Consider the following 72,089-nt stretch of genomic DNA (forward strand, 5'->3'; position numbering starts at 1 on the left):
GGGATCGAGCCCTGAATTGGGTTCCTTGCTCAGTGGGGAGCCTGCTTCTCCCCCTGCCTGCTGCTCCCCTGGTCATGCTTTCTCTCTCTCTCTCTCTGTCAAATAAATAATACCTTTAAAAAAAAGAAAATGAAATACATACACATAAATATATTTGTGTTAGGTCCAGGGATTTTATATTTATATACATGTATATAAATTATAATATATATTTATAAGACTTTCCTCCTGTTGGAGGTATACCACAAGGGCCAAGTAGGTATTTAAGACTAGCTTCTTGGTCTTACCACACCACCCCACACAAGTAGGGTACCCACTAGTGCAGCACTATTTTTTTCAAGTAGGGCTAAAAGAGCCCTTCCCTGCTGGGCCCCATGCTACTACAGGAAGAGAAAGGGAAAAGCAGAATACAAACTAGTCCTACCTCTTACCATTTCACTGAGTCCTGTTGATGCTGGGGCGGAAGGCAGTAGGGAGTGAGTAGACTGTTTTGCATCATCTTGTTCAGTCTCCTAGATGCCAGGTGGCGGTGGAGGTTCACCAACCACTGGACCACACGGAAACTACCTGGGTGGGGTGGTGGGGGGATTAGAAGCACTGACTGCTTCTGCTGGTTGGGGAATAAAGATGGGTTTCCCACTCAGCCCCACTGCCACTACCCTAGCAAGGGAACCAAAGAATCTCCTGATTAAGCTAGTTGAGAACAGAAGGTCAATGCCTGCTTGAGCCCACCAACACCCAATGGGGCAACCAGAATCACTGGATTCTGTGAGGCAGGCATAATGAGGCATAGCACCTCTCTGAAACCATAAAGTATAGGGGTGGTTGTTTTGTTGTTGTTTGACTGGAGTAGGGGAGATATTGCCAAAAACATGTTCTATTGTCAGACTACTCTTTTTTTTTTTTTTTAATCTGCTTTCAATGTAATGCACCTACATCATGGGTATTCTTTTACTTTATGCTTCTTCTTTGAATTCTGAGTTCTTCTAGCAGTATCTTATCTTGCTTAGTCTTTTATATTACACATCCAGCCTGTCTAAGGTATCTAAACTGTTCCTTAAGCAATGTTTATGAAAATTTCAGTATCTATCCTCTTCTGTTGAATATGTTTACAGAAAAATCTCATTGAAAGTTTGATATTGGCAAGTTTTTTCTATCTTCTCCATTCATAGATGTCTACTCATCTGTTGATACTGCAAGACAAAGTGGCTTATTGTTCTCTTTTCACACAACTTAACCTGTACACATTCTGTCTATGAAAGGAGTTTGCTTAAAAATGATTGTAGGGTAAGAAGTATAATGACATTAATAACTTTAAATATTTTAACCTTTACTTGTGGCTATTTTTAATGGTGTTCCTGAAAATATATTTTTATTATGACAGCTTAATTATTTATTCCTGATCTTTACCGTCATCTTTCCAAAAATGAAATCTTTGAGGTTTTATTACATAAGGTATAGAATAAATTATATGCACCTACAACATACAAATACTCATTTTATATATTATTACAAAAATTGTGTTATGTTAGTTATGATTATGTTATTCTTAGAATTCACTTATACTTTACTTAGGTTATTACCCTGTAATTAAACATTCTTAATGCAAGCAAACGTGTATCTTTATGTTTCAATGAACATATACTTTTTCTTTCACTTATTCTGTGAGTATTAGGGTCTTGGAAATAGAAGGAAATATTTTTCAACATCTGTTCAACTATCAAGTCCTTTTAATATGAGACTTTTTATCAAAGTGAAATAAGTTACCTGTTATATAGGGATAAATGGAAAAGATAGCTAGCATACATTTATCTATAGACATCTGAAGAAGACTCCAAAGGACAAGAACATACCAGCTAAATTTTGGCTCAAAAATGTTGAGAACAAAGACAGCATTTCCTTAACTCTTATGGTGGCATGTTTCCCTGGAAGTAAAACTTCATCTTGCTCTTGCAAGAACTGTACTTCTTCTAAGTGTAAACAATTTGTAAGAAGTCAATACCATTGATACTTTTAACTAAACACTTTTTTCATTGTATTGTGTTGTTTTAAAAATCCACGGAAGCAGGGGTGGCTCAGTCGGTTAAGCCTCTGCTGGCTCAGGTCATGATCCCAGGGTTCTGGGATCAAGCCCCGCACTGGGTTCCCTGCTCCATGGGGAGCCTGCTTTTCCCTCTCCTTCTGCCAGGTGCCCCCCTCCCCCGCTTGTGTGTTCCCTCCCTCTCTCTCTCTCTGTTAAACAAATAAATAAAATCTTAAAAGAAAAAAAAAGTTTTAAAAAAATCCATGGAAGCAATCGTTACATGGCTATGAATTATACATGAATATTTTCCACTTCGATTCATCATTCTAAAATTTTTATTTTTCGTTTTAAGGAAAAGAATTCTCAAATCCTTTTCCCTTTCTTTTTTTCTCAACTTTTCCATGTCTCCTCTTTCCCCCCCAACCCCAGTTTTCACATCTATGTTTCTCCTTTCCAGTCAAGTGCTCCAACCAGTGGTCAAGGCTGCCAGTAAGCAAAGATTTACTCAACTTGTGAGGATGTGGAGGAATATTGGCTGCTGCATGCACGGGCTGGCTTTCTCTGGCAGTGTTACACTAACAGCTACTGTCAAATAGAACATCATATTGACCAAAAGAGCTGGTAAAAAGCCATTAGAACTAGCAGAAATTACCTGTGGCTTAGTATAATTTCTTACTTTTTTCTTTTTTTTTTTACTCCTTTCTTCCTTACAGGATTGTTATAGCTCTCCAATTGACACAAGGAAAGTGCTTAAATGGTTTCAATAAAATGACTCATATAAAGAAGGAAAGATAATTCAACATATCCAATAAAGATTATATTTATTAATAACTATTAGTAAAGAGCACATAAAGGAATTCTTGTTCATATTCTCATTTTCAAATGTTTGCAAAATCCTCACATTTATTGTATTACATGCCAAATGCTATAATTTCAACACTTTATCATTTGTGGTGTTATGAGGCAATAGAATGTGCACAGATATGGGGCGCCTGGGTGGCACAGCGGTTAAGCGTCTGCCTTCGGCTCAGGGCGTGATCCCAGCGTTCCGGGATGGAGCCCCACATCAGGCTCCTCCACTATGAGCCTGCTTCTTCCTCTCCCACTCCCCCTGCTTGTGTTCCCTCTCTCGCTGGCTGTCTCTATCTCTGTCAAATAAATAAATAAAATCTTTAAAAAAAAAAAAAAAGAATGTGCACAGATAAAAAGAAAGCATACATAAGAAATAAATTATGTCATGTGTTCATACTTCAATGGTTCTTAATGTTTATATACTGTATGTGTGTATATTCTTATACATAAATTCTTAAATGTGCCAATATTTATGGATAGTATCCCATGAATAAAAAAATATTTTTTAAATGATTAAAATATGGCAATTGCCAAAGAAACCCTGATTTATACTGCAATGTCTCCTGAAGGCTGTATACATTCAAAGTAGATCTTGCATTGCAATGGACTAACATTCCCTTAACTAATCATAGGTGGGTCCACACTAGATCACATGAATTAGTACTTTTTTTTATATAAAGCAGTTAGTAGGTCAGACATTTCAAAGGATTACACTTCAACAAAGGAAAGGTATAGTGATGAACTCTCCTAGAATAACATGTGCCAGACATACATTAACACCTAACTCTGTGGTATCTAACGTATACAAGCCTCCAGAGCAGCTGCACATACATTTCTTTTTGAAATTACAGACAAATAAACCTGTCCAGATGCTTAATCTCTTCTGCATTCTCCCTGTTTTTATTTTTCCTTGTTATGTTTACCTTACTTTATTAACTTTAAGTTTTCCAGACTTCTGCCTAATTTAGCAACCGAGAACTGATCCCCACCATTTTTTGATCTTCCAAATCTCGGATACCCCCTATGCCTGGAAATTATGAAAGCAAAACTTGATGATTCATTGACTTTTGGTTCTAAGTGTCTCACCTACCTGTGTGACTGTAACAGCCCTGTTTCAGTTTGGCATCAACCAAATGAATGGAGGACTATTCTCCAAGTAGAGTCAGGTATTTAAAATAGTCTTTACTATTTACAACAATGTGATTAATATTTGTAGCAGACAGAGAGCTAGGAACTAAGTGAGAATATTATTTAAGTTCAGTGCACAGCTCAATGTTGAAACACATATTTTGCTATGCTATTCTTTTTGGTACTGACTACAACTTGTTGCCCATTTATATCAAGTACTTCTTTGTGATATGGTTTATACACTTATGTCATCAAAGTCCTATTTAGATGGACTAGGCTTGGTTTTGTAACAGGAGATAGAAAAAGAAAAGGAGCTCTCAAGGGGCTCTGTCTGAGGATGTGTATGGGGGGAGTAGGGACAAACCAGCACATCACACAGTGCATACGACATATGACCTCAGGTCATAGGCTCTAGGGATACAATTGATCCAGTTTAATAAAAAGAATAGAAATAATGGTAGCAGGAACTGCAGTTATGACCAAAAGCAAAAGCACAGGGTGTTCAAAATTATACCTGTGTTTCTCAAACTGGATTATTTGACAAAAAATGACTTTTTACACTGAAAATATAAAGATGCGAGACTAATTAGGAAAAATTTTAAAATATTAATAGTAAGCCATACCAAACATTAAAATATATTATAAAACAAATTAATAAAACAGGTTAGTACTGGCTGATAGCTAGGTAATCAGAAGATAGCAACAGATCAGAAGATAGAGCCAATAGTTATATCAAATATTTATAGGAATTTGGTTCAAATACTGCAACGTTTTCAAATTTATGTAGAAAAGATGAATTATTCAAAAAGCAGTGTTATAAAAAATGGACAGCTATTTGCAAAAATATAGCTGGACTTCTCCTTCCCTTAGTCCTTATACCAAAATAAATTTTAGATTGATTCAGCATTTTAACATAATAAATGAAAACTTTCAAGTGCTTGAAGAAAACATTGAAGATATTTTTAACATATGCTTGGAGTAAGATGACCCTTCTAAGCAGATGACACAAAATTCAGAAATCATTAAGAAAAGATTTGATAAATTTAATAATATACAAATACAAAGTTTAAAAATGAAAAGAAAAATGACTGGCAAAAGTGGCTTAAATTAATAAGAAAGTATTAATTTCTTAATTAGAGTAGCATAATTTTACAAGTTCATATGCATATATGTACAAATTCAAAAATACATGCAAAGACATGCAGATCTGTGATTGTAAATGCATACGAAGCTTAGTTGAATTTATAAAGGGAAACCGGGAGTCAGAGTAATATATTTTTCATCATATATCTTTCAAACTTCTATATTCTTTTTCACTGTCATCATGGGTTACATTACCTCTTCTGAATAAAATACAATTTATAAAAATAAACATGTGTGACCTTCTGGTTCCAGCCATAGTAGAATAGCTTGTTTTCGACTAATCCTCCAGCATAAAACTATAAAAGCTGGAAAAATTTATAAACCATGGATTTGAAGGTTTTGGAAGGCATCCAATATAGAAAGGGCTTGAAGAGCTAACCTCCTTGAGAGAAAGGAATGTATAATGTGAGATTCATATTGTCCCTGGCCTTCCTTGCTCACTAAAGTCATTTTCCAAATATCAGACAAGGGAAAGAGAGCATAGGCAGGAAGTACGAGTCTTGCTGCACTGAGTATAGTGAGGGCAGATTTGGGGGCTCCCATACTGACTGCCATTTAAAGGGCAAACACCAGAGAAGGAAACCCCAGAGACAGAGTTGGGAAATTAGTATACGAATCTCCCCTAAATCATTGGCTAACTTCTAAATTGCAGAGAGTAAGACTTAGAAAAAAAATTTTTAAGTCTTTGTAGAAACAGAATGTGGGAGGCTAAAATGCTACAGCAGAGATCACAGCAGCCACATGGTATTGGGAGAATAGCTGGAGTTCAGACCCTGCCAAGGTGGGTGGCTTTGGTAAGACCCAAGACTTTAATCTGAGACCCCAGAAGGGCAACGCTGTAATATCAAGGCCTACCCTTGAGGAATAAAGACAAAAATAAAATAGCTTTAATGAAGATTAAAACCAAGCCTTAACAGGACCAAGGGGATCCACTAGTGCTCTGTTTTCCAAAAGAAAATTTAGCCCACCTGGAGGAAGATAACATCATTCTGAATTTCTATGATTTTGATCCAGTCCAAAGTATGAGGCTTTGCTCATCAAAGAAAAATCAAAGAAATCAAAGAAAAATCAAAGAAAAATAACAAAGAAAAAGAGAAATCTATAGGTGATTTCAATATTTTAGTTACTTGTTAGTTATTAGTTAGGTTGCCAAAAAATAAAGAGAAAGAGAAACCTTTAAGAGCAGCCCAAGAAAATCACACTTTGCTTTCAAAGGAGCACCCCCCAAAAAAATAAGCAAATAAAACCTGCAGCTTAAGGATCATCATTAGTATGGAAGGCAGAAAACAATAGACTATATTTAAAGTGATCAAAAAGAAAAAGACAATTCACCTAGAATTCTAACAAAAATATCCTTCAAAAATGAAGGCAAAGTAAAGATGTGTCAGAGAAATAAAAACACAGAACATCAGAAGTAATCACAAACACTGGAAAAGGTGAATGCAAATGAATACTGACTGATGTCTTGTAAGGCAGATCACAAATGTAGAAGTAAAATTTAGCACAACACAAGCACAAAAGGCAGGAGTGGGGTAAACAGTGAAACTGTTTGAAGACGCTTGCATTGAGAAGTAACAAATGTGCTAATTTAAAGGTAGACATTAATACATAAATAATGCATAATTACATTCTCTAGAAATTACCACTGTAAGAAAAATAAGAGAGCTAAACTGTTAATGGAGAAGGAAAAAAAGGAAATGTGAAAATCAATTTTAAAAAACCTTTAGAAGGGAGTCAAGAGGCCACCGTGGCGCTCTCCTGCCCTACTATTCATCAACTGCAAACCCAAAAGGAAAGTTGCAAGTTCATACCATTTTAGCTACCACTTTACTACACCAGCAGGAGGAAAAGATTCTTCCCTCCTCCCTACCACAGCCCAGCCAATGAGAGACAGTCCCAGCTCAGCCAATGAAAAGCCCCTATAGTCTGAACTCCCAGTTTACTCCAATGGACTTTTTGTTTATAACAGCCCTCACAATTTCCCCTTTCTTCTACGAAAAAGTGTTCCCCTCCTTTGTTCTGCAGACTTGCCTATGGTTTTGCTCTAGTTCGCTTGTCCCAGATTGCAATTCTCTGCTATTCCCCAAAAAAAACATTCCCCCCCCCCCCCGGTAAAATAACTGGCAGTTTTATTTATTTTGGCCTTTTTAAAGATTTATTTATCCATTTATTTAAAGAGAGAAAGAGAGCTGTGGGGAGGGACAGAGGGAGAGGGAGAGAAAGTCTCAAGCAGACACCCCGCTGAGTGTAGAGCCCTACTTGGGCTCTATCTCACACCGTGAGATCATGACCTGGACCAAAGAACAAGAGTCTTAAGCTCAACCAACTGTACCACCCAGGCATCCCAACTGGCAGTTTTAAGATTAACAGAATAATTAAATTAAACCTGATTCATCCAAAATAGACAAGAAAGAGGAATAAATGAATAAAAAACATATGTGCAAATGGAAAATATATACCAACCATAGGGGGTAAATATATTTCAGAGCTGATCAAGGAAAAATATATAACCATGGGTGGAAAGAGCACACACAAACTTTATTGGATAATGAATGCTTTGACTGGTTTGCATGTGGGGGGATAGTCCTCACAATATGAGACTGACCAGAAACAAAGTTGGGAGACTTCGGAGGAGGTGGAGAAGACAAGGGCACATAATCAAAGTGCCAGGGGACTGCATGAGGGACTTACATGTCTAAGTGATGTCCCCAGGAGCCCAGCGGGGCGTTTGTCTGGTTACTGGAAGCCTTCTCTGCAGTAAATGACTTCTTCAGGGCATTTATGACAAAAATATCTTCACACTTTGTACTTGTTCTGAAAAAAGATGTTTACATAAAGAGATTAGACTGTCTATACACCTAACCCAAAAGATGCTGGCTTTGGGAGGGGAAATAATTATTTAGAGCACAGAATCCAGAGCCATATTTTAACAGTTCAAATCCTGGCTCCAATATTTATTTTCTGGGTGATTTTGAGGAAGTTACTGAACGTCTCTTGTCATAAAATGAACACGGTAATAACAGTACCCTCCTCACTGGATTATAATGTGGAATGTGTGAGGGAATGTGTGAGTTTAGGTAAAAACTACTTAGGACAAGTGCCTGGCACAAATAAGCACTATGTGAAAATAGCTATTATTTGTAGTATTTTTAAAAAGCATTCCATAGGCTTCTAGTTCATACAGAAATACTACTTGTCTGGTTGCTTTGTAATGTCTTTGAGAGTGTATTATGCGGTAAAAGATGTATTTTTTTTTTTAAAGATTTTATTTATTTATTTAACAGAGATAGTCAGCGAGAGAGGGAACACAAGCAGGAGGAGTGGGAGAGGAAGAAGCAGGCTCATAGTGGAGGAGCCTGATGTGGGGCTCGATCCCATAACGCCGGGATCACGCCCTGAGCCGAAGGCAGACGTTTAACCGCTGTGCCACCCAGGCGCCCCTATTTTTTAAAAAATAAGTTCTCATGCAACAAATACGTTCCTAAATTGATACATTTAAATACCCAATTAGGTTTATTTCTTATTAGTGTGGCACTCACCCTTACACGTACAGTATTGGATTACACTACAATGACTTCTGATATTTTTTGAAGTTTGTGAGCAAGTATTCAAAGTATTTAGGCATCAGGACTCTTAACATTTGGTTTGTGCTCTTATTCCTGGCTGTATCTCAGGGAAATATAAAAAATATGATTGGAAATATAAAGAATTTATTTGAAATTAGTCACAGCTCTGATTTTGGCCAAGGTAGTGCATATTCCATTTTTTTTCCATCAGCAAACTGAGAGAATAAATGGTAGTTAGATGAACTCTAAAACATTTATCGAACACAGCATCAATCTGTGACAAATATGAATTTATACACACACATAAACTCACACACAACATAGAGGTTATCCAACTACAGTTCTCAAAGGAGCCTAAGATGTTTTGTTTTGTCGATTAAAACCGTATCAAAGTTATGGGACAATTTCCAGCACATCTGTTCTGGATAATATTACCATAATTATTTCCTTCCATTGAACATCTCAGCAGTACCAAAGCAGTAAGCCAAGTAGGTGCAAAAATCTTATTATTAGACAGTAACAACAGGCTCCAATTCCTTTCTATCTCTAATGTACGATAACTGAAGTCAACTAAACACTTCTGATGGGATTCTCTGAATTAAAATAAAGGTCATTTGTACTTAACAGCTATAAATGAACACTCACCTCTCACTAAGTGCAAATACAGGATCTGGCTTATTTTTATTACTGCAAGATCCAGTCTGCCCCCCACCTGGGTCTGGGCAGTGGAGGACAGAGCAGGCCACAGGCAGGGACTTCTGGGGAACACACTGAGCTCCCAAGGTCCGGAATGCCCCAAAACAGAGGCCTGTTCCCCCGCTGCCATATCTCACAGGAGCTCCTTAGTCTTGCCATCCAGGGAGCTGTATGGAAGTCTTCTGAGGAGGCACCTCAAAGACCTGACTCCCACAAGGCCCTATGCGCCGGCCCGGCACCTCTCGCTCACGTGGCCTTCCACACTCCGCATGGGGAACGCAGGAGGAGGAACCCCTGGCCCCAGGAGGATGGCTGGCTAGGCTGGGGTGGCTCCTGTTAACTCAGGCCTGGAGTTCCGGGATGCCTGAAGGAAGGCGCAGGGATAGTGAACTGTGTGGTTCGTGCTGACTCGACATCCAGGCTTCCAGAGATCTCCCAGGATCTGGGTTGCGTAGAACTACGACCAACCAAAAGCGTGGACTTGTCCGGAATACCCTGACGTACGGGGTCCCTCCTCCTCCACAATAGAATTGCGAAAGCCGCGAAAACCAGATCTCGCGATACCTCGGAGCCGACCCTCCCGTGATCTCAGAAGCCAGAGCTGGCGACCCGAGCTAGAGGAGATGGGAGCGACTTTGAGTTACAGTTGCCTGACGGGCTCTGTATCAGCAGGACGTTACGGGGCATGATGTAATCACCTTCCAGACTGAATCCACGAGAGAGTGGGCGTCCTCTAGTGCTTTTCAAAAATTCAAACTGATCCAATTTAGCCTTGAATTCTAACAAATTAGTGAAAGAATCACATTATTTGGCTGAACTATTTCTTCAACTCCTGAAAATTATGGTGCCAGGGTTGAAATATCACCTCAGATAAGTGTTTTAAATCATCGTAAACAATACGATTCTTTGTGCGGTAAATTAGTTTAAACCCCAAATCTGAAGTTTGATATGTTTGCAGAAATGATGGCCCTGTTTGTTTAGCTGCTATGTTCTTCAAGAGTTTACAGTTCTTTTAAAAACATTTTAGAAATGCTACAGAAGTCAATATTTCAAAATATAATATTGAATAGAAAATTATACATTATAATGAGCCAATTATCTAAGATTAGGAGAGAAATCTTTGAAGAATTCTGCTTTGCTTGAAATACACAGATCACTTTTACTAGATGCAGAACATCAAAGAAATAATACATGGTCTAGTAAACTTTAAAAGTTGAAATAATGTTAATACCATTTTGTAAGCATTGACCTCTGTTTTAGATCCACATTTAGAATGTTTATCAATGATCTGTTTTCATTAGCTATAGTGTCTTCTGCTGTGATAACATGCAACAACATTCATTTATGTCCTCAAGAATAAAATTTAAAATTATAGGAATATTCATTTAGCAATACTGACCATTTATTGTATTGTTTATTGTATTTTATTGTATTTTTCTCTGGGGTAAAGAGAGAAGAATGTTACAATTCTCAAAGAGCTTATCCTTAAGTTTAAAGAACTAAATATGATACAAGGCAAAATCTAAAAACTAGTATGGTCAAATTAAAAGGACATATTAGAGAGCATTATTTAATTCTTACCAAGAGAATTGCAGGAAAATTTCGAGGATTTCACATTAAGTGCTGAAGAATCAGTAGTGTAGCATGGCAGATACATAATTTCCCCAAGGTAAGTAACAGAAATGATTATAATTATATTAATAAGAACTAACATATATTTACCACATACTATGTGTTTCATGTTAAGTACGTTATACATAATATTTCAGTTAATTCTTAGAACAATCCCTATGAGGTATTATTCATCCCATTTTTCAGGTGAGGTAATTGAAGTGTAGAAAGCTAAGAAACTTACTCAAGGCCATACCTTATGTAGAAAAGAATAGGTAAGCAATATGGAGCAAGAGTATGGAAGTTCTTAAATGTTTTTGTAAGATGATTTGGTTTTCTTAAATAACAGAAACTTATGGGAAAGAGTAATTCTAGTGAAAAATTTAAAGAGGGATTGAAAAGGAATGGAAAGAAACAAAATGAGGCTTCAATTGGAGACATTGTAATAGTATAGGAAATTGATGGTGAATATCTAAACTAGAGAAAATATGAGAATCTTTACACTGACAAGAAAAGATGGGGTTTCCCTACTGGGGGGGTGGGGGGCAATGGGGAGCAGAAGATGAATCTGGGTAAAGTTTTCATTTCAATCATGCTATTTAAGAAGGTAGAATGTGTCTTTGGGGGGGGGGAAATGTTCCCACAGATCTGCTTTAAATTTTGATATTTTTCTACAAATGCTTAAGTTTTGACTACCTATATTTTGAACTACTTAATTTCTGCCCAGTGCTTGATAAGTGATCATGATATTATTTTCTTTACCATTTGCTCTCCAGCAATGGTCTCTGTGAGCCTCTCCTTTCTCGTTTTTCTATTATCCAGCTCTCTTGCTTTTCCAGATCTCTGCATATGATTTATCTCCCCTTAATCTTCTCCTAAACACGTAATCATTTATTTTCTGAAAATTTATGAAATATTTACTATCTTGTCAATTTTTTATAACTACTTTATATCCTTCAGATTCTTTCCTCATTTTATTCAAAATTTCCCTTGACACAATGCTCCTAAATAATATGATTGTCTTCTCTTTCATATACAAATACTAGTCAAGTTGACTTTGCAGACTTCTGGTATTAAGGATGTTATTTATACTAATGTCAATAACCCAAATTTAAAAGACTTAACAATAATTTTGTTAATTTAAAATGATTTCTAAATCAAAATAAGGAAGAAAGGGGACTAAAAATAATATTTTGAAACATGATTAATTTTAATATGTTTACAGGGAAAAAGTAAATTCACCAGCAGGAAAAAAAATACCAAAATTAACACTTTACAGGTTTTTAGTCTCAAAGCATGATACATTTTTCATAGAAACAAATATATCACCATCATAAGTACCATAATATGGCAACATTTATACACAAGGCCATTTACCATTAATAAAATCAGTGGCAATGGTGATACAATACATTAGTGTATCTTTGTTAAAATTTTTGCTATTATACTTCCTGGCCTGCAGGAGTATTTGCCAGGATACAAAAGAAAAATGTGTGACCTCACTTTGAACAATACATAGAAAGCTCTGGCTGCCTGTGCTTAACCCTATATTTACTATATTATCACTAGGAATGTTTTCATACCACTACTCTATCATGGAACAAATAGTTCATTCCACTTACTATTAAAGCCATTCCCAAGGAATCATACATTTTAATAGATTCATTTGGACATTAAGAAATTATTTTATACAAAATAAGAAGTGCAATATCAGGACATAATATTTGATATGCCTAAACTTAACAGAAGAGAAAAACTATACAAGTATTAAGTGGAAAACAATTTCTGATTATTTGGAGTAGGCAATGGCATAGTATTGAACTGGGGAAAATGTGATACTATGGTTCCTTTCATTTTTTAAGAATTGATTATTTTTAAATGCACCAGATGATTTTCTGAAGGCCATTCACATTCAATGTTTAGATTCATTTTATTAGTGGCATATACAAAGCACCATATAAAATAACATGTGAAATGCAGAACAATCATGACTATGTAATTAACTATAGAAATAACTGCTAAGAAAATATAGCAATATTTAACACAGGATTTCTAAAACCATTACATATTACTTTTCCCAAAGTTAATAATGTCCCATGTTTAATTTTTACAGAATTTATCTATCAAGATTTATATGCATTTGGCACTTTTTGGGGGGCTGAAAATAATTGATATCTTCTGTACAGTAATGTTACAATTTTATACAAACTTCAGAAATATGGCATTTGGAATAGTCTTTATGATCCTCTTCCAAGTGTTCCATTTTACACAACAGCAAATACTCTGAATGCCTTTCCTCCTGGAGGATTCTGTAAACTGCAAAAAAATACAGAAAGTATATTGATGTCATCTCCATATACAAGGCTCCAAATAAATCATGCTTACTTATGACAGTCAAGAAAGCAGCTCTATGAATCCAGATGGCCAACTTTCTTAGGCTACTATAATTGATAGTTATTGGAAAGCTTGAGTGAGGATGACATAATTCTTTATATCTTGGTTGTATGCTGGGCTGCAAGTTTACTAAAATTTAAGGTGCACAGTGGTAATAATAGTATTTTATATAGAACTTAACAGATTCTTAATCAGAAGGGGGAATGAAACATGAGAGACTATGGACTATGAGAAACAAACTGAGGACTACGGGGGGGGGGGGGGGGGGGGAATGGGATAGGCCGGTGATGGGTAGTAAGGAGGGCACATATTGCATGGTGCACTGGGTATTATACACAACTAATGAATCATCGAGCCTTACATCGAAAACCGGGGATGTACTGTATGGTGACTAACATAATATAATAAAAAATCATTATAAAAAAAAAAAAAAAAAGAACTTAACAGATTCCAGATCATGTTTTCCTGTATTACCACCTTTGATTTTAATAAAATCTGATTTAATAAAAATCCTTTTTACTGAGGGAATATTAAGATCCAGGTTTACAACTGACTGATATGGTTAAAAGTTAACTGCAAGTTAAGAAGACAGTGATACTTAAACAATACTCTAGAGTACTATTATTTTTGAGCACCTACTATGAATTTCCCAGGCACATAACAGATGCTACATGCAAAGTTGTCTTTTTATAAAGATGGCACTCAGATGGTTTTGTGTAAGGCAATCTAGATACCTTTCATAGCACTATCCTTGGGTGTCCTTTATAGAAACTTTACTGTATATATGAAACCTCCATGGGCAATTTTAAAGAACCCAGTAAACGTCTAAAAGTTAGGGACTTTTCTGTATCTATACAATATACATGAGAGTTAATGTTACTTCCCCAAGTACAAACGATTGAAAATCACTATAGGTTCTTTGCTCTTAACTTTTTTAAATACTTGATAAAGTAAATCATATGAATTTTCCCAAACCACTAAAATATATTAATACTAATGGACTGAATAGTATGAGATGACCAGAAGGCATTCAATTATGTCATACTAGGTATCCAACTTCTAATCAAAAAGAGAATTTGGTTCTGGGGAGAAATCAGACTCATTCTTTTGCAAATACTTTGTCATATAACCGGATTAGAGAAATATTCAGCGCCCTGCTCACCTAGAAAGAATGAGATATAAAAACTAATCTAGAAAATCCAAAAGAGGATGAAAGAAATTTCCTTATTATAAAATCAATTAACAAAAGAGTGGTTCTGACTCATAATCTGATTTTCATGTTGATTTTTTATAAGCCTGTAGGAGACAGGCACCTCTGGTACTGCAGCTTCACCCATCCAGGAAAACAAGCTACTACACAGTGTGTGTGCAAAGGAAACACACTGGAGCAGCCACATAACTCCAAACCCACACTAAAGTGAGTTGGTTGTAAAGCAAGTATAAAGGGGTGTGTATGTATGTATAGAGAGAGAAAGAGGAAGAGAGACTATAAACATATAAAGTACAAAATATATACGTATACGTTTTTAAATTTACCTTTCTGAGAAGATTCCATTCTGAAAAGAAGCAGTGTAAGTCTTTCTTTTGTCCACAGGCATGACATCAACATAACCACCATGATTTCGAACCACCCCAGCATGTACCGCTGCTCTGCAGATACTGGACAGCTGAGAGCACAAGGAAACACCCATCGTTACTAGGAACTTCCTGCTGACCTTGTCCAGTCTACTCTTCTATTGGACTGAAGTCGATAGCATCTGTCTCTATGTGGATATTCAGCAGTTACAGCTTGATATTTTGTGCATAAAGAAATGTTTCAAAAATCTCAAAGTTAAAGCCAATTCTCAGAGAGTCTGAGGCAGATCTTAAGGGTGGCTACAATGGTAAAATCCTTCGCCATTTAATCTAACAAACACTTGCCTTTCCAAATAGTAGGCTTAGAAAATAGTGAAGCAATCAGATGCAAATTTGCTCCTTTTATCTCTTGAAGCACCTATTTAGCATTCTTACATTTCAGCCTTTACTAGTCCCTACTGGAGTCACCCTGACCAAATGTTGACAGGCTTACTATCTGTACCTCATTTATGTTCAGTGTTGTCTTATAAACAAATCATAATTCTGTATATCTTTATGGTTCCCTTTTCCAAAATACAGGTGTGTATTAAATTGAGAGTTTTCTTCAATTAAATAATGTAATCTATGCAGAGAAAATATGCCCAAGAAGAAAAATATAAAGAACAATCATAGCTTCTTACCTATGTTTGCAATGTCTATCACTTTGGTTTGAATGGCCTGACATGAAGTACTATGAAAGTGCTATGATTACATTGTACCAGTTATATAGTCTGAATTGAATTGGATTTCTATGGGGAGAAAATCATTTTCAGGTCCAACACTTTAAAATTATTAACTATGGATTTCTAGAAGTCGACTCTTTTCCTTTGTCCCATTAAAGTCTTCTCCAGACTTTGAAATTTGCTTTAATCCTAACGTTCTACCAAAATTTGTCAATAGCTGAATACAGCCTGAGCAAATCCCACAAAATGAAACACTTGAACTGTTTCAGTATAAAACAATCCCCCTCATATCCGAGGGGTCTTTTCTGATCCCACTGGTGTGTTCTTTTTTTTTTTTTTTATCTCTATGCACATGTGAGTGACTTAATGTGCTTTTTTAAGTTCACATAAGCATGTGCATCTTACATGACCTTGCTTTATTACTGTGCTCTGAACTTTGTGGCATCAGTCAGAACTTATTAGATCAGAGAGCCTGAATGCCAAGCTATTTAATCCTTTTCATGTTTTTGCTATATCACAAAATACCATATATCTAAAGCCTCGTATCCTTACGGTAAAGAGGCATTTTATTCAGTTTAAAGTCCCTCACTGAATTAATGTTTGTATCCAATATGGTTCATAACAGATGAAATTAAAAATAATTCTGTACACATTTCAGTATTTATCTTGCTCCATTAAAAGAGTATTATCAGCATTTTCCCCAAGGCAATAAAAGTGCTTAGATATAACATTCACTAAATCCAAGCACTTAATATGTTTTGAAACTATTGTTTTGCCCATAACTATGCAGTCAGCAGGCATTCCTATTTGAGTTCAAAGGTCAGAAGAGATTTTCTTTTTATACCCACACTTTGTAAGAATTAATATATCATGAAAAGAAAAAGAATTTATCTGTGCAGTGAAACATTGTTAATGAATGCAGAAATTAACTTCATTTGTAACAAATGAGAAAAAGTTCAAAGCAATAGAATGTACAAGTTGTAGCTGTATAAACAGAAAGAGAGAGACAGAAGGAAAAGTGGGGAGGGAGGAAGAGAAGTTATCTTTCCGTATCTTGTATTTAAAGAGATAATGTATTTTGTAGGGGGTGGGAGATTGGCAGTAATGCTTGAATCTCTGCCTCTGCACTGACCTCATAATAGTAATCCTTATATTTCCAACTTACTTTTAAAAGGATCTACATAATAATACACAATCACCTATATTCATTGCACTAAGGAAGATAAAATGATCTCCGTATATAAGTTCTAATAAAACACTAACTGGAAAAATAGATGGCTGATAGGTACAGAAGTGTATAGGATATTTTGAAAGATTTTCACCAGGCATAACTAAAATGAAAAGTTTTGGTGTTTAAAGAGACAATCTAAAAAGAATAATTTCTTATGAAATCTCTGATGATTTTAGATAGGCTTATTCATGTACACTTATTAATTTATTTTTTCAACAAATATTTATGTGCAAGATATTTGCTTAATTTCTGATGTCATTGTGTGCTCTAAGTTTGTCAAGGCAGGATATAATTCTGTCTTGTTCACAGGTTGGCACACATCAAATTGTTGATGAAAAAATGATACACGAATTGCCCAACTGTAATCCTCAAGGAACTTCAAAATAATAAAAGAGGTGGAGAAACAATCATAACACTAACAGAATCAGCTAAGTAGTAAAAGGAAAAAAAATAAAGTTACAGGGGTTGAAAGAAGGGCTACATTATACGTGTATTATGAGATTCCCCAATACACTCCACAGAGAAAGTGGCAATAATTTAGGATGTGAAGAATGAACATGATTTTAGCAGACAGAAAGATAAGAAAATAAACACAAATGTGAGGATTAATAAATTAGGATACCAGCAATACATTTAAGCTGCAGATTACAAGTATAGTGCAAAGCTGAAGCCTGGGAAGGACTCAGATGTGCTGAAAATTTCAGAGCTAATGCTGAACTAAGAAAAACAAAACAAAACAAAACAAACCTGGACCTCAATGAACTCACCAATAGAAATAAGGTGGTAAATACCATTTCAGACCTCTTTTCACAAACCTATCTCTGTAGTATTCTACTAAATATGTGTTTCAAGAGTATATTTCTTGAATTTGTTTTTGCATCTCTCTGGCTCAGAAATTTGTAATGTTTTCTAAATGTCTGCCACATAAAATCTAAACTCATCAGCATGCATTCAGACTCTCCATTCACATGTTTCAAGAGCCGAATCCCTCCATCCCTCACACAAAATTGGCTGAAGTCCCTTTGAGATTCAGTGCTCACCTGTTCAGAGACAAGCAAACCTATGTGTTTGCTGTCACCTCCCCATCTTTGTAGATGCTGTTCATCCCACCTAGAAAGTGTCCCTAATCCAATTTATCAACCCACACTTGAAACCTGGCTCAAAGAGCACTTGTCCATACAAAAGCCCTCCCAGATAATAGTCCTTTGTCCAACCCAATAATGTTGTCCGTTATAACATCCCCTCAAGTGGTTTCCTTTTGTATGTATTTTAATGTATTATCTGTTCTTGATTCTATGCTACTTTTTAAGTGCTCCTTTGCCAGAGAAAGATATTGTTCATATATTTGACAATTTCTTAATTATCAAGTTTACACTATAAGTTACTGGAGAACCAAAAGGAAAATTTAAAAAAGCAAAATGAATTTTCCTGCAGAAGGATGCCTCTGGACTATTTCATAGGTGTCTGATGTACAATATATGGATAGGACATGAAGAAAAATTTAGTAAAAATAAATTATTGTGCACTCATATTTGCATAAGGATAGCCATTTTTCAGTGTTATTGCTGACTAGCTTCTATGAGAATATGTATATCCACATATAATCTGTTCCCTTATTCTATATATAAGTGTACATACATACATTTAAATGTGTGTATACATATATATATATACATGAATACTGAGAGCTGCGTAAATTAAGATACTTACATCAGAATAAACTCGAGTTCCAATTACACGAGCATAATGTGGATTTGCCTGCATACAGTTACGAGGACAGTAGACTCTGAAAAATACATATATATATAAAAATTAAGTAGCTGCTTACTTCAGTCATTCTCACTAGGAAGATCACAGACAGGCGCACACAAAAGTTAACAGCATTCTCAACCCTACTCATCTTTTTTTTCTTCTGAAGTAGGTCAATTGTACAAGCTAGGCAGTAGATGCAATTGCTTCTGCTTAATTTACCCACTTCCAGCTTTTGGCACAAATGTGTTCTTCTCTTCTTTGCTTTTCTAACTTAGCTAGGAAGCTTTCTAATTTGGGGATTAAGCAGAAAGAAACATCAGGGTGCATCTCTGAGTATCTGGTAATTGGTACCCAATGCGTCTGTAGAATTTAGTAAACAGATAACCTGAAAAACGTGACTTATTGTCTGCCTCACATATCTCATAGTTTCTTTCTTCTGTGTTCACATCTTTGGTATCTCCTCTAATTCCGTGGTTTTAATCATGAATATAAATTATTGATTTCCAAATTTATATCTCCAGTTGAGACCTCTTAATTCCAAATTTGTATGTTCTATTGCTTATTCAATATCTCCACTTAATTCTAATAATCATTTCAAACTTAGCATGTTTAAAACCAAATTCCTAATCTCCTCCTCTGGCCCCCAAAATCTGTTCTTTCTGTATGCTTCCTACAATAAAGGGCAACTCCATTACTCTAGTGCTCAGGCCAAAAACCTTTATTGTAGCCTCAATCCTTCTCTTTATCTCACACCTTACATTCAACCCACCAGCAATTTCTCTTGCTCATATGTTAAAATAAAATTAGAGCATTCTTAAACACCTCAGTTACTATTACCCTAGACTTTATCATCGGGTGTCTAGCTTACTGCTACAGGTTCTCCTATGATCTCCCTGCTTCCAACCTTGTCCCCTCTACTCTTTTTTTCCCCACTTATATAAAAGCATACAAGTCCAATCACATCATTTCTCTGCTCCAAATACTCCAGTGGCTTTCCATCTCATTCAGAGTAAATGACAAGATCCTTACAATGGCCAATAAGCCCTGCATATCCTGTCCCCCCGCCCCATTATCTTTCTGACCTTATATCCTTCTCATCCATTTTCTCCCCTACCTCCAGTCATACTGGCCTAATAGTTATTTCTCAAACATACAAAAAATAGGCTCTTCCTCAGGGCCTTTGCATTTATCTTTCTCTGTGCCTGGAATATTCTTTCTCCAGATAGCCTATTGCCTTACTGGTATCTGATTGGCTTAGCTCATTTAAATAACATATCCAAAGCCCTTTATTTAAACATAGGGTCCAATTATCACTGTTCAATCAATGACATGTTTAAAAACTCCACTCCGAGAGTTTAAGAAACTATCAAGTGGCAATTTTTTTTTAAGCAATGCGCTCTTCGATTCACACACACACACACACACACACACACACGCACACATTCACGCACTAAAAGGAAATTAAAAACTAAAACTGGAAAAAACAGAATTCATTTTAGTAAATAGTAAATTAGAGTCTCAACAAAATGACTACATGACTACACATCAATGATTTTCCCAAAAGTATTCTAAAAATACTTTGATTGTAACCACCTCTACCAATTAAAGAAACTCAAACTCCTTAAGACAGCTCTTAAGAAATAGCATTTCTTATTTCTAAAATCTATGTAACACTGTACACTTTAGAGTATACCTGTTAATTATAACATCCCAACTAGAACCATTTAAATAAAAATAATAAATGAGTCTGAGTTTTTATAACTTTAAAGAGCTGATTTTTATAAAAGATGCTGTTGGGGATTTCTGTAGGAGAAAAGTTGTCCCCATTGACTGCGAAATTTTCCCCATGTGTTTGAGAACAGCTGGGCATTCACTGACCATCCTATGGTAGTAAAATCATCTGCTCTTCCCTTAGACTCACACTGTAGGCTCTACCTTGACTATATTTAGCACTTGGTTTGTGGAAGGCCAAGGTCAGTAGCTCCAAACTGAGTTAGTTTCTACTTAGGCAAGTACAGGTCAAAGAAAGACTGCAGGAGGTTTTTACATGCTTGTGTTCTGATCTCTAGTTTTAACACCTTGTTATGTACTACTGAAAATAGAGATAGTGACCTGGTAAACATTCCTCTATACACAACTTAGTTATAAGCTTTGAATAAAAATGTTGACATATTTTAATGATACCTGCTTTTACATCTTGAACATTCAAAGGTTTCAAAGATCAAGTTATCTATAGATACATGTAAATCAGGATATGATTTCTGCCCACCACCTCCGTGCCCCAACCCCAGGTCAGAAAAAAAAAATTCTAGTAACACACACAAACACATGATATTTATAAGGTTATAGTACTAAATAATAGAGATTGCTTATTTGGGGCTATTCTGCCTGCTATGGAACCTCTCAAGGACACAACTGTACAGGTAAATATTGTTTCTTCATGCTCGTCTTGAGCTAATTTCCTTTCATTTATTTGTTCTTGGCATTTTCTCCAGAACAGATTTATGTCTCAACTTATTTAAGTCATATGAAATTCTGAAACAGATGTACCAACCACATGGTTCCCTAAAAGTTATAAACTGTTATATAAATCATACCATTATAGCATAATTTATGAAACTATTAAAAATTTTATATGAGAAAAGGAAAGATAACCCTTTATCTCTAGAAGAAAACAGGAGGGGGACTTTCCAGACTACTTAAGGTCAAAATTACGTATAAATCTTTACTTCTACCAATTTGTTACAATGGTAACAGTAAAAGATAAAATTAATTTTTTAAAAAAGATTTTATTTATTTGTTTGTTTGTTTATTTAGACAGTGTGTGCACAAACAGGGGAGGGGCGAGGGAGAGACAGAATCCCAAGCAGACTCATGCTGAGTGTGGGTGGGGCTCAATCCCACAACCCAGAGATCATGACCTGAGCTGAAATCAAGAGTTAGATGCTTAATCAAATGCCCCCCCAGGCACCCCAGTTAAATTTCACTTTAAAAATTTCTCTTGTGGGAATATTTTCCTTCCTGGAGTAGCCAAAGAAATAGGAAACATTAATATTTCACTTCAGTGATTTTTATTTCTCCTGGAACAATATTGCTATAAATTATTCCACAGATATTAAAATAACCATTTACTGAGCATCTACTAAAGGGAGGCTTTATGCTGGGATGCTCTACAGAGATTATCCTTACTATTTGGTCCTCATAAGCCTAGTCACATGGCTGAGATAGGGCCTAGCATAAAACTGTACACAGTGGGTATTTAATAAATATTCACAAATGGATGACTCTAAAATTTTTGTTTTATTCATCATATCATGATGGTAAAATTTGCCAGCTTCACTGAACTACCTTAAGAAGTAGCTACTTCTTATATCATCACAGTCTTTTATTACCTTGTGAACAACCAGTCTCATTCTTTAAGTGAAACACTGCGTTAGTTTTAAAAGGCTAAGTGATGAAAATTTTCCAAAATAAACTTCCATAAGAAATGAGCTCCCTCAATTTTTAGTAATTACAGTTTATCAATTACAATTCTATCTCTAAATCTTGTTACTGGTTCTTAGAATTAACATGTGATTTATTTGCATTAATGGAGGAAGTGTGGATAGAAATAAGACTGGATGTGAAAAGACGTATTTCATTTTTCCTATGTATGGTTACAACTTATGGCCATAATACTTCTAACAATTCTCACCTTAGTGTGGTCCAGATAAATGAAGTACTTTTTCATTATTGCATAGTACATAAATTCCATTATAATTTTTAAAAAGATAGTATACAAAATAAAAATAAAAGAATGGCAGAAGATGGGCTTTTTTTTTTTTTTTAAGATTTTATTTATTTACTTGACAGAGAGAGAGACAGCCAGCGAGAGAGGGAACACAAGCAGGGGGGGAGTGGGAGAGGAAGAAGCAGGCTCCCAGTGGGGCAGGGAGCCCGATGCAGGGCTTGATCCCAGGACCCTGGGATCACGCCCCGAGCCGAAGGCAGATGCCTAACGACTGAGCCACCCGGGCGCCCCAGAAGATGGGCTTTTTGACCGAACAGTCGCAATTAGATTTATCCAATTTAAGAACTGGATGACAATGCTTGAAAATATGTTACATCATTATAGGTTTTGTGGTAATGACTTGTTCTAGACTAAATGTTTGTGTCCCTCCAAATTCATATGTTGAAGCCCAACTCCCAGCATGACTCTATTTGGAGATGGGTCTTTGTGGAGTTAATTAAGGTTATATGAGATCATCAGGGAGGATCCCAGGAAAGGAGAATCTTCTGTGTCTCTGCCTTTGCCCCTGTCTCTCCCCCCCTCCTCCTGCCTTGTGAGGACACGAAGAGAAGGAAGCCATCAGCAACAAGAAGAGGCTTCAGAAGAAACCAAACCCTCCAACACCTTGATCTTAGTTTTCCATCTTCCAGAATTAGGTGAAAATTAATTTCTACTTTTTACACCACCCAGTCTGTGGTATCTTGTTAGAGCAGCCTGAGCAGACTAAGACAGAAGTCTTCGTAGCACATGTGACCATACAGAATACACCCACAGCCCTGGTATTATGGAACAGCCAAATGCACTCTGGCCTTTGGAGGAAGCACACTAGGAGTGCCTGGAGTGCAGGTGGTTTGTGGTAACCTACTACTCCCGTTGGCTTCACAGCCAAGACCATACACCTTTCAAAGTCTTCAGACAGAATTGCAGGCAGGAGCAGTTACCACAGAGTAAAAGCCCCATCCATGTATATTCACTGGTCAAGAAGAATGACAAAATTTAGGAAACATTACCTTGGGCAGTGTGAAGCAGGCTTATGAAATGGACAGAGCTGTTCCACAGTTGTTTCACAAGTGACAGCCTGGACTAAAGAATTGAAACACAAAACAATAAGCAAATCTTTGGCAACAATAACATGCAACATGGTCATAAGAAAATAAGATTTTAAGAAGTGCTAACCTGTTACTTTAGAGACTGTGAAGGAATTAGCAGACTGATATTTGCTGAGGATAAAAACATAAACATGTCAATCATTTTTTAGATGCATCATCACCAACATAATTTCTGGTATTATTTAGGTCTATGAATACTTTGTTTCTTCTTAAACATTCTTATTTAAATATCTAAATAAGTGGTAGTATAAGAATACATCATCTATTTTATGCTAAATCCATATTACCTTCAAGTATGAACCAAATCAATACCAACCAAATTAATCATTCTTGATACTGGAAAATGGTCTCCTCTCATGATCAGTCTCAAACTACATAAATAACAGCATAAAAACCACACAGATTTATATCTATATATTTGTTTCCTATTAAAATTAAAACTAAATATACTGATTCACTGTCACCATAGAACCAAACTATTTAATCTCTCACAACAGTAAACACAAGGTAGTATTGTAAAAAGATAACTAAATTATAAGTGCCTTAAAGGAATGTGTGTTATTCATCTTTTGTCCCCCCCAAGTGTCTAGTAAAATGTCTGTGATGAACGAATTTCTCCTTATTATATGTATCATGCATCATTAAAAAGCAGGAATAGAAGAATAGGTATGCCATTATATATCAAAATTTTGGTTGATTTATACTCAGATTTTCAGAAAAATATCTATTACAAAAGATAAAGCTCATTTGTGATAGTATTTTAATGACACACCCTTCACGTTTCAAAAGAGTTTCTGTAATAAACATAATAAAAAACTAAGTTCAAACAAAAAAAATGAGATAGGTGTTCTTTCTACCAACACCCAGTGTTTGGCTTACTAAAGTTATTAACTTGTATTATTTGTTAAAGGTTATTAATAAATATCTACTGAATTACTAAACTAATCAATAAATGCTTCTTATAAAGCTTTTACTTAAGAGAGTAACTGCTAATGACTGAAAACCACACATAAAGCCTTTGAACAAAATTGTATACATAGAATGTCATTCCCCCAATTTTGCAAGGGTTTTTAATAAATTATTTCTTATCATTATGAATCCTCTACTGTGGAGTTTCATGCAATTCTATAGTTCCAAAGAAAAGAAACTATGTCATATACCTTAAGAAAAGGCATTCCATATGAGGTTCAATGTTTGTTTTTTTACACAGAAGAAAGACACTACAAAGTTATTTCAAAAGGCCACATTGTTCTAATTTCTATAGAGTATATATCAAAATATAAAGTCTTCTAAAATAATGTTTCATATATTTAATATAAGAAACATTTCAAAAATTAATGCTTTTATGTTAAGTTAAATTACATTTAGATGGAAAAAGGTACATAATATATTACAAACTTTTGAGAACTTTTCAAAATGCTCTTTTATCTATTAATCTAATTTATCTTATTAACAAAGTTACTGTTGCATGAAATAAACCATTTTCCATAAGCAGGGCAGGGAGACTATGCAAATTAATTAGGCTTCTCTGGGGTATTTTCTTTCGTAACTGAAGAAAATCTATTGCTTCACATCAGGAAAAACTGTAAATTTGTACATTCTTAATGAAACTCCAGAGAACATGGAGCTTTAGCATGTTCTTTATAAGTAAAACTATTCAACTTTGAATTTACATACTTCGGCTCCTTTGTGTCTTTGGAAATTACAGAGCTCAAATGAGTCTTGACAATTACCAACTTCCATATAAATTCTTCTATGCTTGGCTTTGAAAGAATTTGTCAACTCATTATTACAATTTAAAATCATCTCATCCAAAAGATCATTTGGGTACTTACCCAATTGTTTGAACACCATTTCTATTGGATTTGATGAAATAATGCTTTCTTCCTTGTCTAGTGATATCTACCCAACCACCATCATTGTCTATTATACCATAATGAATTGCAGCTCTACAGATGCTGGATTGCTTGGAGAAAAAAAAAGGGCGAAAAGGATATTAAAATATTAAGAGTTCTCCATAGGACACATCTAATTACTACATAACTTTAAACAAACATATCTGAGCAAGATATCTATACTTATATAAACTGTTACTTTTGCATTTAAAAAAATCAAATATTATATAAAAAGATCCTATTCCCAAATTATTATATTTATAGTACTTACCATTTCATAATGAACACTGCCAATAACTTTAGCTTTACTATCCAAACAGCCAGCAGGGCATTCATATCTAAATGAAAGAAATTGGGAACAAAATTTAATGTCAGTGTAAAATGAAAATAGCTCATATTTTGTCAGGTAATTTTGAGAATAATAACAAATACTACCTATTGCAGGTTGTTCCTTTGCACTGATCTCTTAATCTTACTTCACAAGAAACAATTTGGGCTGAAAAAAGAAAAAAAATACCAAAATAATTTAGATAATGTGAAGGCTGCTCTAGCTCATCACATACAATCTAAAGTCAAGCTTCTGCCCTTCTAAAACTGTCCCAATTAATAAAATATAGTTGCATATGCCATTTATGTAAACTCTAAAATTTGCATAAATCATGCAGAGGTCTTACACATTTGCTGTGTGCTTATGACTTCATTTCTGTTACTATCGTCCGCTCTTGTCCGGACGTGGGTGTCATGGACTTGGGACTGCTGTCGTTCAATTTCATTTGTTTCTTCTTCTTGAGGAGGGTAATACCTGTCTGATCCTTCTGTTAGAATAGATTTAAGAAATATGAACCCACCTTAAATGTATACAAATCATCAAATAATGATATACCATTATATGCCTGGGTAACATTTAAAATTAAAAGCTGAATTTCCTTTTGGGAGAATTTTAAATGTGACTCTTTTGAAAATTTTAAATGTGATTCTCTTAAAAATATGATTTCATCTGGGAAAACAAATTCAAATACACTAAACACTTACTTCATTAGACCACTGTGTAGACTTCATTGTACCATTATGAAAGGTAATCACTGATACCACTCTCAAATAGAAAGCAAGTTTAGGAATGACTCCATTTAATGTCAGCCAAATGGAAGCATAAGTGAATCAAGAGTTCAAAGCCTCAAAGCTTCTACACAGTGGTCTAATGAAGTAAGTGTTTAGTGTATTTGAATTCAGCTTAAAGAAGGCTTGCCATGCCCTTTTAATTTACTACAATGTCAGTTTCCATGGAAAGGTTTTTCTCTTTTAGAAGGAAATTCAATGTGCAGAAATTTAAACTTAACAATGGAGAATTTAATTTTTTTTCCAGGTTGACATATCAAGGGCTTAACAGTGGCATAATTTGGAAAGGTATGTTACTTTCATGTATGTCCAAGAACTCAGAACCTAGAAAAGAGAAGTATGTATTCAGAGGATAGTCAGTTTTAAGTAAAATAGTGGTCACTGATGAGGCAGCAAGTAGGCTGGAGGTTTAGGGATGGAGAAAATGGAAAACAGACTAACATACAACAAAAAATGCTTCCAGGAATGAAAAATGGCTCAAATAACAGAGTGAAATAAATCGTTACTTCTTGTCTGCTCATTATACTAATGAGCAAGCACTCAGTCATCAAGGGAAAAAAAGACATCTCTTTATGAGTACTGAAAAAGAGCTGCATTAATTCATGTTTTCTAAAACACTCAGTCTACATTAATCTTCATTTGGTCATCATTAAGAAAAAAGTACAAAGGAATAGAAATGTTCCCTTGGATGCCCAACAAGAGCCGGATTTTCACAAAACTTTGTCATACAAGTTTTCTCTTATATGCTATAAACAGGACACCATATTTACATGTGCATTTTAGCATATCAAACGCATGTCAGAGCACTACTTTTACCACAGTTTTACAATACTATGATAGCTTTTTTGTTATTTTGGCATGAGAAATTATATATTCTGCAATAAGGAGCACAGAATTAGTATAATTCTTTGAGCATCATTTAGTAAGATTCATGGATAGGTATTTTGGCAAAAACTCTTAACGTGCTAAAAATAAACTGTATTAGATTGCTAAATCCTTCAAAATGAAGACACTTATAAAAATAACTCAAGTCAATAATACATTATGGTGGCTTTTAAAAATGTAAATGTAGTTGTCATTCTGGGATAATTTCAAAGTAGAATTAGAAGGGGTTATCTGAAATAATGATGAAACTTTCCTATAAATAGATATTTGGTATGACAGACTTACTCGTATTATATTTTTAAAATATTTGTAATGGCTTCAAAATATTTTAAATAGAGTTCTGGGAATTTTTATTGTAATAATTAAGTGTGCTTTTTGCCATTTAAATACAAATTAACGTAGAAGTTGGATTAAAATATAAATCAAACTGGGGCTCCTGGGTGGCACAGCGGTTAAGCGTCTGCCTTCAGCTCAGGGCGTGATCCCGGCGTTATGGGATCGAGCCCCACATCAGGCTCTTCCACTATGAGCCTGCTTCTTCCTCTCCCACTCCCCCTGCTTGTGTTCCCTCTCTCGCTGGCTGTCTCTATCTCTGTCGAATAAATAAATAAAATCTTTAAAAATATATATATATATAAATCAAACTGAATATTATGACACAATAGTACATACCTTTGTAGCACAGATTTTCTCTACAGCCGCCTCCAAAACTAGGTGGGCAAGCAGAACAGGGCCGTCCATGTTTATAGGGAGCATGGCCCCACCAGTTTCCCCTTAAAGAGATGATCCACTCTATTAAGAGGTAGTCTAATATAGCATAACTTATAAGGCACTGTAAAATATTACTATCCTCTAAGTAATGATTTTGGTGTGTAGATTTAAAACATTTGTATCTTTCATCACAGAGTCCCTTCAGCTACTAGTTTATATATGAACTGCTGTCTCATTCTTTTGAAAATATTTTAAGGAATTTGCTATGTATATTGTTAAAAATTGCAAAATTAAACTTTCACAGAACACTAAGCTCTGTTATGGGATATTCATCCATATTCCATTTGTTTTAATGAAGAGATTTTAGACTTAGATTTGACCCTTTCTACAGTTGTAATATTTTCAACATAATCATTCAATGGTCTTTACACAAGTGAAAATACATTTCTCAGTTAATCTATAGTTCCTCGTCTCTAATAAATCCAAATTATTAAAACTATTTATGTACTATAATAATGTAATGAGTAAAACCAAAGATATAAAAACGTAACTCCTGTCTTCACAAAGATATTTTCAATTTTCATATTCCTTTTAAGCACTGACTTTATGCATCAGGCAACCATAACTGTTATTAAATAAACAGAGTTAAAACAATACACTTTACTCAATAATACACACTGAAAATGAGAAACAAAATTGGGAATATAAAGTTACTTCGTGTTGTTAGGAAAAATTTACATATAGAAGTAATATTTTGTCTACTTACTTTGGGGAATAATTGCACACCAAGTAGACAGCTTTGGGCCATATCTGTCCCCAGATGTTCATGTTATGACACAAATTAATGGCACAGCCTATTCTGCTACTTGTTGCCCACACCACCTACATTAGAGAGAAGAAAAGAAAGGCTCAGAAAAAATAGGCTGAGACAAAGTAAGAGGACAACATATCTCAGAGAGAAATGTATAAAACTGAACTCAAGAGGTGAACCTTTATCACTCAAGATGAAATAAAGCAATGTCAAAAGGATATTTTTCCTGAGACTTTGGGAAGTGCTTGATTCAATTTAAAGAAGAGTGCTACAGGTAAATAGCTATTTAGTTATAAAAGGTAAGCATCTTCAAAATATGCATTTGCTAAATAGTTCAAAATTTACACCCTCACAAGCCTAAATGGTGTGTTAATGTGTCAATGAAGAGGCTTACTTAACAAAGGAACAGAATTTCTCATCTTAAACTGTACTGGAACAAAAATGTAGAGGCTCAAATGTCTTATACAATGTGTATTTTCATAGTGTGACTGCTTATTAGGGAATCCAGTGCTGATCTTAATCTTGTCACATGCAAAGGCAGACAGAACACTTTGCTTTATATTCACTAATAATTAGCCATAGAGATTCTAGTAACTCAGATCTGTGGTGAGATTTATCTAGTTGAATTTACCCTTAGTGGTTTGATTTAGAGGTTTACAACTTATCCAATACCAACTGTGGACACTGAATAAAATATTTATATTTTATATATATATGCTGCACACGTGTAAATAGTGTGTCATGGTGAATAAAACCATATTTTTATTCTTTGGAAAATAAAAAAATGATACCTGACTTTGAAGATGGTAAATTTCTCCCCATGTGCATTTCCTGGGGCCAGATAAAAAGTGTTTCCCATGTAAAATCATTGAAATAATATCTTTTTAAAATGATGTTTGGACTTTTCCTAGTAATTACTTTTATTGTTTATAGAAATTTATAATTCTATTCCACATAAATCAATATCTATTTTTTAATAACCATACCAAATTACTTAAGACACACACTCAGTAGCTTAAATTCTGCCACAGTTACACAAACTCAACTTAGAAAAATGAAGTATAATATACCCAAAACATACCTGTGTATAATGAGTACACACAGGACCGGAACATCTGAATGGACAATATGGTTTGCATTCATGTTCATATGGGTAGCTAAAGTCTCTCACTTCATCATACCACGCTTGTACATGAAATGTTGGGGGCCTGTATCTATTTGAAAGACAATAACCACCAAGAGTAAGTAAAGTTGGAGAAAATGTAAAACCAAATATTGTAAAATAGATTGATAAAGTTTGGTAGAGAGATATTCTTGTGTAAGTTATTAATGTTAAATACTTATGCCCATTACATTACTAAAATGTCAATGATTTAAACAAAAAAGTCTAAAATACTGCTGGTCATTCTGCTATGACATTTGTTTTTCTATTTGTGTTGGTGTGATCATTTGTTTTCCTTTTAGGCTCTAACCCTTAGAAAATTTTCAGTGCTGAATTAGTAAATATTTCAAGCATTTATATTATCAAAAACAAAAAAAGTTACACTTTACACTACCTTCCCCAGTGTGCTCCCAAGTTCTGTCCAATTGATGGAAGCAAGCTTGCAGGTCCATGTTCCCACAAACAAGTTTCCGCCCAGGATTCTGCAGATCTTTCCAGCTCTACATCCCATGTCTATAGTTTAAAAGAAAAACCAAATACAGATACAAACAGATAATGTATATGTAGAGTTTGGACATTTCTTCAGAATATAGTATGCTTCAGCTCAGTTTCTTCTGTTCTTACTGCTTCACAAAGTCAACATCTTAGTCTGGGTTCTCACCATCTCTCACCTAGATTTTTCCGCTAGTCTCCTTACTAGTCTCCTTATACCCATCTCTTATCCCTCCAGCTGCCCCATAAGTGTTTAGAATTACCTAAGTGAGCAGAAATACACATAGGTGATTGCTTTGTCCAAACACATCCAACAAATTCCCATATACATGAAGTCCAAGATCCTTGGTTCCACTGTTCCTTATCATAAAACATGCTGTTCCTTGCTCTTGTTGGCATTGTTTCCTCTGTCTAAAACAACCTTCTCTCAGTTATTTGTCACACAGACCCCTATTTTTTTTTTCACAGCCCAGCTTTAGATAATACATTTTAGACACCTTTCCATTTCTCTCAGATATAGGCTATTCCCTCCTTGGGGCTCTTAAAACTTTGTAATACTTCTTCATTTAGCAGCTATTACAATGCAATGTTAGTACTTGTCTATATATCTGTCTCTTTCACAAAACTATGAGTTCTTGGAGGCAGTCATTTAATTCTTGCCGGTATCTTTGGCCTACTTTTTGTGTTTTGCGTCTATCATACAGACAAGGTGATTAATAAATACTTATTGAGTATGCAAATGATGAATGAATCTGATTCCTATAAATATACATACGCATTTTTATATACAATATTCAATGAGGGTGATTAATTTGTACTTTTAAAATAATTTACAGAGAAATATTTAAAATTACAAAATTATTACTGAAATTATTCTGTATGTCCTAGGTTTAATGTTCAATTTGTTAATCTGAAAAATAGGCAGTGTAGTAGCAAGTGTGTTTGTAAAAACATAGAATTAGGCAGAGCTGGGTTCAGTCTTGGCACAATCACAGAACTCTGTGCATATTCAGAGGATAGGAAAATAGTCCTGGAACTGGAATATGAGGACACACCCTAAAGTGATAGCAATGAGGCTGGAGAAGAGCAGACAGACTGAAACCATGTTTCAGAATTTAAATTCCTAGAAATTGACGTATGACTGTAGGTAGGTCGTGAGGAGAAAAAGAAAAAAGATGAAGACGATGAAGGTTACCAAACTGGGACAAAGAAAATACAGAAAGAGAAATAGATTGTTGCCATGGAAATGTGTTTAATGTATCTCGATGCAAATTTCCAGGGTGCCGTGTGAGATGTCTGTGATACATGCAGCATGTGTGCCAAAGAGACAGTAGAAATAGATGACTGGGGTTCTGGGGAAAGAAATCTGTGATGAAGATATGAATTTTGACGTTATTCACCCAGAGATAACTTTCTTCAGGAAGATGATATAGAATGAGAAGAATGAAAAAGAAAATTCTGAGATTATCAACCTTAAAAGGGAGAAAAAACAATGAATTAGTAAAATAAACCAGGGAAAATGGGATCAGAAAGATAAAGGGAAAACTGTAAGAGGATTAAATTATAGAAGCAACGGGCAAGGATTCCAGGTGTAGAGAGCAGGGAAACAAGATCAAATGCCACAGAGAAGCCCAGAAAGACAAGAGCTGATAAGTGCTAATTCATGATCAAGAGCGATTTCAGATCAATGCAAGGGAGAAAATCAGAACACATGGGCACATGCTTGACTGGAAGGAGAAGGTAGAGAAGGCAAGTGTGCTGTTACTTTGTTAATACTTCAGAAAGGAAGAAGAGAGATGTGCAGAAGAAGAAGAAGAAGAAGAAGAGGTGGAGGAGGAGGAGGAGGAGGAGGAAGAAAAATGCCAGGTTCTAGGGAGAATTTGTTTGCTTCCTTTGATTTTTAAGGGGTGGAAGAAATCTAGTCATGACTGTAAACCAAAGGAAAGCACACTAGGGAAAAAGAAGCACCCATAACTAACTAACTAACTAAATAAATAAATAAATAAATAAATAAATAACTAAATAAATAAAATAACGGCTTAAAGCCATTGTAGTGATTTTAAAACACTCTTCCCCACAAGGTGGAGTTGAATTCCCTCCCCCTCCCTTCAATTGGAGCTGGAGAGTAACTACATTCTACATAGAATGACACTATGAGACTTCTCAGGCTAGGTTATGAAATACAGCCTCTATTCAGTCAGTTCTTTCTCTCTTAAAACACACATCTTGGGGCGGCCAAGGTGGCACAGTCAGTTAAACATTCGACTCTTGGTCAGGGTTGTGATCTCAGGGTTGTGAGATCCAGCCCCAGACTCCACGCTTAGTGTGGAGTCTGCTTGGGTTTCTCTCTCCCTCTCCCTCTGCCCCTCCACACACATCTTGACAAACCTGAGCCAAGAAATTAGAGTCTGACTGCTCTGAAGAGGTAGCTGGCAAAATACTGTAGAGAGATCACACAAAGAGCAAGAGATGCAGGAGGAGTTTGGTTGTTTGGGTTTTCCTAGCCCCGGCATGAGGCTGTTAGTTTGCAGGTCCAGGTCACTGCAAACAAACATGTGAGAGACCCAGAGTATGAACCACCCAGCTGAGCCCTTAAAAGAGACCATAGGACCCTTATTCAAGGCCAATCTACTCTTGTTTTATACATGATTGTACAACCTCAGATATTGGTTGTTCTGAGGAAATTGAAGATGGATACTTTTTAAAGAGGATAAACAACCAGCTCTAAATTCACAAATTCACAAATACGTTATACTGCAAAAGTCTGTTTACGTATCTGTTGTATAAAAATTGAAATAAAATCTAAAACGTATCATTCAAATGCTTTAGGCTAAGTTTTCTTAGTTGCAAAATGAGAAACAGAAGATAACTCAGGTCCCTTCAAGGACTAAAAAATTTAATTATTAAGTATGTACTATGGATAAGCTGTTTTTTGTGGCATGGCAAGTTTTCTATATAATGCACTAATAATAAGGGGGGAAGCATATCAAATGAACTACAGAGATGCTAAAAGAGAGACACATTATTTTAATATAAGAACTGAAGCAGAGAAGCATGCAATTAAAATTTCTATTAATACTTAACAAATATTAATTAGTGATAGTTTTTAAAGTAATTATTTAAAGAATGTAATCAAGCATAGATGTTTAGATAAAGTTCAATAATACAAATCAAGAGGACTCCTTAAAAAACTTAATGAAAATACAGCTGTCCTAGAAGAAATATTATTGTGAAAACAGCATGGAATGTATATTTTTATGCACAACATTATATTACATGTTTTAAGACCACCAATAAGTCATACCCATCCCATTTAAATGTAAGTTAGTCTCTACACATTTCTATTTAAGTTCAGGTTTGTAAATAAAATCAGGATGGCCTGACAGACTTTTTTTTTCCTCTCTAAACTATTCACCCAGCACTAATTTAAAGCCAAACCACACTTAAAATAACCATTTCTTTATAAAATGGGTACTTGAGGTGTGTAGAAATGAAAACCACCCTATTTTCCAATTACATCTGTAAGTTGTTCCTTCTTAGACCACAGTGAAGTGTTCAATGAAGTTTTGTTACTAAGAGAAACATTTAGAATACTACTAAATTCTTTGTCTCCAATGATAGTTTTAAAGCCAGCTCAACAAGGAGGCTTTATTATTTCCTCTGTGTGTGTGTGTAACTGTAGGATAAATCCTAAATGTTAACAAAGGAGTTTCAAAAGTAAGCCTAGAAATACAAAGTAATTTTGGTACTAAAATATTACAGTGATAGAAAATGGAAAGTATGTAGCTATCTAGACACATACAGAAAATTCCATTGACTGCTATCCTCTGCGAAACATGAGTGAACATATGCAATTCAAATTCCTACCAGAATACCTGCAATCCTGCTCTAATGATAGGTGATGACAGCTGGAAATCACTCAAGGATGCAGTTTTTCACAGAGTTAATATTGGTAGGTTACCAGTAAGTTCCATCACTGTACATTAGGCAAAATTGTCATTAGTGATATTACTTTTCCTTTCTCTTTGATACTGAGAATCGTTTTGTCTCTTAAAAATGATTAAGTATTTTCAGATATATCTTCTTGACCACAGTAAATTTACAACTCTTTCCAGATTCATAAAATTTAGAAATTCATGTCCTGGGAATTGTATCATGATAATTAGTCTACCAAAGAGAATACCTTAGGTGACTCTGAAGTAAAGTAGCTTTATAGAGTTAGAGTCACCAATAAAGAAAATATATAAATGAGTAAAGACATTTTAAACTGACCAGTTTTAAATGCTCTGACACCTTTAAATGCACAAAGAAATTATTGACTAGAAACTCACATAATTTCATAATTGTTAAATGTCATTCTAATTAGGAAGAAATAGGATTGTAAGATTTTCTAACATTTTACAAAATTCTACCTAAGTGGATGAAGCTATGGTCTTTTCAAAGACATTCTGAGAAAAAAGTCTTTAAATAGAGAAGATAAACTTTTTCAAAAACAACTGAAAAATATAATCAATGTTGCAATATCTAACAAATGAAAAGAATATCTAAATAATATAGAAATAATGTACTAATTCATTATTACTTTTTGCAAAATTCATACAGTTTTAATGGATTTCCAAGATAAATGCCAAAGACAAAATTGGTCTTTGACTATCATACTATTAGGTAGCATAATCAAATGACAAACATCAGTTCATGATACAATTTGTGATTTAATATGGACTTTCAAAATCTTCATTGCTTTCTGACAAGTAACAATATTATATAAACACAGTGGTTTGAAAAGGCAATTATGTTGAAAGTCCAGTCTAGGCTAGAAGTTCTGGTCTACTTCCTACCATTGAAAACTAGAAATAGCTTGATGAAATTATTTTTAAAAATGATCTTAGCATTTGCAATAAATTTTGACAAAGGGGATTTCGCAAACATTCTTGTTTTGAGACACATATATCTGCATACCTAACTTCGAAAACCACCCTTATATCTCCAAACCTACCTCAGTCCTGAGCAGTCAATGGCTGTCAGAAATAATAATAGCATATAGCTCTCAATGGTATTGAAAACACCCTTTCCCTAGTGCTGCAAGTAAGGTCATTAGTCATAAATTTTCCTCTCATTTTCTTGTATAGGCAGGGTAAAAATAAGCTTGCATTTGTTCAAAGTACTTCAGTGGGTAATTAAAATATATGATACACCCTGGAAGAGTTTTCTTTCTTATTTAAATTATGGACTTTCAAATTTGTCTATTGATTATGTCAAGTTTGGTTTCTGTTTCCTTATCCGTGACAATAGGAAGCTAGAATAAGTCTCTTCAATTTCTTTCAGCTTTAAAATTCTATTATTTTGCACTTGTAGTCTCTTATAGAATGTTCTGTGTTGTTTACTGAACCCCATAAGAACTTACAAACTGCAAAATGATCTTTCTGATGACAATTAAGGGGATTTCTAACTAAGAAGCAAAGTCTGTTTTGTGATTAAAGATTGGTAGAGGACTTGAATAGGCATTTTTCTAAATAAGAGGTACAGATGGGCAACAGAAACATGAAAAGATGCTCAACATCACTAACCACCAGGAAATGCATATTGAAATAATGAGATATCACTCACACCAATCAGAATGGTTAGCATTAAAAAAGAAAGAAAGAAAGAACAAGTGTTGGAGAGAATGTGGAAAAAAAGGAACCCTCCTGCACTGATGGTGGGAATACAAATTGGTGCAACCACTGTGAAAAACAATCATGAGTTTCCTCAAAAAAACAAAAATAAAAATACCATACAATCCAATAATTCCACTACTGAGTATTTAACCAAAGAAAACAAAAACACGAATTCAAAAAGATATATCTACCCCTATGTTCACTGCAGCATTATTTACGATATTCAAGATATGGAAGCAACCCAAGTGTCTATCAATAAATGAATAAAGAAAATATGTTATTAGAATACAATGGAATATTACTCAGCCATAAAAAAGAATGAGATCTTGCCATTTGCAATAACACAGATGAACCTAGAGGATATTACACTAAGTGAAACAATTCAGTCAAATAAAGAAAAATACCATATGATTTCACTTATCTGTCGAATCTAAACAAACAGAAACAGAAACCGACTCAAATGCAGAGAACAAACTGGTGGTTGCCAGAGGGGAGGGAGGTAAGGGGAGGGGGATGGGTAAAGTAGTTGAAAGGGATTAAGAGATATAAACTTCCAGTTATAAATAAAGAAGTTACAGAGATGAAAAGTACAGCATAGAGAATGCAGTTAATAAAACTATAATAACATTGTGTAGTAACAGATGGTAACTATACTTATCATAGTGAGCACTGCCTAACATATAGAATTGTAGAATGGCTATGTGTACCTGAAAATAATATAACACTGTATTCCAACTACACTTAAATTTTAAAAAAATAGAATTAAAGTTGTATTGTGACTTACAAGATTGCAAAACCAAAAAGGTTTCAGATCTTCCAATTATGAGTCTAGAGAAGAGCTCAAATGTTACTGAATCATCTCTATTAAAGAAAGTTTCAATATTGTCCAAAACAGATAAACTGAAACTTAATTGAATATGACAAGAATATATTCTCAGTAAGAAGTTAAAACCAGGCTCCCTTCAGCTTAATCCCAAAAACACAATGGTAAAACATTTGAAATAAGACATAGACTTCTACATGTAACTTTTCTGCACAGCCAAAAGGAACAGGATTTTTCAGCTAGCTAACACATTTTTGTAAAATGGATTTATGGATTTCCAAGATATAATGTACGTGTAATGTCCATGTAACTTTTCTGCACAGCTAAAAGGAACAAGGATTTTTAGCCAGCTCATGAATGTAGAAGTTGCTAAAGAAAACCAAAGACATAAAGAATTATGTCTTTCTAAATACCACTTATAAAAGATAATTCTTGCTGTGCCATCACTTCCGGAGAAACAGGTTTGTAAATTATCCATCATGTGTCAAAACTAAATGCCTCCCCAAATCACTGTTGTGTCCTCCTATTTGAATCAGAAAGTACAATCCAAAAATCTTATAGGGTAAGTTGTCAACGTGATCCTCTCAACAGCAATAACCTGATCTTCAAAAAAGAATCTGTTATTCTATGCAAGTCACACATTTGACAGTTCACAAGATTTCAGATTTAAATTCCAAGTATAATGCCTCATTATAAATTTTTTAAGCCACGTTTTTTGCTCCCTGTTGGTGGTATTCTTCAGAATTACAATGAATAAAGTAACATCAGTGAAACAAGTAAATATGCAAGATAATCAATGCCGAAAGAATGTATAATTTTTTTGTGATAAAGTCATCTGGTATAAAAAGCACTATGGAAATCTGCAATGACACATTCCTTACAAACTCGGAAATTACCGCAGGTGTTTAACTACTGTGCTTCATCTGTCTTGAAAAGACTTTGTAGTGACAGGGAAAATGTACAAGGCTCGGATTTCAAAGGGAACACCTGTGTTACTGGGCACAGAGGCCAGGTACTGAGAAGGTAGCATTACCTCCGGGCAATGCACTTCTGATCTCCTGGAAGTTACAGAGATATGAGCAGATGTGGCAGTACTTTACTTAAAACACTTTAAAACAAGGCCTTAAAACCTTAAAAAAGTAGCAACCTGTAATTTAGGGAATTGCCTCTTCATTTCCTTAAAATTGAAATATTTTTGAAATGGAAATTTAATGTGTGGATAAACACACAAGATGATTTCAGTAAACCCGTAGTTTCAATACAGAGATACTGAATGCATGACACAGGGAAGATTGCTGCTGTGAGACAGAAGAGCCATTAATTCAACACAATCCTTACACAGAAATGTCTGCTGATTCATTTCATCTCACTGCCAGTGCCCTCCCCAGTCTGGCCATAACTTAACTAGCTCACTTATATCCCACCTCTACCCACAGGGACCCTCAACAGCTGACTCTCTGAAAGTTTAAAGGGTTTATGAATCACCAGATCTTTTTTAAAATGCAGATTCTGGGGGCACCTGAGTGACTCAGTCAGTTAAGCAGGTGACTCTTGATTCTGGCTCAGGTCATGATTTTGGGGTCCTGGGATCGAGCCCTACACAGAGCTTCTTGCTCAGTGGGGAGTCTGCTTGAAGATTCTCTCTCCCTCTCCCTCTGCCTCTAGCCCCCACCCCAGGAGTACACACTCTAAAATAAATAAATAAATCTTTTTTTTTTTTATGCAGATTCTAATTTGGCGGGTTAGGAGACAAGTCTAAACTATAATATTTCTAAGACCTGGTGCTAGGACCATACGCTGAATAATCACACTTAGAGTTGCAAGGTTCTAGCACCTGTATAGTTTCTTAGACAACTGAAACCATTAGAGATTTTCCCCAAAAGGAACTGTCCTTTTTCTGCTCTCCTACTTAGTTACTTAAACTTTATCCTTTCACCAAAGTCCTGTTGACAATCTTTCTCCTTTTGGAAATCATTCCAACTACAATATTCCATTTATCACACTCTTCTCTGAACCTTCTTAAACATGTAAGTTACCAATTACTATATATTCCCCTTGATCTGTCTCCATTTTTTGGGTCTTAATTCCCAAACTAGAATTCAAAATAAAAATTGTATCTCACTCTTTTTTGGTGTTTTCCGTGGCTCCTAATATAAAACATGGCAGGATATATATGGCCAGTATGTACTCATCAGTTATCTCCTGTCTCACAGCTGGCCTGGAAATGAGCAATAATTTTGATTGAAGACACAGGACCTAAGTTCTCTGCCTCAAACATACGTGTGTGATATAAACTCAGATGGAAGGGTATTCATCAAGTACCTATGCTAAACAGAAGGTAAACCTCTAAAAATCTGAACTTGGATTATTTTTGTAAATGTCATATCTTTGTATTAACTTTGTGATTAATCCAAGGCAATGATGCTTTCATTATTTTTATTGTCATTTAAGAGAGGAGTAGTTAATAATTTTCAAGACTATGTTCTAGATGTTTGAGAAGACTTCAGTATTTAGGGAAATCCTTTAGTAACTGGACCAGTACCATCTATTAGGTCTTTAAGTCTCCATTTATAGCACTGGATCAATTAATAAGAATTAACACCTGTGTTTTAATTTATTTATAGCTCATAAAGTTTAGATAGATGCAAGATTGATCATTAAGTCAAGCCTAGAAAAATATATGATAGGAAAGACAAACTCTCATAATAAATCACTCTATAGTATCTACTTATGTATTAGTTTATATTTTATATTCCAATAGTTCAATATAACTTGGGCTTTGAAAGTAAATAAAATATTAATTGTTTTAATTTATTGTACTTAGGGATGCTTTTCTAGTTTTCAGAAAGAAAGAGATGGGTTAACAATGAAAAACTCTTCTTAGGCAAATTAGTAAAAGAAAAAGTTGATGGACACATAGAAACCAAAACTTATAATTTAACACCGTAACTTCAATTTAAACCAAACGCTAATACCAGAAACATTTACATGATTATGTTTACATAGTTTTAATGAAACTGCTATAGTAAGTTGCTCATTGTTCCTATAGTGAAAATTCTGTGTTAACTTTTCACTAAGAATTCCTATCTCAAGAATGATCAGTTGTTTTGCTTCCCAGCAGTGAATAGGAGCTATGTAAACATGGTTTACTGTTTTCCTTGGCTGCTAGGAAACTCAAAGCTACTTTAATAACCACAGCAATCAGGTTTTTAGGTGTCCTTTAGAACTAGGGCTTTAGCTTTTTCTTCTTCAATAATTAAACAATGACTAAGAGGATGATTTTAAGAAATATGTTTTTCAAAAGTCCTTATTTGAAAATCTGAGAAAGAATATTGTGTTACGTATTCTTCATTTGTTTCCACAAAGCAATTCTCTATGTCCCAAAGGGCTCAATCCTACATACTAAGTTACTTCAGGCTCTCTTGGCCCCTGGATTGCAATTGGATTTGGCTAATGGGAGACACAAACAGGAAATCCGAGGATGTGAGGTGAATTTAAGTCTGCATTACCTCCTCACCAACCCTCTGCCTCACTGTGATGGTGGCAGTGTCCTGTCACACAGCCCTACTTCCAGACAATAGTCCTCACCAGGCTGTGACATCACCATTCAAGTTTGGAAGCCACCCATCCCTTATGGCTCACTTTAGTTCTGTCCACAACTCTGCATATAGACCCTCTTTTTTTTCTGGTGAATTTTGTTATTGTGGCATTTGTTTCCTGCTAAAAAAATAATATTTGAGAATAAAAATATCTCACAGAATTTATATTAGCAAACTGTCTAACATATGACCTGATACCTATTAGATCTTAATAAATGTTCTCATATTCCCTCATTCCTTTAAGAATCTGCTTAATTTGCTGTGATTTGCATAGGCTTTTAATGGAACATTGCTGATATTCATATGACTAAGGAAAAAATTCAAATCCAAGATATTGAATGATTGAAAAACAAGATAATCAATCATTGCCACCTAAAGTCCCAAAGGAAAAGTAAAGAATCCCCTTACAATTCAAATTTAACACTATTAATTATACAAAGTTCAGAGTAAGTTATTCCTAGCTTTGCTTTGAGTCTATTGACAATCAACTTTCAAACCTAAACACTTTTGTTCCTATTAAATATCTAAGATGATATTTCCACTGAAGCTTAGGTAAGTTTAGGTAAGATGACATATACATATATGTCATACATATATATATATATACATATATATACATATATATACATATATCATATCATACATATATGATACACACAAATACATACAGGAATAATTTAAAAAGTGTTCACAAACCTCAAGTTTAGAAATCCATTGTAATAATTTCCACTTACAGAAATCAAATGGATACTGCCAAATTATGTCAAAGTAAATTTCTTTCGTTTTTTAGATATGAATAGAAAGATGAGTAGTGTTACACTGCTCCAGTCTGTCTGAATTGCACTTGAACAAGGTTCTTTTCATTATACTTAGGAAAAATATTTCGCCAAATATCTCCATATAGAGGCTTGGATCAGTTTGCTTTTTTAATTCAATAAGCCAACATATAGTACAACATTAGTTTCAGATGTAGTGTTCAATGATTCATCAGTGTGTATAACACCCAGCGCTCATCACACCACGTGCCCTCTTTAATGCCCATCACCCAGTTACCCCATCCCCCACCCACCTCTTCCACAACCCTCAGTTTTTACAGATCGTGGCTGCCAAGTCCTTGCCTTCAAATCAACTGTACGCATATTCTCATATCAACCCCTTTACTTTTTTTTTTTTTTTAAGATTTTATTTATTTATTCGACAGAGATAGAGACAGCCAGCGAGAGAGGGAACACAAGCAGGGGGAGTGGGAGATGAAGAAGCAGGCTCATAGTGGAGGAGCCTGATGTGGGCTTGATCCCATAACGCCGGGATCACGCCCTGAGCCAAAGGCAAACGCTTTAACCACTGTGCCACCAGGCGCCCCTCAACCCCTTTACTAAGAAGGTTCTCATCATCCAAATGTTCTCTTCCAGACTCCCCACCACACAATGACTATAACTTCTTCCAAATACTATTTCAAAATGTACTTCTAAGAAACCTTTCATGATTACTACTTTATTCTGAAATTCTTTAAGATTTATATGCACTTTAAAATATATTAATTTGTACTTATTACCACATTGTGATTTACATCTCAAAATCAGTGGCCTGGCAAAAGTTTTCTCATTCTGCTCCCTGTATCTCCTGAGTATCCCTACTTGCTGAGGGGTCTAGACATCCTCACTTCATGAGACAGAGTTGTCCGTAAACAAATGTAACTCTCAAAGTCACTGAAATCTAGTGCCAATTAGTCACCTGTCATACTTATGAAAGAATGATTTTACCTAACCAAAATGCAACTGCACTTACAATTATAAAATAAAGTACAAAATAAACACAATACTTCATTAAAAAGAATGTTTTTGCAATTTTTAAGAGCATTTGCTTGTCAGAACAGAATTAATCAAATCCTTTTGCATTCTACCCATTTAAAACTGTTGTTGAAACCTAATCATCTTTTCATTTTTCATTTATTCATTCCATTTTTTCCTGTTCCAACTAGCATGAACTGAGCATGCAGTATCTGTCAGCCACTCAGCTGGGGAATGCAAAACTTACTAAAGCACAGGCCCTTCCCATAAAGTAACGGGAGGTTAGAGAAAGAGACAGGATGCAAATGCCAGGGGCAGAAGCAGATATGAAATGCTATGGGAGCCAGAGAAGAACTCTGTATGGAAGGGTTTAGACAAAAGCAGATTCTTAAGGAAGAGGAGAAATTCATTAGCGAGAAAACCAGGAGCACATAAGGCATTCTAACATGGGCAAAGGTGATCAAGCTTGGCAAGATCTGTACAGCATCAAAAAACCCAAGGTGTATGGAATCATGACATAGATGCTTCATGAGACAGTGATGCTTTTTATTTGTTTAGTTCTCCGTGTTCACAGAACTTCTGGTCAACAGACCTCTCCGCTCTCTCTTTCTAGGCAGGAGTTCTGATGCTTTTACTCCCTGTCAATCCAGAGCCCTGCCCCGCCCCTCCCCCTAATACTTCTAGGGCTTTGGTTTCCCTTCTCTGGACAACATCTGATCTCATGATAGACAATCAATCATTAAATATTTCAGATATGGATGTACCATGTCTTGAGGAAATATAAGATTCAGTTTTAGGTTCTACTCCCAGGACCTTCATGGGATTGCCCCCTTCACAGAATTCCTTTATATTGTCTGATGTACAGCCACATACATGGGAAAGTCTATGAACAGAAACTCTCATGCTCATTCCTGGGTCTTATCTAACAGCTCATTATCCTTTTATCTAGTTGCCCCTCCATATTTGCCCAATTTGAAATTCTACTTCCTCCCTCCTCACTCATATGCCCTTTATTGTTTATCTTATCACTGACTGCACTTCTCTTGTCATTATCTCACAGAACTGTGCCATTAGCTAATTTTAAGATGCCATTTTCCATTACTCCTCCAATTAGACTGATTTAAATATTAGGCATTGGGGGATTTTACTGTGCAAATGCCTTCATCTTTTTGGTTTCTAAGTACTTCTTGAAAGAGAGTGAAAAGGAGTTTCTGTTGTCCCGCATTAGAAGTTACAGCTGCTATCTTACTAAAAGGAAAAAGTGAATGTAATAGTCAAGGAGGGGAAAAAGAATCTGAATTCCAGAGTCAAAAAGAAAGAATCTGAATTCCAGAGTCAATGTTTCATGTCCTTCAGGGAGCCTAGAGTCTATTCAAACTGGGGTTCCCCTATGGTGCTGCCCCATCACCTGGGAGCTTGCAGAATATCGAGGCCCCCGCAGACTTACTGAATCAAAATCTGTATTTTAACAAGATTCCCAGGGGAGTCATATGCACATTAAAGTTTGAGAAGTGCTGGATTAAAGCACCCTATTCCCAAAATCATACCTAACGGCTTTTCTAATGAAAACACTTGCCATCCTTAATTTCCTGATGATTGATTTCAAAATGTTCTTTGTTAAAAACTTAAAATATAAAGCAGCATGACCTACTAAATAATGTCCATATTCATATTTTGCTTTTGACATTGATGAGCTGCCAATATAGAAAATATGCTGCCATTTCTCCAATAAATTAGGTGTAAGTAGTTGACTGAACCACACCTTATTGATTCTGTTAACTACTTAAAAGAAAAAAAGTAAGGTTCACCAGATCATGGTTCCAGATTCTTATCTTTGGTAAGTTTTAGTAGCCCACTATTCCAAGTCACATATTTGGACTGCTCCCATAATTTCATTTTTGGAATCCCCATACAACTATCTGTATTTAGCATTCAGTTTGCAATCTGAACCCCAAACATACTGTCTCATCTGTATCTGTACTTGATCAGTATTATGTAGCACCTGAATATTTCAAAACTCAAACCCCACTAACATGCCTTTAATCACCTCTTTCTCATCTCCAGAACTTGTCTAGTCAAATGTCTTCAAAGGTCAAGCAGATGACATCATATAAAGTGGCTGAAAAAGAGTAATGTGACCTATGGCAAGTCAGAGCAAGAATCATTACTTTAAATCTCCCTGTTTTTTGGAAACATCTTGACAGACTATATAGTAAACCTTCTCTATATCTATTGGATTTTTAAACATAAAGCATTATGAATGAAATGAGCTGAAAACATCTCAAAACATCCCATGCATTTGATTCCACACAGATTGTTATGCAGTATGTCCATAATTACCATCTCGTAATGTCCTATCTTCACACCCTCATTCCTGCCCTCTCAATCTCTGCTGATGATCTTACTTTATAATTTCACTGGGAAAAAACAGAAGCATCTGCATGAAAATTTTCTTCTCTCTTCTTCATCGAATACACCAAACTGTCTGCTTCTGAACCTACAGCCACAGTCTTTCCTATTACAATAAATGAAGTGACTCTGTAGTCATATTTTCTCCCTCCCATTGCCAAGTGCTTTCTCAACTTCTTCATTCTTATTAACCTACAAACATACTCTTTTGAAAAAATGAAAAAAGGCCCATATTCCCCTGTAGCAATAGGTAGTTTCCTTTCTCTGATTTCCTTCACAGCAGCATCACCTTAAAGAGTTACTTGAGGTAACTTCTCTACTACCTCTCCTCCCATTCTTTTCTTCCCACTTCGGTAAGACTTCCGGTCAGACCCCACCATTGAAATTACTCTTATCAAGGTCACCAATAACCTCCATGTTAACAAAACCATTGTTGGCTTTTCTTCTTTATTTTACTCAGCCTCTCAACAATACTGAAACACTGACTTCTCCCTTGTTGAACTCTCTTGTGGCTTCTGGGACATCAGTCTACCCTGTCTTTTTTTCCAATCTTGTTGACCACTTTTTCTCAGCTTTCTCTGTTAGTTGCTCCTCTCTGTTCAGTCTCTACATATTGTGGCACCACAGGGCTAAGCCAAGGCATTCAACTCCTGTCCATAAAAATCTTCTCCTTGGATGATTTTGTTCAGTCAGTTAAGATGATTCCTAATAACACCTACATAATTTCCACATTTTTATCTCAAGTCCCACCTCCCCATTAACCATTAAAACCCAGATGAAGATGGCATTTGGCATCACAATGAAGCTTGGCCAAAAAGGAACTCCTGATTTCATCCTCACCTACTCCTTTCTGCTTCTCAGAAAATGCTTCAACTATCCACCAATGTGCTTAAGTAAAACCTATGAACATCCCAGATTTCTCCCTATCCTTCACCCTTCACATTAAAGTTATCAACCATACCTTCACCAATGTCATCAAATCATATCTTGAAACCACATATCTCTCTCCATCTTTACCACTATTACCCTGATCCCAGTCCCTATTCTCTCACACCCAGAATATAGCAATGGCTTCCTAACTGTCTCTCTGCTTTCAGCCTTAGCTCTTCTTCAGACCACTCTCCATAATGTAGTCAGAATAATTTTTGAAATGGAAACTGACCAGGTTAATCCCTTACAAGAAATTTTCCAATGGATTTCCATTTCACTCAGCATAAAATCCAAATTTCTTCTCACCTATAACCCAAAAGGACTTCTGGCCCAGGCTTTTAAGTCTACCTCATTTTCTAACACTTCCCTCATTACTGAATAAAGTTCAGTCACACTAGCCTTCTTTGTGACCCCTGAAAACCCCCACTTCATTTCTGACTTAGAGACTTTGTGTCCAGTATTCCCTTTGCCCAGATCTCTGTATTTTTGTTTAGCTGATTCCGTCTTGCAACTTAGCTCTCAGCTCAAGAGCCACCAACTCAGAGAAGACTTCCCCAACTACCCAACAGGATTAGCTCCATCTCTATCCTTCTCTATCATCTCATTCTCCTTATTTTCCTTAACTTGTTGAACTTTTTATACACTGACATATTCTCCAGCATCAAGAACAGTGCCTGCCATAAAAATGCTCAATCAGTATTTGTTGACTTAAATGCTTTCACAAACACAAGTTTATCAACAACAAATTGGTTTAATCAATTATAAAAGCTTTTCTGTAACTTCTTAAAATTTTGAAGGCAACAGATATATAGGAAAATAAGGAAAGGGTTACTTAGACATACTGTAATACCTGAACCAGACAATTTATTACCACTTGAATGTCTTCTTCCAATGAACTAGATATTATATATATGTATGTATTGTACATAATAATGTATAGGACATATATGTCAGTTTTATAAATATTTGGCTTTAATTGAATTAGTAAATCATTAAAAATATGAGAATTTAAATTTTAAATTACGTATAATTATTTGGTTGTTAAATTCCTAAAAGGACTGTGTAAGAGGACACAGCTGAACAATAGCAAAGAATGTTCTTGAACTAAATGTCACTCAATTATGAATTTTAAATTATTATAAATGATTATTTTGTTTTTAATGAAGTTATTCGGTAAAGGTAAAAAAAATAATTACTCAAAGAAATTGCATTTTCCTATTGACCATCATTATAAATGTGGGATATGTTCCCTAATTGAGTTACATCTTCTAAAACTAAGTTGAAAAATTTTGGTTAGAAAACAGTCAAGAGTGCAGATACCACCTGGTCCATAGAAAATGAAACACACATGTTTAATGAATGAGTGAATGAAGGTGCATGCTCATTTGTTTCACCCCATTCTGCCCAGTACCCTTAGACCACTATGACTTTACCCAAACTGGTTTACCAGACCTTCAATGTGACCTCCATATTGTTAAATTCAAGGCTCCTCATTTTACTTAATCTTTAAAAGCGACATCTAACAGAGCTGATCATCATTTCTGCCTTTATTCATTTAGCTTCTAGGACAGCATGCTCCCAGGTTTTTAATTGTTGTTATTGTTGTTTTTTCTTAATTTTCAATTCCCTTTGCTGTTTCTCCCCCACCTCCCTACCTCTACACAGTAAAGTGTGTCAAGGGCTCAAACACCTCTATGTATACTCACTTCCTTGATGATCTCCTCTCTCTTCATGGCTTTAGATACCATCTAAATGCTGATAACTGCTAATTTTATGTTCCAGATGAGACTACACCACATTTGTCTAATTGCATACTTGACAAATTCACTTGTATATTTAAGCTAAATCTTAAGTTTAATCTGTCCAAAATTGAGCTTTAGTTTTCTCTACCAAAAGTTGATCTATCTACATTCTTCCCTATCTTAAAAATATGGTAACGCCAATACTTCTAGTTCCTCAGGCAAAACCTATACAGCCATATACCACATCCAAAATCTGTTAACTCCAAAATGAAATAAAATCCTAATTATACATCCCATGGTAAAGAAACTGGTGATTACTGGACAAGAACTGGGCCACTGTCCTGTTCTGCTTCTCATGCTAACAGTCTCATTCTCTGTTGTTAATGGAGGAAGTAAGAGAGTAGATTGGCTTTTTGGGAGAGGAGAGAAAATCACGTGGGAAAACAGCAGGCATCCTTATCCTGGCAAGTGAGGAGGCAGAGGTTTGTTTTACCTCCTCTAATCTCTTGGAATTTGGTTGACAAAATGGGTATCAAGTAACTGGGGGACTTCTGGGATCTCTGTAACAATTCACGAAGCCACTCCAAGTTGAAAGATACAGAATCTTCCCCATTGATCTTTAAACTAGAATAGAAACACCGTCCATTTTCAAATAACTGCAGCAAGGAATTGAGTGGATTTAGATCTTGCATCAGATGCAGAAACTCCCAGCCTACCAGATGCCCGGTTCACCAAGGCAATTTCATTAATCTTGCAACAAGGCTTCCTTGAATTTTTCAAGATTGATGTTATGATTACAAAGCGTTTAGTGTGTATTCACACTCTTGCCACTTCTCACCACCATCATGGCTACCAGTCATCAGTGTTAGATGGATTATTGCAATAGCTTTGCCTCCCTGCTCCCACTTTTGCCCCACCTCACACCACCAAACTTCTGTTCTCAACAAAGCCAGATGATTCTGTGTAAGTACTAAATCATGCTATTCCTCTGTTCAAACAATTCAAGTGGTTTCTTATTACTCAGACTGACAGTGAGTTTCTACAACAATCTAAATCTGTCCTTCTCAGTTAAATCTCTGATCCCATTTTCTACATTACTTCCCACCCTGGCTCTGTGTCAACCACATGGGCCCTTTGCTGAGTATGGTGATTGAGGGTCTTCACACCTATTCCAGGCAAGGAAGAATGTTTGCTGTGTTTACTTCTGGGTCCTAGGGGTGCCTGCCATATAGTAAACCTCTAATACCTTCTGAATGAAGGAATAAATAACAATAACAATTTCAAATTTTGTGGCATTTTCTGGCTTTGAGTGCTCCATTCTCCTCCTAAAACTATTTCTCTGCTCTTTGCTTTCTAAGACCCCAGATTTGCTGTTTACATTTAAGGAGGTATCTTTAATCTCCCAGAACTCCAGGGTAATAACTAAATTATATAAAACTGGACTATGTCACTTTTTTCCTATGGGTATTGCCATTGACAATGCAACTTCTGAAAAAAAATAGATTGATTTTAAGTGCCATCATCTTTAAAAAACAATAATTATCTATTCAAATTAAGGTTTTGTAAATATTTTAATTGTGTTGACCAAGATACTGAGAACCAAATACAACTTCATTATATCTAAAAAATATTAAGATAAAATGCTTTAGGAAAATTAAATAAGCTATTTTAAACACAGAATAGAAAACCTTAATAACGTTAAATAATGATAATATTCTTTGAACCAACAAAGATATTTCATATACCTTAAATGAATGAAGATTATATTGTATATCAATAAAAGATACAAACATTTAATTTTTGAAAATTGCCAGGCAGGCACCAACATACAGAGAGAAAACTACTGCTTTTGGAATCAAGACTTGTAACAAAACCTTCATTGATGTGAATTCCTGCCACTTTTAGCAAAATAAAAAATGTGCAAACATGGAGCTTTGGGTAAATGAGTTATGAGGCCATCATTTCACTACCTGCATTTATTCTGGATACATGTAACAGGTGGCAAATAATGTCAGAAGATATAGATTTATGAGAGTAAACAGAGCAACTCACAAGATAAAGATAACTCTTTCAGGTTTGGATTCAGACTACAGACAGAAATAGGGCAGATCCCAGACTAGCTTCACCCTGTTTAGCAAACTAGGTTGTCTCATGTCCAGTTTCTATGATTATCTGCCACACTAAAGTACAGGAAAAAAACAAGACCAATAACAACTTGACGTCCCATGTTAAACATGGCCTTAGAAAAAATCTAAGTGACAAACTGGAATCAAGTTATTGCAACATGCACCATGGACCAAAAGTACCACTGGTTGTTTGGCTCAGAGCCTCTGGTTGCCTAGCAAAAGGAGAGGCATCCAGATGTATTTTGTTCTACATTTGGAAAAGTGCTATGCCAAGGTTCTGCCCATAGTTTTGCCCGTATGTGAAGTGAGAACAAGCAGGCATAGCCACCAACCCTCCCAGCAGAGTGTCTGTCAACAGTTCCCTAAAAGACATGGAAATAGTTATAATAGCGGAAAATGGCTTATATAACTGGCCATGTGTCCTTTTTTAGGTAAAGTGTTCTGGCTGCTAAACACATTGTAGACTTAGGTACACTTTGCATCACAGTGAACTACTTGGGATTTCAGTCACTCTATAGTGTTTTAGGGGCTCTATGTTAAAAATTTGTAGCAAGAGGTAAATACACATTAATGCATTTTAGTATTTGAATTCCAGAACGTTTGAATATATTTATTATTATCTCAGTAGCTCCATATTACAGGATAATTTTCAATGTAACATCAATATTTTAAATATTGAATTATTTGAAACATTTATTCCTTCATCTCTAGCATCTCCAATTTTTATGTCAGTATCTCTAGTGTTGTTGATATCCTACTTTCCAGAATTTTTAATTCCTCTTTCTTACCTGTCCTCACATTTACCTCATATATAACCTCTTCTATCTTTCCACCCATCCCTTTGTTCAACACATATTTGTTGAACTACCAACAATATTCAATCAACAAATATTTACTGAGTACTTCTATGCATCAGGCACAGGGTTATAAACATTAATAAGGTATGATGATTACCCATCCAGAAATTTAAAGTGTTGGAAAGGAAAACAGACATGTAACTATTTAATTGCAACAAAACCGTTATACTTTCAATAGGTTTGAATAAAATACCTTAGGAGTACAGAAGTAGTAGGGCAGAGGAATGGGTGCACCAGAGAAAACCTTGCAGAAAGACAACATTTGAGCTTAATCTTGAATAAGAGATTATGAGGAGGAGACAGAAAGCACAGACATTCTGGGCACAGAAGAAACTGATGAGCAAAGAGGCAAAGAGACATGAAGAAGGACAACCACCTTTACGAACAGTGAAAAATAGTGAAAATAGTTCAGTGTGAATACAGATATGGATATACACAAGGGAGTTGAGGGCCACGGGCAGAATTGACAGCATGTGCCTCCTTTAATTAATCAAGGTGGGCTTCACCTTGTGAGCATCCAGCAGTCAACAGAAGTTTTGCACAGCTGAGTAACCACCACAGATTTGTTTGAGGAAAAAGACAGATTTAGTAACAACGAGGAAGGCGGACTAAAGTGAAAAATAAAGTAGGAACAGACTGGTACAGTCTGCTGGGTGAGAAGCTGTGGTACCAATCCTGAGGTGAGATAATGAGCAAAGGTTAGGATAAAATGGAAGAGATGGATTCAAAAGACATTTCTGAGACAGAATCTACAGAATTTGGCAAGTAACTGTGTATTTATGTTTGTGTGTGTATGTCATGTGTAAGTGGGAAGAATGAGAGCATGGTAAAAGTTGGGGGCATGGGGCCAATTTTCTGTTTTGCAGGGTGTTTTGTTTTGTTTTGCTTTGCTTACAGAAGACTGAGCAGATGTTGATGAGATCCACTAAGAATCCCGGAAAAGAAGTAGGATCACGGGCAACGGTGGAGGGAAAAAGGTAAGGCAGTTCATTTTCTTTTCAGACATCTTAAGCTTGAAGTAACTGTGGAGTAATACCACATGGGGATGACCCAGCAGTCTGTGGGAAATATGAAAATGAAGCTCAAAGAGACGACTGTTACATGGAGATATACACTAGCTATGGACTATACACCATCAATATACGGATGGTATTTAAAGTCAAAGGAATAGATAACGTCCTATAGGAAGGGAGAAGGCCAAAAGGAAAAACCTAAGAAACAAAGTTTTACAAGACGAGCCGGAAACAAGAGCATGTTGATGAAATAACCAAAAAAATAAAACAACTAAATGATAAGGTGAAAGAAAACCCATGGAAAGGAAAGGCCTGAAAAAAAGAGAGTATGTGCAACAGTATCCAATATCTTATCTCCTTTCAGCTTGTGGTTTTATTCTCTGTATCAATTTTACCATTAAGAAAAACAGTACCCAGAATGGTTGCTGACTGTCAGAGTTCACATACCCATAAGCAGCTGAGGCAAATGTGAACCTGCGGCTATCGGGAGCCAAAGCTAGTAGTTTTTCCTTTAAGAATCCATTGCCTCTTTCAGTAACAGTTTCCTTTGGTGACCTAAGAGCTGTGGTTTCTCAACTTACCCTAAATTAAATATGGATAATCTCTCTCTTTAAAGTGTTTATCTGAAGTAAAAATTGGTAGGACTTCTTCATTTATGAGCTTTCAGATGGAAAGCCAATCAGGGAGCCTTTCCAAGCATCACTGGTTTCAGTAATCAATAATTCATTTCTCCCCTTCCTGATTCTGCCCCAGGTCATGCTTGTTTCAACCTCTTCATCCAGAAGTTTTCCTGGAAACAGGACTTGTCTGTTTCTCTTCCTCTAGTTGAGATATGCCCTCCACTTTTTGCCACAATTCAGGATACTGACTACCTTCCAGGAACACCATAAACCCCATCTTCCCCACTGATTAACTCTCACCATTAGGAATATTCCATTATTCTGTGCTCCCTTGGCATTATTTACACACTTTAGCAGAGAATTTTATGTCCTTGTTTACTTGAATATTTTCAAATGTGTCTATTCTTCCTTCTCAATCAGCCTATAAGCTCTTCAAGGGACAATGTGGTGTTCCAGAGCCAATTTTTAACCCTATTAGTTAAATGAGGATAAAAGTAGGGGTAGGGATGTGATGTTAATAAATGTGGACATAGTCTGGCTGCCATAGGTTCAAGTACAAAGAGTACACTAAAATAAGCACCAAGCATAAATAAAGTAACTGGCTATTCACATTTTTAATGTGATTGACACATAGCGTACAAGTAGACAAAGTGGTGGCACTTATTGCAGATTTTACAGGAAATAGCTCTTTAAGCCAAATTTTAATTTTGCTTTCTCAGAACAAATACACTTTTAAATAACTATTTGAATAAATAACATCTTCACAAGGTTGATCAACAGCTGTACTTCTATTGCTATGTAATGCATAAGTCAACAATATTTCAAATAAAATAGTATTGTTCTTTTAGACTTTCCCCTTAAATGTGTATTCTAGAAAATGTGTTCCAGTACAGTTGGGCAATGAAGTCCTTTGCAGCCCAGTTAATGGCCAAGACACGGTTCCAGTGCTAATAGTATCTAAGGGCAACACAACATAAACCCTGGCTGGTTTCTAAATCTACATTTCAAGGATAGAATGAAACCAGTGAAACTAAAAAGAAACTCATATAAACACCCCAGACTAGACATCATACAATAGGCAGTTATTTTCTTTGGAAGCCCAACATGAAAACGAATCACTGAACTGTTCTTTCATTATTTCCATATTACTTAAAACACACACAAATATTCTCAGGTTTCTTTTTGTGGGTTCAAACTCCCAAGTTCTTCCTTATTTTAAATAAAGCAGTGGAATACCTATCCACATGGAATAAGCATACAGTGGCCTACTTGGAAAGGCTCCATAATTGGCTCTTGCTCTTTGAAAGCTCACAAATGAAGAAATCATAGAATTTTTTACTTCGGACAAATGCTTTAAAATATACAAAAAGTAGAAATGTGAGACATTACAAATGTCATAGCCTGCACAGAATTTTGAAAAGAGTTAACAATTTCCTTAGGTATTTTATTTAAACATTATGGGGAGACATAAAATTAATTATTGGTCATAGTCACATTTACTGAGACCTTGCAATATGCCTCATAATGAGCTAAACTTTACTTAGGTTATCTCATTCAATCCCCACAAAAACCCTCTGAGGTGAGTACACATGCTAGACATGAGGGAATGGAGGTAGAGAGAAATTAAGTTACCCTAGGTCACATAGCTAATGGGTATCAATGACAGAATTTAAACCCATGCCACCTGATTGCCAGGCCCTGATTCTTAACCTCTGATGAGTTCTCTTGAGTGCAACCTACTTTCTTCAGGGTAAATTTTCTTTCTAGTGAAAGTTAAAATAATATGCTATATTTTGAAATGGGTAATGTTAACTTAGAACTTCCATATATCATGAAAGTTGTCTCGAGAATACCCATCAGCACTAATGTGAATGCAGAAAGAAGAAAATTAGAATGCATTAAAATTAACTGTACGCTACAACTTATCCAAAGGAGAAATGTGATTCCCAATGTTCATTGTATAAGCATGGCTATCACCAGTGATTACTTATTATCGATTTTTGCTAGTACATTCCTAATTTTAGTATAATAGATATACAAACTTTTTTCTAAATATTTAAGGTATACAGTAATAAATTAATGAGTTATATCCTAGTAGCCTTTAAAAAGTAAGTTTGTGGGGTGCCTAGGTGGCTGAGTCGATGCATCCGACACCTTGATTTCGACTCAGGTCATGATCTCAGGGTTGTGAGATCGAGCTCCCCGCAGCAGGCTCCACTCTGGGCAGAGAACCTGCTTAAGATTCTCTCACTCCCAGGGGTGCCTGGGTGGTACAGCGGTTAAGAGTCTGCCTTCGGCTCAGGCCGTGATCCTGGCATTCCGGGATCGAGTCCCCTATCAGGCTCTTCCACTATGAGCATGCTTCTTCCTCTCCCACTCCCCCTGCTTGTGTTCCCTCTCTCGCTGGCTGTCTCTATCTTTGCCAAATAAATAAAATCTTTAAAAAAAAAAAAAAAGATTCTCTCGCTCCCTCTCCCACTGCCCCTCCCCACCTCTCTAAAAATAACAAATAATAATAATAATGTAAGTTTGTTTCCCAAACTTACTACTTTACTCTAAAAATAAATATGAGGTTATTAAGGATAAGTCACTTTTTTTTAATCTTTGAGCTTGCTTTCACATGTCAAAGTGCACAAATAAATCCACAAGAGAAAAAAAAGCCATTGCCAAAGCACTGCTTAACATAAAGCAACCACAGAAATGTACCCTTTACAATGGGTCATTTACATATTGGTAAGAAGCAAGGACCCACTGGAAAGTTATCAATAATCCAGAAAACTGCTTTAAATTATTGGTCCTCGATTTTTCAGATCCACCATTCATAAGTTCCATCAGTTAGGAATTACGAAGCAATTGTTCTACTAAAGCACTTAAAAGCAAATGCATCAGCTGTTCAGCATTTTCAGTATAGGAATCCTCCCGGTAAGAGTAGAATTTAGAGCTTTTAGTAGGAACATTGCATCTGAAGGTATTTAATTCTACTCTGAAATTCAAAGAGCTCTTAGAATAAAGGGAACACTGATTAAAGAATATGCAGAGGAAGATAGCCTCCAAGAAAATCTTTTTTAAAATTTCATACAGGACAAATGGTAAAGATTAAATAATAGCACGAGGAAATTTAACCAGGAAGACTGAAAGCATTAATAAACATTTTTGTACATACCATCTGAAAAATTTCCTTACCATATACTGCATATTAGATGCTGTTGGGTACACCTGACTTCGTAATTTATTATGAAGGTCCAAGATACTCTGCATGTCATTGTCTGTGATGGCCCTTTTTCCTCTTTGCTTGGCCATCCACCACTCACCATCCTCATCCATGTACTTCTCCAAAAGTTTCTCCAATAAAGTAGCATTAGGAACTACCATGGCTGGAATTGCTCTAGCCATGAATAGCACTGTGGTTACTCTGAGCCACTCCTGCGCGGTACACTTCATAATGAATGATCTCAGGATTTCCCCGGGAAAATCTCCAAGACAGGCTCTTCCACTCCTTTTGGCTATAACGACATGCAGTGTGATTAAGGTGAAAATCTAGGCAGATATTAATTTTCTAATAACAAAAGTAAAATAACAGTTACAAAGGAAGTGTGCCAGTTTGGTTTGTTTATATAATGCCAACAAATGGACATGCACTTTTTGAAATAACTGTCTCCAATCCATTTTTTCCTCCAGAGGAATTTTTACAATGCGTTATTTTCACAAAATAAACAACTATATGTACTAAGACAACATGCATGAGGCCAAAATATACGGCAAAAGTAGCCCCGAAGAGTCCAAGCTTGAAGTTAATTTCTGAATTGAAAGGCTTGAAATGGCTATATATTGCATAGAGCCTCAAAGGGTATTATCTACCTACAGGGTTTTCTATCAATCTAGAGGTCCACGTTTCTCTCTCTGTTTTAAGGTATTATTTTGTACCAGTGTACTATCTCCAGTTCGCACTCAGAATGTCCGCAACAGGCTGAAATTGACGTGAATGGTTAAAAGTACAAAATGTCATTCATACATGTATCCACAGGTACATCTTAGAAGGCCCACGGAACTAATGCCCAAGAATGGTTTGGGAGGAAGTGTCCTCTTACCAGGCGCAGGGCAAGAAGAATTCAATCATTATTTCCTGGAAAGTGTGTGCCCAACCTGCGGCCCGCACCCGATCAAGCTAACAATTCACCAGCAACTTCAGCTTTCCCTCCCACACACCGCAGGCGAACACTTTTCTCTTAACCCAAACGGAAAGCGCGCGACAGGAGGAGGAGGAGGTGAAACCCACAGTCACTTGGAAGCACAAGCACCCGCAGGTCTCCATCTCTGCAGCTTTCCAAGCAGCCCACTCACCCTCCGTGCCCGCCCATTCTCTACAAGTTGGCTTTTTTTTTTTTTTTTTAAGTGGGGTTTTAGAAGAAAAAGGTAGAGAGGAAAAGGTGGGAGACTGACGACTCGGCGATGCGTTTTAGAAATGCCTTACCTCTCCAGCGTGAAGTTCCCTACGAGAGCGGAGCCGAACACCACCGCCGGCCTCCCGCAGCCGCCCCAGCCTGCGCACGCGACTGCACACACAGAGTCCGATCGGGAACGACCGGCGCGCCGCGCGTCCTGGGGCGACGAGGGCGCTGAGAGCAGACGCGAGCCTGGGCCTCCGCGGCTCCGTTAGGACCTGCAGCAGGCGTAGCGCTCCCAAGTTAGAGCCTGAAATTGGGGCCGAAAGGGAGCTGCCGGGCTAGCGAACCAGGGTGGGCGCCCGAGTTCCTCCGAGCGCTCTCCGCAGGAGCAAGGGGCGGGGACAGGAGCGAGGCTGGGAGGCAAAGGCTGGCGGCGACCTCGCGCTCCCGCTCGGTGCAGCCGCGGTGTGCAGAGCCAGGCACCGAGCGCTTCCGCCGCTCCTGCGAGCTCCCGGGCATTTATTGCGGTCCCTGCGCGCGCACGTGACGTGAGCGCCCCTCCTCGCCCACCCCCACCTCTACCCAGCCTGGCCCGCTGCCTGCTGCGGAGCAGGGAGTAGCCGCCCTGCTTCTCCCCCGGCCCAGCAAAGCCTGTACTCTTGGCCTTTGTGGGCGTGCTTTGGGCTTCAGAGGCCCGGCGTGCAGGTCTGGACCCTGTGGGAGGCGAATGCAAGGAGGGCCCCAACTCCTCCCGCCCCTCACAGCTCCTCTGCTTCCAGAGGTCTTCTTCCTCGTGGCTTCCTGACGAGATGCTACAAGGACTTTAACAACCCTAACAGAAAAAGAAGCGCCCCAGAAAGCATGCAGAGGGACTGGGGATGGGTTAACACCTCAGATCTTGGAGATGCAGAAGAGGTACTGGGGGGGGGGGGGGCGGGATGGGGAAGGAAGGCTTTTGCTTTTATTTCTCCAGGAGATCACTTCTGTTTCCAGGACCCAGTGTCTAAAATTGAGAAATTGTTAAACCTTCATGATGACCAGATGGACAAGGGGTTTCATAGACTGATGTAATGATCTGTCACTTGGGATTGTCTGGACCGTTGAGAGTCTCACTTCATGGATAAAATAGGTGGCATTAGCTTCCCAAGGTGGCCAGAGCACTTTTTTTTTCTTTTATAATGATGTAGCTATTTTTGGAGTTGATACATAAAGGATACCCTAAATTAATTTATCAGTGCTATATTAACAGGAATTCAAAACCCGGCCCTAGAGCTGATAGTGAAATGAGTGCCAGTTTCCCTGTTGTCCGTGTTATACCCGGAGTAGGAAAATAACTATCTTTAAATTCACGAAGGTTCACCCTACTGAATGTGGTACCGCTTCTACGGGTCGGTTTGTTTTTGGTTTTGTTGTTGTTTTGTTTTGTTTTGTTTTGTTTTGTTTTGTTTTGTTTTGTTTTAGGAAGCATTTTTTAAATTCATTTACCTTTGCTTCCCCTTCTGTAGTGAGTCATGATTTTCATTCTTTATTTCTAAATGCTGCAGTATATAGCATATGATCAAATGAGGTAAAACATTTTGATAGTAACTCCCAAATCATCCCAAGCTGCTACCTGTCTCTTTCCACAATACAATTACACTTTATCAAACCTAAAAACTGACATTTAAGCCTCAGGTGAACTTGAGACCTTGTTTCCTCTCACAACAACAACAACAACAACAAAAAGGAAGCATCACCTATCAGAAGGGCACAGGAGGTGAAAGCTTTTGGTGCACATATGACTTTCATAGAAGTTTTGCAACTTTATAGCAGTTTAAGCACAGAAAGACTGTTGCTTTGTACTTTTCAAGCAGTTATTTATAACTCTTCTGCACAGGGTTCAGAAAACTGGCTTTCCTTCCTGGAAACTACAATTTTAATATAGTATTGAAAAGTGTGCTGAGTATCAAATGAAAAATCTTAAAAGTAATAGCATTACTTGAAACATTTTCAAAGTGAATTTAAATTGGGAAGAAGGGAAGTAAGGTGATAAGGACCCGAAGTTAAATGCCTTGACTCTTGAATGTTTGCATCATAAGGCTTTCCACACAATATACAAATCAGACACCTGAAGGTTTACATGAAAGAAAATAAGATTCGGTTTTAAAGTTTTATTTCCAAACTCTCCAGACTAGGGGAAAAAAAGATTTTGTACCTTGGCTGGGCATTTAAATTGGCTTCCAATATGATACTTCAGGTCATTTTTTTAGGTAAAAGAATGATTCAAACACTCATTATATTAAATATTAACATTTTGCTAATACAGCTTGTCATATCTGGTTTAATATATATGCCTGAAATGTTCTGAAGAGAAGTGACAATATTCTTGAATACTTAAAGATGATACTCTTTACATTTTTATTTGTGGTTGAGAAATCTGTACATAGACAGAGCGAACGTCTTCTCTACACTGAATTCATGTAAAAATGGTACTTTGGTTTGTGGCTAAGGATGTTACTTATAAAGCCAGGGTTGTTTTTAGCATGACTACTTTCTTGTGGCAAATGCTGTTGATTGCCTAACCAACAACCAGCCTTCCACTCCTTTCTTCCAAGCCTCCAGTTTACTGAGGGTGGTCACCCTCTCACACCCTATCCAGCTGGCATCCTTAGGAGGTGAATGTTGATTATTTAAAGCCAATCATCACAATTTATCCCTTCTGGCAGCAACTGATTTCGCATGGACATGTCCTGCAACCCTGGCTACTGAAAGGATGGAAGAAATCTTCTTAGATATGAGGAGAAGGGTTGGCAAGGTTTTCTTTTGTAATAAAAAGAGATACAAAAGGAGAAAATGTCCCTGCAGGTGTTGATAAGTTTGTGAAATTTAAAGATACAGGTGTTATTGTGCAAATAAGAAGGGCAAGCCTGAGAGCAGAGACCTATCAGCTTGGCTGAATGCATGGACAAATAGTGTCTGAGTCTCTTTGCCCTTGACCAGTCACTGAACACCTGCCTACAAGAGATAACAGATGCCTTGTTTAGGCCATTTTGACTTGGGTATTCAGTTACTTGCAGCTCAAAGTACTCTAACAGACATATTCCACAAAGAAGATACCTTCCTCTGGCAATGTCATTTGGTCCATGCTGCTATCATTTTCTGCTAATGTGTATGCTTAGGTGCTATCTTTAAATATATTCTTATGTGTTTTCCTATCCCTGCCCTTGCAGAAGTAGGTACAGGCATACTTCAGAGATATTGTGGTTTCGTTTCCAGATCATTGCAATAAAACAAGTATCATAATAAAGCAAGTCAGATGAATTTTTTTGTTTCCCAGTGCATATAAAAACTATGTTTATACTACACTATAGTCTATTAATTGTGCAATTGCATTATGTCTAAAAAACAATGTATGTAACTTAATTTTAAAATATTTCTGAAAAATGCTAACAATCATCTGCACTTTCAGTGAGTCATAATCTTTTTGCTGGTGGAGGGACTTACCTCAGTGTTGATGGCTGCTGACCCATCAACGGGGTGGTTATTGAAGGTTGGGTTGGCTGTGGCAATTTCTTAAAATAACAATGAAGTTTGACACATTGATTGACTCTTTCTTTCATGAGTGATTTCTCTGTAGCATGTGGTGCTATTTGAGAGCATTTTACCCACAGTAGATCTTCTTTCAAAATTGGAGTCAAGCTTCTCAAACCCTGCTCCTGCTTTATCTACTAAGTTTATGTGATATTCTAAATCCTTTACTGTCATTAAAAAAAAAATCTTTATAGCATCTTCACCAGGAGTAGATTCCATCTCAAGAAACCATTTTTTTTGCTCATCTATGAGAAGCAACTCCTCATCCATTCCAGTTTTATCATGATGTTGCAGCAATCCAATCACATCTTCAGGCTCCACTTCTAATTCAAGTTCTGTTGCTGTTTCCACCACATCTGCAATGACTTCCTCCAATGAAGTTCTGAACCCCTCAAAGTCATCCAGGAGGATTGGAATCAACTTCTTCAAAACTCCTATTGATGTTGGTATTTTGACCTTTTTCCATGAATCACACGTGTTCTTAATAGCATCTAGAATAGTGAAACCTTTCCAGAGATTTTCAATTTATTTTGCCCAAATCCAGCAAAGAAATCATTATCTATGGTAGCTATAACCTTATGAAATGTATTTTTTAAAATAATAAGATTTGAAAGTCAAAATCACTCTTTGATCCCTACACTGCAAAATGAATGTTGTGTTAGCAGGCATGAAAACAATATTAATCTCATCGTACATCTCCACCAGAGTTCTCGGGTGGCCAGATGCTTGTCAATGAGCAATAGTATTTTGTGAGGAATCTTTTCTTCTTAGGATTGGTCATAACAGTGGGCTAAAAATATTCAGTGAACCATGTTGTAAACAGATGTGCTATCGTACAGGCGTTGTTTCATTTATAGAGCACAAGCAGACTAGATTTAGCATCGTTCTTAAGAGCCCTAGGATTTTCAGAATGGAAAATGAGCAGAGGCTTTGACTTAAAGTCATCAATTGCATTAGCAATTTCTAGTTAACTAGAAAGTGAGCCTGTGCTTTGAAAGTTTGAAGCCAGGCATTGACTTCTCCTCTCTAGCTATGAAAGTCCTAGATGGCATCTTTTTGCTAAGAGAAGGCTGTTTGTCTTCATTGAAAATCTGTTGTTTAGTGCAGCCACCCTCACTAATGATCTGAGCTGGATCCTCTGGAGAACTTGCTGCAGCTTCTACATCAGCACCTGCTGCTCCACCTTGCACTTTGATGTTATGGAGATGACTTCTTCCGTAAAACCCTTACACCAATCTTTTCTAGCTTCAATTTTTTTTCCTGCAGCTTCCACACCTCTCTCAGCCTTCAGAATTTAAGAGAGTCAGGGCCTTGTTCTGGACGAGGCTTAAGCTTCAGCAGAGTGGTGTGGCTTATCTGCCCCCCTATTCAGAACATTAAAACATTCTACATACCGGCAACAAAGGCTGTTCTGCTGTCTTATCATTCGTGTGTTCACTGAAGTAGCACTTTTCATTTCCTTCAAGACCTCTTCTTTTGTATTCACAACTTGGCTAACTGGTGCAAGAGGCGAGCTTTTGATCTGTCTCTGTTTTCAACATACCTTCCTCACTAAGCTTCATCATTTCTGGTTTTTTTATTTAAAGTGAGAGATGCGGGGCGCCTGGGTGGCGCAGTCCTTAAGCGTCTGCCTTCAGCTCAGGGCATGATCCCGGCATTCTGGGATCGAGCTGCACATCAGGCTTCTCCGCTGGGAGCCTGCTTCTTCCTCTCCCACTCCCCCTGCTTGTGTTCCCTCTCTCTCTGGCTGTCTCTGTCAAATAAATAAATAAAATCTTTTAAAAAAAATAAAATAAAGTGAGACGTGGTGATTCTTCTTTCACTTGAACACTTAGAAGCCATTATAGGGTTGCTAATTAGCTTAATTTGAACATTATTGTGTCTCAGGAAATAGGGAGGCCCAATGAAAGAGAAAGAGACCAAACAACGTCCAGTCAATGGAGCAGTCAGAGCATACACAACATTTCTTAAGTTCACAGTCTTATCTGGGCGTGGTTCATAGCATCCTAAAAGAATTACAGTAGTAACATCAAAGATCACTGATCACACATTATCGTAACAAACACAGTAACAGTGAAGAAGTTTGAAATACTTTGAGAATCACCGAAGTGAACAAATGCTTTTGGAAAAATGGCCTGATAGCCTTGCTTGTCACACAATTGCCACAAAACTTAAATTTGTAAAAAACACAATATCTGTAAAGTGCAATAAAACAAAGCACAATAAAATGAGGTATGCTTGTATATATTTATCTGTATATATTCCCCTGTATATATTCCCCATCCACTGTATGGTTTCATGACCCTCAAACCTGAATCTCAAGTCAAGGCCCTGGCTGTTCTGGTAGCACATCATTGATAAAACCATCCTCCACTAGGGAATGTAAGAACAGGATTCCTGTCTTGTTTTAAGAGGTGGAATTAGTGTAGCGCGATGTTTTAAAGCATGGAATTTTAAATCAAAATGCTAGAGTTAGCTCCATGACCTGTTACTAGTTGTGGGACCTTGATTATGCTACTTGGCCACTATGAGCCCATGATCTATTCTCTTTAAAAGGAAATAATAACAGTAGCTATCTTAAACTTTGTCACTTGTGTAGTAAGATGAATTAATGGGGGCACATGGGTGGCGCAGTTGGTTAAGCATCAGACTCTTGGTTTTGGCTGGGGTCATGATCTTGGGGTCATGGGATCCAGCCGGCATTGCGCTCCACACTCAGTGCAGAGTCCACTTGAGACTCTCTCTCCCTCTCCCTCTGCCCCTCCCCACCATGCTCTCGCTCTCTCTCTCTCTCTAAAATAAATAGGTGAATTTTTAAAAAAGGGCGAGAGAGAGTTAATGCATGGGAGCACTTAAAACAGTAACAGAAAGTACTCAAGAAGAGTTAAATATTATTATTAAGAACTAAACTAGAGGCTTTATATATGCTATTTTATAAACTCAATGGGATTTAATCAAAGTACTCATGTCTCTTGATGAACATAATGTCCTAATTTTAGTGAAGTTCATTTTATCAATCTTCTTCTTTTGGTAAATGATGTCTGTGACCTGTTGAAGAAAAAATTTTTGCCTATCCCAAAGTCATGAAGAAACTTCTATGTTATCTTCTGCTTCTATTATTTTACACTTTACAATCAGGGCTTTCATCCACCCAGAATGGATTTTTGTGTTATGCTATGTCAAAGGAATAACTGAATTTTTAAAGAAAGATTGTAATGATTATGTTGAAATCTGCATTTCTTGTAGTCATCGCTATAAAACTATGAATTTTTCTGGAAAAAGTGCAAGTTTCAGAATGAAAAGATAGAAAAATGTCATTGTTCTTGAAATCTAGAGTCACTATGATACTTTGATCAGATTATTTAAAACATGAATGTTGAGATTCATATTGATGCCATAACCTGAAAACTCTTTAACCTGTTTCTTGAAGTCTAGGAAAGTAATTATTTTAAGCTTATTATTAGATTTTTGGAGAACGTATTTTGTCATCCATTTGAAATTTGACTCATCTACAGTCACTAAATGCAGTGATTCGTTTTTAAGATATCTTCTTTTACCACTAGTGCTGTCCTACATTATCTGAAAAAACCAAAATTTCAATAATTTCCATAAATACTTCTGTGCCTTTCTTGATCCTGTTTTCACTGATTGAAGTCTCCTCCATTTATTCTTTTTGAGTACCCACTCTCTAACCATTTTTCTCCACAAAGATTTTAACTGATCCAGCCAACCATTATCTCTGTTGTTTCATTTCCCTCTCTTGTCAATATCTATTGTGTAAATAGTATCTATTGATGTACTTGTCTTATCTCCAACAATGCTAAGAGCTCCTAGGGAAGGGAGATCATGTTTATGTGACCTTTGTATTATTTACAATTTATATTAAATTAACAAATGAATTTGGATTTTGGAATATTCAGTATTTCTCAGAATGGTACACACATATCCATGGTTATATAGGCCTGTTGGCAGGAGAACCAGAATTCACAAAACAAAGCACATTATACTAGAGATGATTTTTACTTGGAGCTCTTTTTTTTTTTTTTTTTGAGGGAAAACATTGAAACAAATGTTTATGTCATAGATGAATTACAAAGCAGATGGGCAATTCAGATTAATTTTAAAGTGAAAACCAATCATGGTGTAACTTTTTAAAAAAAGAATGCATGTTTAAGCCATGCATTTTTTCCAATATATCATTTCTAAACATTCATAGGAAAATGATGTTCACTAAGGTAATGAGAAGGTCAAATATTTATTAAAAATTATATTTCAGAATGATAGACTACTTAACTGATGTCCTACTATGTATGTTTCACCTATTGATGGATTGCTTGTATTTCCATAGGTCTCTTTACAGCTTATATGAAGACCCGGCTCTGGTGTACTGTTAGCATATGAAACATTGTAAATTACAGCAGGAGCCAGAGATGTGAAGCTGAAAGAGCTGTTCATTCATGTAACACTGTCCAGCCTGGTTGAAATATTATATTTTAATTTCTTTAAATTAGAATATCCAGAACAGTAGGTAATGCTAAAAACATTTCAAAATAAAGAAGTGTCTCAAAACTTGCATTTAGCCTAAGAAATCATGCTCCAGCTTCATCTCTGTATTTTAAGTTTTTATTTTAATTCCAGTAATTAACATACAATGTTCTTTTAGTTTCAGGTGTACAATATAGTGATTCAACACTTCCATACAACACCCGGTGCTCATCACAACAAGTGCACTCCTTAATCCCCATCACCTATTTCACCCATCCCTCCACCCACCATCCTCCCCTGTGGTTAACCATCAGTTTGTTCTCTATAGTTTAGAGTCTGTTTCTTGGTTGCCTACCTCTCTTTCTCTCTCTTTTGTTTTCTCTTTGCTCATTTGTTTTGTTTCTGAAATTCCACATTTGAGTGATATCATATGGTATTTGTCTTTCTCTGACTTATTTCCCTTAGCATAATACCCTCTAGCTCCATCCACATCATTGCCAATGACAAGATTTCATTCTTTTTATGGCTGAGTAATATTCCTTGTATATACATACTACATCTTCTTTATCCATTCATCAGTCAACAGACACTTGGGCTGTTTCCATAATTTGGCCATTGTAGATCTACCCTATGATCCAGCAATTGCACTACTAGGTAGTTACACAAAGAATACAAAAACACTCATTCAAAGGGATGCGGCTTCATCTTTTAATAATTACTTTTCTTTCTAGATCTACAGAAGCGCTTCAGTATCTGCTTGGGCTAGAGGTTGTATCTCAGGTTTGCCAGGAAGGGCTGTTGAAAGGTAAGCATTATAAAAGGAAAAGTATTCACACTTTAATCTACAGAACTAATGTCAAAGGCAGGTTTTTCGTCCTAATATAAGGAGAATGAAAATGTTCTCCAATATCATTAACAAAAACCCTGCTGTCCACTTTTAACGGTAATTTTAAAGAATCACATTTAACAAAAGTGAAACAATTGAAATGTCTAGTGTTTTCTTCAAATATATACTCTCCACAATTTAAAAAATATATATGATTATAAAATACAAAAATTACATACATAAAGTGTGCGCGTGTATATCTATCATCTATCTATCTATCTATCTATCTATCTATCTATCTATCTATCTATAGTATCTGAATGTTAAACACATTATTTTGCTAGGTAATGGGAGAAATGAAGAAAATTTAATTTTAAGTAGATAATTGTAGGGGGAAACACTGGAAATATGGAAGAAAATGTGCAACTTTTCATTTGCTATGTGTTACTTCTGACTATTCTCCTGAGTATAAACCCAAAAATTAACATAGATTTTACAAATGCTTTGATCTAAAACAACTTAAATAACAACAAACTAAAGACTTTGGCAAATAATAACTTTATAAATAATAAACAGCACATGGGCAAATAAAAAATATGCTGAAAGGAACAGCTTTCAAAAACAAATCTGAAACATTCATAACCTCAATATTGTGTAACTGCATTTACACAAAATGACTTTTACTTCTGCTCCTATCTGGCTTCATGCTGTGCCCTTAACTTGGGTACCCATTCTTGGTTCTCACTGTCTACTAAATATTACTGCCTTTGTGCCCTTTGCCCAAATTCTTCCCCAAATTATAGCATTGTTCTCAATTGTTGCGTGGATATCTCTGCCCCTTTCTTTCAACGTTTTGTCTCAAATCCTAATTCTTCCAAGAAATCACTCCAAGAAATATCCTCATATAAAAGTATTCTATCTATACCCTAAAATTTGTATATCTGAAAACATTAAAGGAAAGTCAGTGTTAATAGTAAAAACATGCTTTTTAGACCTCAAAAAGCCTATATTTTAAGTGGAAGGGTTCATTACACTGGTGTTCCAGATATTAGAATCTTTAAAATATAAACTCTTTTATTTAAAAGAAATACTTAGAGATCTAAAGTCACAATAAACTCAAAATAAGCAAAATGAAATTTGATATGTACTTGCTAGAATTTAGGTGAATTTTAGGTATAAAATGTGACATTTTTAAGGAAACATCTTTCATCTTTTTAAAAGCATTCATTCAAAACCTAGCATATTTTAGCTGGTGTTAGATTGAATTATTTGCCTACAAATCTTTCTCTTGCCATTGACTTTGGTCTTGTCCATATTGCTTTGCTCAGTAGAATACAGGTGGAAGCTAAAACCTTTGGAGGCTTGGTAATTTCTACCTACCATTTTGGATCTTCTGGCTTCTGTCTTGAGAAGGGCATCCCCAGGTAGCTGTTGCATTTTTAGTTCCTAAACCTTGGAGTCCAGCCTAGTCCAAGTGAGGTCAGCCAAGACCAGAGCCAACTTATCAGATTTATTTACAAGTAAGCTTTTTTTTTTTAAGATTTTATTTATTTATTTAACAGAGAGAGAGACAGCCAGCGAGAGAGGGAACACAAGCAGGGGGAGTGGGAGAGGAAGAAGCAGGCTCCCAGTGGAGGAGCCCAATGCGGAGCTCGATCCCAGGACTCTGGGATCATGCCCTGAGCCGAAGGCAGATGCTTAACGACTGAGCCACCCAGGAGCCCCTAGAAGTAAATATTTCTAAAAGCTCCTAGGGTTTTGTTGTGTGCTGCACAGCAAAAGACTGATGAGTAAATACTTCTGTAGTTAATGTATCCACATTATAACAACTGCGTGAAATATATATTATTGAGGTTCAGAAAGATTAAGTGACTTGCACAGAATGATGATGAATCTTTTCCTCAAGACCAATGTACTCACCAAAACCTCCCTCTTACTGTCACCACACCTGCCCAGAACCCTCCTTTCTTTTTCAGGTACAAGTAAAGAATCTTCTGAAAATGCAAAAATTGGTAATAGGGAACAGGAGATAAGGGGTAGCACACTAATAGAGAATATCTGTGCCAAACATTTGATTTTGAAGTTTCTAAATCTTGCACATGGCCAAATGCCCTCATTTGTGAGTTTTAATATATGAAAATATTTTCGGAGCGTTGACAAAATGCTGATTGACGTATCTTAACAAAATCATAGTAGGTATAAGTAGTGCTATAGATGTGATCTAATGGATAAGAGTCACAGGCAGATGGCGGGTGAAAGGTCATATCATGAAACCCCACAATTTTCGAGAATTTGAGATTGCTCCTCTTTAGTGGAACTCTATTACTCCACTAAAGAATTTCTTGATTTAAAAATCTGTTAGGCAAGTTTTTGTTTTAGTCAATCCCAGGATAATGTTATATTTTAAGAAACAATAGTGTTACATTTTTTTAAATGTCATATTTTTCTACATTATACAAAAACAGCTTTGGGAGACTGTTTCAATCCTGAGTAGGATTGTTGAGTTTAGAAGGGTGTAATGGTGCAAAGAAGTATATTCAATTGACTAAAGAAATTAGCAACAGGAAGTATATAGGCTCAAATCCAAGGCAAAACATATTTCTTGATATTGGAAAAGGGAAAATGAAGTACAAAGGCTCTCTGCCCTCAACAATATTATATAAAGGAAGTTATGTTCTGAAAAGTCGGGTCATGCTGGTGCCAGGCAGGAAGAGGTAGGTGTGTGTGTTTGGAGATGTGAAGGATGGCTGTTATCCAGATGGCAGACAGGACGACTGAAGGAGGAATCAGAAGAATTCAAGACACGTTTCTCGTTTTGCCAAAGCAGCAGTCTATCCAAGTTTACTCAAGATTTAATACTTTAAATTTGAGGTGAAACTTTAATTATACATTTGGAATATTTGAAAATTAAGATTGCCTGTAGTTATAAAAAGAACATCTGGAAAGGAATATGTGAGAAAAACCATTACTTCTGCAAATCCCATAAGACAAATTCAATTTCTACTTCAAATTAATAGCTTATCTGTTAGTAACAATTCAGCTCACAGACCTTCTATTAACAAGATGAAGCACTTGTCCCACATGCTGAACAAATTGCCTTCGCTTTATCAAACCAGGTTTCCTGTTCCACTTCTGGCTTTTCAGAATTTGTTTAAAGTCTGCCCTTGGCTTGCTTTGTTAGACCAAGGGATAGGAATAGAATTAAAAGAATGCAAACACAAAGAAAAAGAATTCCAAGTTACACAATATACTCTTTCTTTCACTGTTTCCCTTTTTACTATTCTATCTGCTATTCCCCTTTCCCTATCTCTTTTAAAAGACAACTCATTTTTGTGTTATTCTCTTTTACTTTTAATATTAACGTGTTTATAATTTAAACATGCTTTTAAGAATCATTTCTGCTTTTTAAAGGTATTTAATTTGATAAATAATGCCTTGCTATTGATCTTTAGTTTGTGGCATAATGCTGGCGTCCCTTACTACTGCAAGGCCATCTAAGGGAGATTATAATATCTTTAAACAGAAGTAGCTCTGTTTTGGCATTTCATGAGTACTCAGTAATTATGCCTTACTGATTCATAAGTCGACATGACTTTGGTTGCTTTCCATTGGCAATCAATACCCTGAAAATACCTACAGAGGGTTTCAATAAACCTCTGGAAATGTATTTTATTCATTACTTGAGTTTTTACTTACTCATCTGTTTTATAATAACATGGTAAATACCTTCGTGTGGTATAAAAATGAATAACTTCAAATTATTATAGGCATAATGATATATAAAAAGACATGTAATAAAGAATTTGCTTTATTCATTTTTTTAAAAGATTTTATCTACTTATCAGAGAGAGCTGGTGCACAAGCGGGGGCAGAGGGTCAGAGAGAGGGAGAAGCAGGCTCCCAGCTGAGCAGGAAGCCCAACACAGGACTTGATCCCAGGACCCTGGGATCATGACCTGAGCCAAAGGCAAATGCTTAACCAGCTGAGCCACCCAGGCATCCCTCTTTATTCATGTTTATTGAAAAGTAAGCTCGAGTAAAAAAAGATAACCATTCACCATTGTTTATGCATATGCATTTAGTGTGCCCACCTACTTGCAAAGCATTGTTAATTTTTAAAAATTAAAACTTCACTGCCTTAGAGGGTTTTATTCTGGGAATAAATTTGGTTTGACTTGATCTGTTCTCAGATATAAGAATCATATCTTTCATGACTATGAGAAAATAGTGAAATCATCTAGTCTTCAAGTTTAACCACTGGAGATACTATCTCAAAAGACAAAATGTAAAATGTTCAAGATATCACTTTCACTTTTACGTACATTTAATTAAATATGATGAACTCAAAGGCTATCATGGTCTGCCAAGGGCGACTAAAAACATTGGTTCCATATTCTGAGGTATTTCCACCTATCTTGCCAACTTTACTAAGACTATCTTCTTTTTAGTTCATAGCTATTTCTAGATTTCCAGCATAAGAAATAACCTTTGTTTCTGGACTCAAGTCTGACAGAATCATAGTTTAATCCACAAAATTGAATAAATTCAAAAGAATGGAAGACTCAGTATATGAACATTTTCTATAGTCCTTAATTTTTTTGTGGCCAAGGTATACCTTTTCTAAATTAAAGAATACATTTCTAATAAAATCCAATCAATCAGCTTTGTATTTATTCTGTCTAGAAGTTGATTTCTTAGAACTCTAGTCAATGTACCTTCTACTTGGTTGAGCTTCTAGTGGAATTATTATTACATTACTTTGTAGAAAATTTGAGTATTAGTCCTCAAAGCTGCATTAGATGAGGTTCTCAGGCATATCTTGACAGAGTGATGGCCTTTTGCCTACTATCAGGACCAGACACCTCACCTCCCACAGGTGCTCAGAATATCCCCCGTGATTATTAAAGACATTTGTGGGGGAGTTTGAAACTTGTAGAATAAATATAGGTGGAATAGTTTTTTAATACTAGGTGAGGAAAGAGTTTCTTACAAGATAGAGATATCACAATATCCAAAAGAAAACTTGACATATTTAACTATAATAAAAATTAATGGCTTTCGTATAATAAAAGGACAATTAAAAGAGTTAAAAGACAAATCACAGATTAAAAGTAGATGATTGTAGATTATATAACTGATAAATTTGTAATCAGAACAAGCAAAGAACTTCAAAAATTATTAAGAAAATCACAAATGATCCAATCAGAGAAAACGACCTAAAAATAGAAAAAGAAAATTGAATATCTAACAAATTCATGAAATGTATTACCCAATTATTAAAGAGGGAAATTCAAATTAAAATAATAAATACAATTCTAAGTAATCCTGTTGGCAATATCAATATTTGACCAGGATGCAAAGAAAGAAGGACCCATACTAATATAATATTTACTATACTTACTATACACCAGAGTCCCTGCTAAGCACATACGACTACTAACACAAATTTACATACAGATAAATTATAAAACATGTAAATACTATTTAGCCATAAAAAGAATGAAATCTTGCCATTTACAACAATGCGGATGGAGCTAGAGAGTATTATGCTAAGTGAAATAAGTCAGAGAAAGAAAAATACCATATGATTTCATTCACATGTGGAATTTAAGGAACAAAACAATCAAAGGGAAAAAATAAGAGAGAGAGGAAGACAAATCAAGAAACAGACTCTTAATTATAGGGAGCAAACTGATGGTTACCAGAAGGGAGGTGAGGGGGATGGGTTAAATACGTGATGGGGATTAAGGAGGACACTTGTCCTGATGAGCAGTGGGTGATGTATGGAAGTGTTGATTCACTATGTTATATACCTGAAACTAATATTACACTGCATGTTAACTAACTGGAATTAAAATAAAAACTTTAAAGAAGTATAAGACATGCATGGCAATGATATATAACAGCTTAGAGTAGAGGTTGACTTTAGGAATGATAGAGGAATATAATCAGGGAATACAGTTCCAAAAAATGTATGTCTGCATCTGTCTGTTACCTTTTAAATTGAAAGAGACAATTATTATTCCACTTAATGTGCAATGAAACAGAAATTGGGAGATGTTAATTGACTTGCTCAAAGTTAGCATTTCAGGAAGTCACAATTAGAATTCAGATTTGATATGCACACACACACAATGTCTAGCAAGGCATTCTACCAGCTATATTAACACTGAGCCAGGGAACACGGTAGTGGGTAGCATCTGTAGCACAGAGGGAAAGCTGTGGAGTCCCGGAGGTGCAGTCCAAGCTCTGCATTTATGAGCAGCATGAACTCAGAAAAGTCACATAAACTCTCGGAGGCTCTCTGAGACTTAGGCTACTCATCTCTGAAAGATGATCCAGTAGCACCTACTGCAAAGAGTTGTGATTGTCAAATGTGATGCTAACTATAATGCACTTTATCAAAGCAAAGCAAGGGACATTTTCCTTTAGAGAATGAAACAATTTCTTCTGCTTAGGACTCAGCAACCCCCAAATTCCCGTTGCCTAGCCCAGTGCTTGCACATAGTAACCATTCGATAAATGCTTGTTGATTGCGATGTTGACTAATCCATGCAGGAATCTAGAAGTCAACTAGAACTGGCAGCTCTCATACAAAGGAGTAAAGGATCTCA

The 72,089-nt window shown here is 36.1% G+C and overlaps 1 protein-coding gene across 1 annotated transcript; it reads right to left on the minus strand.

Annotated features, from left to right (window-relative positions):
- Positions 1–12,684: 12,684 nt before the first annotated feature.
- Positions 12,685–57,058, minus strand: CRISPLD1 (cysteine rich secretory protein LCCL domain containing 1). The gene is made up of 15 exons (XM_045810143.2): positions 56,681–57,058; positions 55,393–55,712; positions 30,546–30,664; positions 30,071–30,203; positions 28,945–29,060; positions 28,140–28,240; positions 26,141–26,281; positions 25,902–25,962; positions 25,738–25,804; positions 25,407–25,537; positions 23,639–23,682; positions 23,473–23,545; positions 18,652–18,727; positions 14,950–15,080; positions 12,685–13,335 (listed from the first exon to the last, which is right to left on the minus strand). Exons 2-15 carry the CDS (start codon positions 55,648–55,650, stop codon positions 13,284–13,286), a joined length of 1,503 nt encoding a protein of 500 aa, XP_045666099.2. The 5' UTR covers positions 55,651–55,712; positions 56,681–57,058; the 3' UTR covers positions 12,685–13,283.
- Between the last annotated feature and the right edge of the window lie 15,031 nt (positions 57,059–72,089).

The sequence above is a fragment of the Ursus americanus genome, chromosome 9 (genome assembly GCF_024610735.1).
Source record: "Ursus americanus isolate L20-20 chromosome 9, mUrsAme1.1.p, whole genome shotgun sequence".
NCBI lineage: Eukaryota > Metazoa > Chordata > Mammalia > Carnivora > Ursidae > Ursus > Ursus americanus.

Coding starts and splice junctions, on each gene's coding strand:
- CRISPLD1 (XM_045810143.2), bottom strand. CDS start 55,650: ATGAAGTGTACCGCGCAGGAGTGGCTCAGAGTAACCACAGTGCTATTC. Junction 25,538..25,737: donor GCAGTGTTCATTATGAAATG/GTAAGTACTATA, acceptor TTTTTCTCCAAG/CAATCCAGCATCTGTAGAGC. Junction 13,336..14,949: donor AATGGAATCTTCTCAGAAAG/GTAAATTTAAAA, acceptor ATTTTTTTGCAG/TTTACAGAATCCTCCAGGAG.